The sequence below is a fragment of the Paramormyrops kingsleyae genome, chromosome 16, assembly GCF_048594095.1.
Source record: "Paramormyrops kingsleyae isolate MSU_618 chromosome 16, PKINGS_0.4, whole genome shotgun sequence".
Classification (NCBI taxonomy): domain Eukaryota; kingdom Metazoa; phylum Chordata; class Actinopteri; order Osteoglossiformes; family Mormyridae; genus Paramormyrops; species Paramormyrops kingsleyae.
The window spans coordinates 11483569-11554503 of record NC_132812.1 but is presented as its reverse complement, the minus strand read 5'-3'; the positions used below and the strand labels follow the sequence as shown (position 1 = coordinate 11554503).

Below are 70935 nucleotides of genomic sequence, written 5' to 3'. Positions count from 1 at the left end.
TTGTCGCCTAATCTTGCTCTGTAATTGGTACACACCGTGAGAACAGCATAAATTGTAAAGGTCAGGTGTCCCAACACTTTTGTCCTTATAGTGTACAGTGGTACCTCAGTTCTCAAAGTCATTAAAACTCGAATTTCTTAAAAGTCGAACCAGCCAGAACTACCTAGAACTCGATCTGAATCTCAGAAGTCAAACCGTGAACGCTGACCTAAGATAACTTGTATGCGCGGGGAAATGAGTCACGCAGCACATCTCTCAGCGAAAACAAAGGGTAAAGCTTCAGTCTCAGCTTCTCATTCCCTGTGATAGCATTGTGCATGTTTACACTAGCTGAATACAAATATTTAGACTGTAAAAATATTTAGACAATGATAGACAGTAACAGTAATTATTATTATATAATAAATTACATTTAAAAATAAAGATTTCTTATTAATTATTTTAATATTAATATTAAATAATAAAATTTAATTATAATAATATTGTCATGGGAAGCGGGACTGAATGGAGACAAAGGCGCAGACGTCAGGGTATCGGGGAATACGGGGTTTAATTACAGGTAAGGCAGGCAAAACGCAGGCGGACAATACAATGACTGAACTGGGGAAACAAACTGAAACGCGGACTAAATACAGAGGACTAATGACAACAGCCAACGAGGTTAACGAGGGGGTGTGGCACGCGGAAGGAGCGGACGATCGGGGCAGGACACATTGTTTTTTTTTTTAACTTTTACACATTGTTTGGATACATTTATTTTCTTACTAGGTAAATGTTTTGATAAATGTGCTTAGATGTGTTTAGTACAGTATATGCTCTTCTTGTTTTATCCGGTTAATTTTGTGTTTAAATGCTAAAAAAAAACATATTTAGGTGTAATTTTTTGGGGGGCTGGGAACCAATTTATTGGTTTTCCATGATTTCTTATGGGGAAAATTCGATCACAACTCAAACTTTTTAGGATTCGATCCGGAGTTCTGAACGGATTAAATTCAAGTTCTAAGGTACCACTGTATATGTATGTAACATTCATTGTTTAGCAAAAGTAATGGAGCCATTGTCATTTTCTCACAGGCTTAAAGGCCTTTTATTAGAAGTACTACCCCACAGCCTGTCAAAGGTGTTCATCCCACAGTAAAGAAGGATCCATAAATGCAGTAATGATTAATAAAACAGGCATTTCAATTAAATGTGAGCAGGTGAACATAATAATGCATTCCATGCATTCTATGTGATTGACTTGAGATAATTACATTTCAGTGTAATCACACTATACAATTGTCTTTATGGAACCTGATGTTGCATGAGGTTTTCAGACTTTTGTCTAACCTTCCAATTTGATCTGCAGTGTATGATTATGCTTGTAGTTTAGTCCACTATCTTAAAGGCGATTCTTAATTAACTTTAATTGAGGTCAGTGGCATCATCATCATCATCAGTTAATGGCTTAAAATTTTAAGGACAACACAGAGGGTGAAAGGTGTATTTACAGTCATGAACATTCTCCTTAATTCTTCCACAGTCCTCCACTGTCAAATGTTTGTTTCTCCAGAAACAGGTGTATGATGCGCAAATCTCCATCTCAAAAGTTCCATGCACTAACCAAATGTTTTAAATGTTGGTTTTTGTTGCCATGGCCTTGCCTACTGTGTTCTCTAAGATACTGAAGACCGTAAGGTTGGCGAAGCCATCGGGAACCCGCGTGTTTGGTCGTCCTGCGTGAAACCATTGCAGTTCTGGGACAGGAATGGTCTTGGTTACTGTTCAGCTCTTGTCCTCAGGGGAAATTCCAGGCCAGTCCATTGCATATGGTCAACATGATCACCTGCTGCCTCAGAGAGGAGAGGCGGATCCTCTGCGCTGCTAACATGTCACCGCAGGTTGGGCCCTCATCGTATTATCATTGTTTGCTAATGTTTTTATCCACAGCATCTTATAATGCACATAGCAGGTTGTTTATCTTTGAAAAGGACTCACTCTCAAATTTATAACAGTAAAGACTGCCCAGGAACTTAGGCCTATTGATTACAAACCTGTATCCTTACCCAGCATGCTCCCCTACAGACTAGCTGATCTTTGAAGCTCGTGCTATGGATTAATAATGAGCAATGCAGACGTCACCATTTGGGTGGTGTTGCCCAGCAGGTGCCAGCTGAGGAGCCCGTCGAGAACATGGTCATCTCCGAAAGGCAGAAAGACATAGACTGCAAAGTGGTGGCCATCAGTACTGCAGTACAGGTGAGAGGCCCCGCCCCCAAATTACCTGGCCAATCTTTATTGTCCTTTCTAAACTTAGCTCCTCTTCTCCCTTTTATCTCCAACAGGAGATCGATCAGGTTGTGAAGCAACTGCAGAACATGCAGGAAGACTTTGAATATCGATATAAAATGATAAAGTCTCGAGGTGGGAATACGTACCTGATAAAGTGGTCACTGAATGTGTATTGCTCTGTTTTCATTTTTTTAAATAGACATAAAGTCTAGCACCCATGCTTTGACAGAAGGAATAGATGGATTGATTGCATGCCTTAGCAGTCTAAAACAGATGGGACTTTACTGTGTTACACAATGACGCCCAATGCAGAGATTTATCCCAAACCTTTTCTTTTTCATCTGCAATTCCAGTTGCAGAACAAGGTAAAGCAGGAGTGGAGAAGTGGGAAGTCGATATGCTTCAATATGCGCTCAGTGTACTCGACGAGAAAAGAAAGGTGTGTATCGCTCACAGTCACACCACAGCACGTTCTCATCTTCTCGGTGTGACATATCACATCCTCCCTGCATCGTGCCGACATAAAGGGGAAGTATATTAGCGAGCTGCCAAAAAAACCCTTAAAGAAATAATCATCGGTTTTCCATAACGTCCCATGCAGTACAAGGCCATGGTTCTCAGGAAGTGCATGGGCAGGACAGGAAGTCACCGCCTCGCAAGTCAGATTGTTAATGTCGCTCTCTGCTGCAGGAGATCATGTCCAGGGTGACAAGTGCCGTCATGGAGATCGGGACGCTGATGACCTCCCAGTTGGCCCCTGAGCTTGCGGCCTGGAAGCGCAGACAGCAGCTCGCCTGCCTCGGTGGGCCGCAGCTGACCGGGGAGGAGCGACTGCAGTGCTGGTACTACCTCACCGCTGCTGCGTGTTCATGCAACCGGACCGGGGGGTAACCACAAAGCCCCATAGGGATTCCTCTGTCTCGCCAGGTTCACGTTTACGCTGCAGAGCCTGTTTCTCCTCAAGCGGCAGCTGGACAGACTGGAGCAGCTGATCCAGAAAGTGACCTATGGGAACGACCCCATCCCTCATCAGAAACCCCAGCTGGACGAGCAGGTCAAGCAGCTGATCTGCAGCCTCATCAAAAGGTAAAGGCAGCAAACCCACCGGAGGTCTCTCCTCACCGGGCTGCTGTGGAGATGAAATCATGTGACCTTCAAAAACAATGGGGAACATTAAGTGCTGTGAAGTGCACTGATAGGACAGTTTGTATCAGGCTCCCAAAAAGCAAGGAACAAGCCCTTCATCAATGAGAAGCAGAGGAGAGTTTGCAAAACATGTATATTTTACACAGGTGCATAGCCATAAATTAAACTTACCTGACAGTGACTCGTGAATCAGAGGATGTCCTCAAGTGACCTTCAAAAACAATGGGAAACATTAAGTGCAGGTGTAAAGTGCACTGCTAGGACAGAAGTCCCATAAAGCAAGGAAGAAACCCTTCATCAGTGATGAGCAGGGAAGAGCCAGGCTGGAGTTTGCAAAGAAATATTAGTACATTCTACATAGGTGCATGCATACCCTTGAATTGAGAAATGAGTGAAACCAAAAATTTTACTCTGGTCTCAGTTTATTCCATAGTTGTACATACATGTATGCATATACAGACAGACAGATAAGGAAATGCAGAATTTGGATGATTATCTAAATGGAGTGTTTCCAGGAGCACCCATTGTCGATGGCAGGGTATTCGGGCCAGGTGACCTGTGTAGATGCTGTGTCACTCCTCTGCAGCTCCTTCGTGGTGGAGAATCAGCCCTGCATGCACTCCCAGCCCCAGAAGCCTCTGGTCATAAAGGTTGGGGTTCACTTTGCCGCCAAGGTCAGGTGAGATGGCCGCCGCGGCTCGCCCGCGACATGCAGCAGGGCTCAGAGCCAGCGTCTGTCTGCATAGAGGTCACACTCATGCTAATGCTCATCTTGAGTTTTGACCCATATGGCAGCAATATGACAGTCACTTCTCCCTGGTTAGGTTTCTGCTTAGGCTACCAGAAGTGGACTATCAGCTAAAAGTTAAAACAACGTTTGACAAGTAAGTTAATTAAAATGGACACATTTCACCAGTGATAATTCCTGTCTTATAAATGCCCTAGTTAATTTTAAAAGCCAAAAATGATCTGGCTGGACATTTGCTAATGTATTGTAAATCTCTTATAAGTTTAACAAAAAGAGGTGGCACTTTGCTTCAATATGATTTTATCGTTAGTCTGCACACAACAAGGACACATTTTGCTGTGCTGCCTTCCTCAGTGTGCTATAGAGCAGGTGCAGTTCCCATTTAAATGACACATCCCTGCGCCACAAGCAATGGTAATGGTTGATAATGGTCTCTTATAGCAAACGTACAGGGCATAGAATTCCAGAGTTAATCTTGTTCTTAATTTTAATGCTGTGAAGCCTAATGACCAGTTCTGTTACTAGATTCTCCTGTTAATTAATGCTTTATGTTTAATTTTCTTTTACTTTCTTTAGAGACATCCCTGAAGATATGCTGTGAGTATGAATGTGTGTGTGTGTGTGTGTGTGTGTGTATATATATATATATATATTTGTGGACACTTGGGTCTCCTTGAGTTCTTTTTCACACACAGATCAAACATATTGATTGTACTAGCAAAGAAACAAATTTTGTTGGATTTTGTCATGAGATATTTGTTATGATATTAGTTGGAAACAGAGAAAAGTAATTTTCTCTTGCAAACACGCCACATGCAGCTCTTTGGAGAATGTGTGCTGGTTCCAGGTTCACACGGCACATATCTCTGTTCCCCCAGGAATCGGCGGTTCGTTATAACAAACAAACCCAAGGTGATGGATGTGGAGCCTGTGAATGGCTGCCTTGCCGTGGACTTCAGGCACATGGTAATCAGGGTGACATACTGCTCACTGTCTCCTGCTGCGTGAAGTGACATACTGCTCACTGTCTCCTGCTGTATGAAGTGACATACTGCTCACTGTCTCCTGCTGTATGAAGCGACATACTGCTCACTGTGTGAAGTGACATACTGCTCACTGTCTCCTGCTGTGTGAAGTGACATACTGCTCACTGTCTCCTGCTGTGTGAAGTGACATACTGCTCACTGTGTGAAGTGACATACTGCTCACTGTCTCCTGCTGTATGAAGCGACATACTGCTCACTGTGTGAAGTGACATACTGCTCACTGTCTCCTGCTGTGTGAAGTGACATACTGCTCACTGTCTCCTGCTGTGTGAAGTGACATACTGCTCACTGTGTGAAGTGACATACTGCTCACTGTCTCCTGCTGTATGAAGTGACATACTGCTCACTGTGTGAAGTGAGATACTGCTCACTGTCTCCTGCTGTGTGAAGTGACATACTGCTCACTGTGTGAAGTGACATACTGCTCACTGTCTCCTGCTGTATGAAGTCACATACTGCTCACTGTGTGAAGTGACATACTGCTCACTGTCTCCTGCTGTGTGAAGTGACATACTGCTCACTGTGTGAAGTGACATACTGTTCACTGTCTCCTGCTGTATGAAGTGACATACTGCTCACTGTGTGAAGTGACATACTGTTCACTGTCTCCTGCTGTATGAAGTGACATACTGCTCACTGTGTGAAGTGACATACTGCTCACTGTCTCCTGCTGTGTGAAGTGACATACTGCTCACTGTCTCCTGCTGTGTGAAGTGACATACTGCTCACTGTGTGAAGTGACATACTGCTCACTGTCTCCTGCTGTATGAAGTCACATACTGCTCACTGTGTGAAGTGACATACTGCTCACTGTCTCCTGCTGTGTGAAGTGACATACTGCTCACTGTCTCCTGCTGTGTGAAGTGACATACTGCTCACTGTGTGAAGTGACATACTGCTCACTGTCTCCTGCTGTATGAAGTCACATACTGCTCACTGTGTGAAGTGACATACTGCTCACTGTCTCCTGCTGTGTGAAGTGACATACTGCTCACTGTCTCCTGCTGTATGAAGTGACATACTGCTCACTGTGTGAAGTGACATACTGCTCACTGTCTCCTGCTGTGTGAAGTGACATACTGTTCACTGTCTCCTGCTGTATGAAGTGACATACTGCTCACTGTGTGAAGTGACATACTGTTCACTGTCTCCTGCTGTATGAAGTGACATACTGCTCACTGTGTGAAGTGACATACTGCTCACTGTCTCCTGCTGTGTGAAGTGACATACTGCTCACTGTCTCCTGCTGTGTGAAGTGACATACTGCTCACTGTGTGAAGTGACATACTGCTCACTGTCTCCTGCTGTATGAAGTCACATACTGCTCACTGTGTGAAGTGACGTACTGCTCACTGTCTCCTGCAGCAACTTACAGACCCCAGTACCCACGGAGCCAGGAATGCTGAGGTGAGAAGGTGCACAGCTTTCATGTTGTCTGATTTGATGCTACCTTACAAATACACAACAACAACAGCACTCAGAAAGTCAAACGTGGGGCAATTTTGAACGTTTTGGCAAATGGGGCAGGTGCAGAGGCACCCTTGCCACGCCCCCCCCCACCCCCACAAATTAAATAAATATGAAACCCTTCCACCCACCAATTGATAATAGGCAAGTGTTTCAGTCATGACTGTTTTCATGTGCACGTATTTACCTAGGGCTCCATCCCAGTGACCGAGGAGCTCCATACCCTCAGCTTTGAGGCCCAGCTCTGTCTGCAGGGCCTCAGCATCAACCTGGAGGTCAGTCTCTAAGGAGAAGGTAGCACCTTCCTGCCCATTACCTTGCGCTCATCCGGCACCCGGTTTAACTCGGCATTATCAAACTCCTCCATAGACCTGCTCCTTGCCCTTGGTGGTGATCTCCAACAGCTGCCAGTTACCCAGTGGCTGGGCCTCGGTCATGTGGTACAACCTGCTGACAGACGAGCAGAGGGTAACTTCTCCTTTATTTTCCAGACGATTCTGTTTTCTGTCCGGGTAATAGAATGATGATACTTCCAAGTTTCTTGCATGCACAGTAAACACATTCCCATAGCAGAGCTACCGGCTGCTCAGATTGTAGCATTTGGGGTTCCTGTTTCCGATAAAGTGTGACAGTGACTGGCAAAGAACAGAATTGCTGAAAGATTTAGTTAGTATAGTCATCTGATTAAAACAGGCCAAGATCCCAGTGAAGTCACCCTTGTAATTGTTTAATATTCTGTCATTTTTACTTAACCTTGTATTTCTAGGAGTATTGGTACACCCTCCACCTTTTTAAAAAGGTTTCTTCTAAGTTAGCTGGTGGGAAGTGACATGTGGCTCAGTGGGTTAGGACACTGTACCTGTGATCAGACGGTTATTGGTTTGAATTCCATGGTTAGCAGAGTGATGTCATGGTTTAGCCCTTGAATTCGCCTGTTAACCCTCGGTAGCTCCAGAGGCAGCCTGACCATGCTTTCTCAGAAATGTTTTGATAAAATCATCTGTTCAATGTAATTCTCCCTGAAACTTGGTGTCCAGCTGACCCCTCGACTTAATACATTTCTATCCTACTATCTAACCTTTATTTGGGGGCAGGTTCATCACCTCTGGTTGGTGTCATATCTGCTCCTCTTTTCCTCCCGTTCCATCGACCTCTGTTTTGGCTCCACTGTCTCTCCATCCTTGTCCAGAAGCTGGGGTTCTTCAGTGACCCGCCATGTGCCAGCTGGTGCCAGCTATCTGAAGCCCTGAACTGGCAGCTGAACACCAACACAGGCCGCAGCCTCAGTGTGGAGCAGCTGGATATGCTGCATGACAAGCTTCTGGGTAAAGAGATTTAACATGTTTCCTGTTCTCCTCGTTCCTAAAAAATGATTCATCTCTAAATCTAAGCTGACTTTTTACAGAAGGTAAGGTGTTTAAATGGAGTGCTACACTCCGATTTCATCATGTTGGTGTATACTGTGTCACAAGTTATTTTATTCCATTGTTATCAGAATTACAAAGATTGGCCAGAAGGTGGTGCTAAAAACAAAGCAAACTATTTTGTACATGAACTGCCCGACTTGAAGACAAAATGATATATGTATAGAAATTTGTTCATGATTTGTTTGAATTGTGTTTCCCATGCTTCTCTCAATTTTTTTGGTTACTTTCTTGACCAGTGAACAGGAACCTTCATATATTCAGTAAAGTAGAAGTCCCAGCTGAAACCAGTAAACCTCTCTGATTGGCTACTGCTAATTCAGATTTTACTTACCGGCAAATCATGTATTCCATTTTATATTAACCCTCCAAAACCCACCTGAAAACATCCTTCTGGACTGTAGAGCAGAACTATGTAAAGTATGCCATGAAAGTGCATTCCTAACTTCCTTGAATATTCATCCCAGGCCCTCATGCCCTCCATGGTGATTGCCAAGTGTCCTGGTCCATGTTCCACAAGGTAGGCGTGCAAGAACACTGTGCAAGAACACATTTTGCCTGCTCTCCTTGTATCATCATTGGGTTTCCTCAGGTTCTCCAGTTTCCCCCCACAGTTCAAAAACATACCAAGGTGGAGTTGCCAAATTGTCCGTAGGTGTGAATGTGTCTGTTCCCTATGATGGGTTGGTGTCCCATCCTGGGTTATTCTGTACCTTGCACCCATAGCTTTCAGGATAGGCTTTGGACCCCCACAACCCTGCATAGGACAAGCGGGTACAGAAAATGGATGGATGGAGAGACGGATGGATGGACTGATTCTATTTCTCAATATGATGCCTGTGCACCTTGAAAATATAACACAGCCTATGCTTTCATTATAATTACGTTCAATTTCACAGAACATATCACTTTATTATTTTTACACCTGGCCTTTCTTTGACTTTCTGGGAGCCTCCCAAACTCAGTCCATGGACAGTTTCCTGTTGTTCTCAGGATGGCAGGAACATCCAGCTGCTTGCTATCGCTGGGCTGCAGTGTTGAATCAATGTTACAGTTTGACAGCAGCTGGGACATTATGTAGATGTTTTGCAGACGCTCTGTTCTGGTCCTCCTGCCCTCTCTGTTTCTGCTAGGATAACCTCCCTGGGAAGTCCTTCAGCTTCTGGGAATGGCTGGACTCCATCGTGGAGCTCATTAAGAAATACTTGCATGCCATTTGGATTGATGGGTGAGACTCCTACATGTGTACAGTCAGTAGCTGTTTGTATTGTGGTACCTTCATATGTGAGACTGAAATATGCAATTAGATCTGATGCCTCAGAATAAATGTGCTTTATAATAAGTTGACCAATCTGCAGTACTGTATTTAAAGCCATTTATCTGGGCAGTATATTTGTTCAGAATGTATACAATTAAGTGTTATTGCAATAAAAATAACTTCTGTTCTCCGAATAGTTACCTTTACAATGGATATAAAAAGTATACACACCCCTGTTAAAATGCCAGGTTTTTGTGATGTAAAAACTGAAACCATGATAAATCATTTCAAACATTTATCCACCTTTAATGTTACCTATAACCTGTACAATTCAACTGAAAAACAAACAAATCTGTTAGGGGGGAAAATATAGAATATATAAAATGCATGATGCTATCACAGCGAATGCGAGGCTGAGACTGAAGCGTTACCCTTTGTTTCCGCTGAGAGACGTGCCGCGTGACTCATTCCCTCGCGCGTACAAGTTATCTTAGGTTGGCGTTCACGGTTCGACTTATGAGATTCAGATCACATTCTAGGTAATTTTTTTTCGAACTGGTTGGTTCAACTTTTAAGAAATTTGAGTTCTAATGAGTTCGAGAACTGAGGTACCACTGTATCAGTTTAAGGCTGTGCACATTTATGCAACCAGCTTATTGTACATTTTTTAATATATATTTTTCCCCCCTAACAGGTTTGTTTGTTTCTCAGTTGAATTGTACAGGTTATACTGTAGGTCACATTAAAGGTGGGAAAAGTTTTGAAATGATTTATCGTGGTCTCATTTTTTTTACATCACAAAAACCTGGCATTTTAACCGGGGTTTGTACACTTTTTATATCCACTGTATCTTGTTGGTAGGCTGCAGGTCACTGCTTTTGGCTCCCAAACCTCTCCATGAGGCACCCCAGCCATCCCATGTGTTTGTTAAATTAGGGTTTCCCAACCCGGTCCTTGGGGAACCCCAGACAGTCGACATTTTTGCTCCCTACTGGGAGCTGGTAGGGAGCAAAAATCTTGACTGCCTGGCCAGTGGACCATCTGGGGGTCCGCGAGGAACAGGGCGGGAAACACTGTGTTAAATTAATCATTCCTTAGTTAATTAGCCAAACAAGGTGTGCTGAAAATACCTGGTTGTGCAGAGGTAAAAAACACCAAATACAAAAAAAATCATAGCATTACACAAACCTAAACACAATTTAAATTGTGGATTTAATTTTCTTTTGCTAGGGTACTGTGTTTATTAATAGGGGTTGATAAGAATGACAGATTGTATGTTTAAGGTAACAAATGTGTGGTGCATGAAGCCTAGTAAAGGGGTCCTTGATTGGTTATTGTCATCTTACTCGATATTGATGTTAGCTATTCAGACGTGGCGAGAGCTATGCTGTAGTCAACTGAATCACCAGCCTCAAATCAGGATAATTGATCTCAGCTGGAATTTCATGCTGAAAATGACAGGTGCATTATGGGATTTGTGAGCAAGGACCGTGAGTTGGCCCTGCTGAAGGACAAGGAGCCAGGCACCTTCCTGCTGCGCTTCAGCGAGAGCCACCTGGGTGGGATCACCTTCACATGGGTGGAGCCAGGCCAGAATGGTGAGTGCTGATTGGCTGCCCAAACAGTAACTGCCTGAAGAGCCACTGAACTCAAACTGGAAGGGAAACTGTGGGTCTTTAGCATCAAATGAAACAAAAAAAAATTACTTCTGCACCAAAGTATGTAACTGCCATGTTTACAAGCACATTTCTACCTCACATGACCCGTCTGCACAATTCTATACACTTTCTTGTTATTCTTTTTTGGTAGTTATTTAGTTTTGTTATGTTGCTCAGCAACAGGAATTCCCCGGGGAGGTCAATAAAGAACTCATTGTAAGCCTATGTGTTATATATACAGTAAATAAGGTTTATTTGATTGATCCCAACAGGGAAATTGTTTTTAATTCTTGGCCTACACAGGTGAAGCAAAACTGAATTCAATTGAGCCTTTTACTAAGAGTATCCTAAGCATGCGACCTTTTGCTGACATCATCCATGACTACAAGCTGGTCGCTGATGGGGCTATTCCTGAAAACCCACTGAAGTTCCTCTACCCAGACATCCCCAGAGATGAAGCTTTTGGGAACCATTACATCCATCTACAGAAAAAAGGCAAGACCTGCTCGCCACTTCACAGAGTTCAATGCACTTTCATGGGGATAAGCTACTCCGGTGTGTGGCCTGCTGGTTAGCACTTGCACTTCTGGAGACCAGGGATCAACTCCCTGCCATGGCTCTACATGCATGGAGTTAGTATGTCCTCCCCATGTCATTGTGGTGTTTCCCCCACAGCCTAAAATTATGCCAAAGTGAACTAAAGTTACTAAACCGTGTTGGTACTGTGCTTGAGCCAGTTGCTTCCATGATATCCCTGTGAGCTTCTATAGGACAAAGTGGGATAGAAAATGAATGAAAACTTCTCGCCATAATTATTCCACCCAGCATCTTATTTGATGAAATAACATAACTCTTCTGTGTTTCTTTTTTGTTCTGCAGCATTGCCATATATATCTATTCACTTTGTCCCTATCTCCACATGGCAGTGAGTGTCCGCCACGTCTGCTGTTGCTTTTGCTTTCTGATCATTGTCAGGCCTGGTTTTCGTTTCCTGATCGCTCGTGGGTCTTGTTGTTGCAGGCCTTACGCTGTTCCAGCCCCAGGCAACGCATTCCCCTGGATGTGTAACTCGCCCTGCAGCCCGTTCGCAGAACTTGGAGCCCTTTTGAATGCTGAAACTTGGGAAGATGCTGCAGACTTTACTGGGAATTAATCCTCTCAGCCTTTTTCAAATGGAGAGTTCAGAATTGAAAACACACCTCCTCAGTATATCATGTTTACATTGAAATCTTTTTATCAAATGTCTCTTTGTGCCATTGTTAGTTAATACCATAATCAAGAAGTAATAAACATGTGTAATCAGTCATTTAATAATATTTAACAACTGTCCAGAAATGATTTAAAATTCATGGGGCACTATGGAATATTATGCAGCACTGAATAACACGTAGAGAATGTAATCTTTAGAATATTAAGGGTGTTTTCACACTTGGTCCGTTTCATCCTTTAAAGAGAACTCAGATCAATTAGTCAGCAATTTTTGCGTATATGTGAACATGCCAAATGAACTCAGAGCCCTTCGAAATGAACAGAACTGAGACGACATCAGGAGGTAGTCTCAGTCTGCAATGCTTTTAGTCCGTGTCCCGGTTCGTTTACCTTGTGCATTATGAACACAAAGCGGTCCTGGCTTCGTTATGAACACAAAGCGGTCCTGGCTTCGTTATGAACACAAAGCGGTCCTGGCTTTGTTATGAACACAAAGCGGTCCTGGCTTGCTTCGACAATTTTTACCCTTTAGCTTTGCCGTAGGCAGATCACGTGGTACAGTTCCGGGAAACAAGCAAAAATAATAGTATGAACAGAAAAAGGACTGAGGCCCCATCTGAGCTTAAGTAAACCAGAAAGAGAACTGAGCCCCCTTTCTGTTGGTCCACTTTTGGGACCACTTCTAGAGGTCTGAGTTTGGTTCCCTTAAAGAGGACTATATGTGAAAACACCCTAAGAAGATGGAAGCAGAAGTTGCTAATGTAACCCATAGAAAGTATGACCTTGTAACCCTTAGAGAATGCAGAATAATTACTGCTGCACAATGTAACCAAAACAATTGTGTTTAGTTAACTATGCAACCTATCACTGTATTTAAGGCCAAGAATATAATCAGCTCTGTGGTTAAGCACCACGTTGGCGGCTGAAACTGCCAAAACTTGCTACTGTTTCTTATTGAACAGTTTTGCTTTCCCACTGTAGTGTCCGTGGACGGTTCTGGGTTTCTTGCCATAACTATATGAAGAACATTGTAAGGGGACTGTATTGCCTCAGTTATATTTTCCAGAAAGTTCGACCAACAAATTAGATGACTGGCAGCCCTACCATATAGCGCAAGTAATTGGTCCCCAAAAGACAAGAAATAATGGTGGAGACACACAGGGGAGTGGAATACCTGAACCCTGTAAGGAGAAACACAATGGTAGCATATGGACCTGGAAACAGGATGCTTGGGATGCCCCCTGTGATGGATATCTAGATAAGAGAGATGAAACATGTATAAAAACCAGTATAGGTCAACAATGGACACACGTCCGCAGAGTGTCCAGCCTTTGATGTACCCTATCTGGATATCTGGATGCAACTGCCAGGGAATTGGGAGAGAGCAAAAACGTGGACCGACTAGTGGTCCCCGAGGGCTGGGTTGAGCTCAAAGGGAATAACAACATTAACACATTTTATCTGCTAAGCATCCAGCTCATCAATGAAGCAACACAAAAACCTAAAATTAAACTAAATTGAACTTTTAATAATTTTAGGGCAGGTGTGGCCAATCTTATCCACAAAGGGCCGGTGTGTATGTGGGTTTTTGCTGTAACTCCCTAATTAGATTACTAATTAGAGGACTGATTGGCTGAAGAGTCCTCACACCTTGGTTTGAACAGCTGACCTACAGGTTATCCCAAAAATCTGCATACACACCGGCCCTTTGCGGATAAGATTGGCCACCCTTGTTTTAGGGTGACCAAATATTCCATGTCAGGGATGAACCTTTGAGCTAGGACGGGATCTGTAAACTACCACTTTAATTAAAAGGACCTGGATTTCACTTGCTGTGTGCTGATTGGTCAGTCTCCTATTATCATGCATGTGTCACTAATGTTAATGTGAAACAGCTGAACGAGTCTTTCAATCAAGGAAACAATCCAAAGCGCAAAAAAAGCTGACCTATTTAGCTAAGCCATATTCCCTGACATGGATTGTATCGGTGATTAGGTAGGTATGAACATACAACCCAGTATTGAGAGCTGGATTTTTCTTAAATGATGCCATTTTTACACCGATGCCAGATTGTGCATCTTACAGCTGTTGGCCCTTTGTTGTTCCTGCAGAGATATCCAGTGATATTTTTGTGACTTTCTTTTTGATTCTTTTTCTCATAAGAAAGCACTTGCTAGCCAAGGATTCCCCAGCTGACTAAGAAATGTCACTAATACAGTATGATTCCAGAAGTTGGAGCGTACTTCCTGTAGAACTTACTCAAATGGAATTTATACAAAAGGAAGTGGAACCAGCGATAGAAGATTGATTACTCAAGCAGGGGCCTATACCACAAAACAGGATTTCTGGCTTAGTCGGATAGCTGGTCGGATTAAAGCACCACAATTTAACTTTTTTATTTTTTCCATTTACATTTAACCCAGACTACCTTAAATCCAACAAGTTATCCGGCTAAGCAAGAAAAACCTGCTTTGTGATACAGGCCACAGGTACTCCATGTTGTTTGGTAAAATACATAAAAATGGTTACACGAAAACAAAAAAAAGGTACTTTATAAACTATGAGTCTAAACATGATATGAAAAACTTAAAATTAAAGTGGCATAAGGAGATTTCATGAGGGAGCTCTCATGGCAAGGATATGCATCATACAGGAGCAAGCAAAATGGTAAACACCAAAATATTACTCGTGGCTATATATTCTACATGAATGTAACTGCACTCGTAGTCCTTCTCCACTTTTATCATGTAAAAATAAGTACACTTCATGTTCATGTTCAAGCAAATCTATAAGGTTTTACTAAAATTGTGGATACAATAATTTGCATATACAAACACCACATGTGTTTTTTTTTCTCCATGTTCACAACCGGATATACCCACCATGTGCAGCCCATGAGCAACGGTGGAAGCGTAGAAATAAGTAAAAGTGCAGGTTTCGCTTCTTTCTACTTTCGTTTCTATCAGACATAACTGCCCTGATTTCTGGGAAACCACGTGTTTCTGAGGCGCCCCTTACAGCGCCGACGTCAGCCTCCCTCCTCGCTTCTGAAGTGTCGTATAAGGAGGAAATGCGTGTCTAGCGAAATGCTGCAGCTCACGGCATGGGCACAATATCCAAACGGTTTGACGACAGATAGATGGATTTACAAGTAATGTTAACAACCACACACTCCCACAAATGAAATCACTATTACTATTCAGTTCCGCATTATCGTTTCAGATTTTTTTTTACCAATTTCAGGATGATCCCTTAAGCTTTGTTAAATGCCTCTACACCATTATGTTGATAATAGTGTGATGCAGAATCCATATACTAAATTAAGTACCAAGAGAATGTATAGAGTGCAAATAAATAAACTTGGATATACTAGGTTAAGTTTCTGTTTACACACCTATATCAAAATGGTTTCAATTTCTCAGTTAAGTGGGGAGGAAACCAGCTCCTGAGAACAGCGACGCCTTTAGCTCTCCGTCACGATACTGTAATAACGGGGCGGGGACTGTTTCTGTTCATTGTGCGTGTCCGTTTTCAGCATCTGATTGGACGACGGGCCTGTTAATCAATATTTCTAGAGACGTCCTCTCACTTAAAGCTGTACCGTGCGTGTTGTGTATAGTTTCATAAAGTGGTGATAAGAAGAGGAAGTAATTAAACGGAGCTACGGAAGATTACTTTGTATCTGTAATAAGAGCAGATACATTGCGTTCAGTATAAAAGGTAAGCTTTTCGGTGTCAGACGTTATTCGCGCAGCAGCACGTAATATCTGAGACTCGAGAAAGGAAAGAAACATTATTGCGTATTGTATTGAATGTTGTACTTTCAGCAGAATATTTTTTATTGTGAGTGGGGTTTCACCTGCATGCATTTTTTTGTGCGTGGTTATAGGGACTGTTTATATAATGCTACCGATTTATGTCAAAACCTGTGTAATGGAGCCACAGTCAGCAAACTTCTCCGTCAGCACACTTAGTGGGGTTTTGTCGAAACTTGCAGATAATAGCTACATGAGCGAATTTGATAGGTAAATGCGAACTATTCGTTTGTATGCGAATCGACGGAAGGCTGCAAAAGAGCTTAAAGATGAATACTCTGTCCCCTATGAATTTAATGAATGTAATTATAGATCTATAAGTAGGCTATATTCAAATCACGGACCTGCTTGGATTAAAAAAAATTAAAAATTTCAGTGCTGTCCTCTAGGGCTGGGGGCATAGCTGTCAAGTCTACCGTATTTTACCCCTCATTCCCGCCGTCCTCCCGTATTAGTATTTTCCCGTAAATCTCCTGTATTATAATATCATTAAAAAAAATATTCCTCTGCCTCTCCAAACTGAACTGTCAGTAGCCTCGCGAGAACTGCCACCTGCAGTAGTCTGCAGGTCATTTACAACATTAGCCAGGTCATAAATGCGGAGGTTAAAATGGCAATACTGTGTGCCAAAAACAACGTTACTTTCACCTTCTGTGATGACTTCAACAAGCATACAAATTCTGCAACAAATCTGTATAATAAGTCATTAGTGAATGCCAGACAGTCACATGAGTGAACATGAGAAATTAAAAGAAAATGTGTAATGAAAATAAAATGTAAATGACAGCGGTTATTTTAGTTTTCTTGTACACATGTCTTAAAATGTAAGGGATACTGGAGCTTGGTTGGGGTGTTGGGGTGGCTTGCAGTGGGTGCCGAAAATTTCCCTTATTTTCAAATCCAAAACTTGACAGGTATGGCTGGGGGTTTGAATCCCACCTCTGGTCTTTGTGTATGTAGGTAGTTCTCCTCTTGTCATACAGCTTTTCTCTAACTACTCCACGTACTTAGGCTAATTGACATCTCTATATCGCCTGTAGCGTATGACTGTGTGTAGCTGCCCTGTGATGGACTGGCATCCCTTCTGCTTAGTATCCCAGCCTTGTGTGTTGTGCTGTGTGGGGTAGGTTCCATGCAGTTGGAGAATAGATTCTTAATTCATAACACTTCTAATCGGGTAACAAGTACGTGTTCGATTGCCTGTTTGACCCCCGGCTCCAGGGACACTGAACGGTGGATGACCCTGCGCTGTGACCCCCCCCCCCCCCCCCCAAGCTTGCTCTCACCTGTATAGGCCTATGTATTTGTGAGTTTCTTGGAGCGGAAAATGGGATATGCGAAGAGAAATACAAATACGATGTGCGTAGTATTTGTATTTGTACTTGTGCAAAAGGGATCATTTCTTAAGTTCTCTTATGTATTTCATAAGATCACATCCATCACTGTGGCCGATGCAGTACATATCTCGATGCATTGCATTTAATAAAGTAAAAATACCTACGAAGCAACTACTAATGTGACACAATATGATTCCGATTCACAGAAACGAGGGAGTATCATCTAAAAATATAACTGTCTAAAATTTCTGGTCACATTTCTATATAATAAAAGCATCGACCGTCTACTAATAATTAATGCATTAATAAATCAGATATTTCCTAATGTATGGATGTTAGAAACGATGCATCCTGAGTTCATCCCAAATTGTATCTGGTGCGCACTTTTTTAATTGGGTTAGTCACGTCCTGATCTTTTATGCATTTGCGAATTGGTGAATCTTAACATCACTAATACACGTGCATTCAGTGGCGGAACACTCAGTCCTGGGGCAAAAATGGGCCATACCCCAACCCCCCCCCCCCCCCCCCACCTTACAAATGTACACCTAGTGCTTGCCTCTGCCCGTTTCAGCAGTTGCAGATGATTTTGCAGAAATTTAAGTAGTTTCCCAATCTTACCCATCATACACTGCAGTCCAGACATGCCTTTTTCATGAAATACACGCCTCAATAACATAGTTTGACTGCAAAAAATGACAAACTGTTACATTTCAAAATTGTTTTAGGTATTGTACCAAATATTTTTTCTCATAATGTGATTGTATGCATAAAGATGAGAAATATAAAAGTAGCATGTCAGGAATGTGTATAATTTGCATGACATCAGCACCTTAATCCTCACACATCCTTCGCATACAGTTGGAGGGGGGCCTCGTTGTGGCCAGACTGCCCCGCCTACCAGTCCGCCCCTACATGCATGCTGTACACCAGGGGTGTCAAACTTGTTTTGGGTGTCGCCTCATTTAACACACCTGATTCAGCTTCTTGCACCTCCACGTGCTAAACTACCAAATATCTCTTGAGCTGAATCATTTGTGGTGGAACAGGGAAAGAACTAAGCACAGGGCTCTGGCCCCCCAGCACTGCAGTTTGAGACCCCTGCCGTAGATAGTTGTAGAATTTCTTTTTCTGGCGGTCAGTGACACAGTTTACGGTTTAACCGCCTGTCGTTGCGGGTCCCCGTCCTGATCGAGCTGCTCCAGCCGTGATAACGTCAGAATTCAGCCCCACCTCTGTGCCCCCCCCCCCGCCTTCCAGATGTCCCAGTGGTATCAGCTCCAGCAGCTGGACTCCAAATACCTGGAGCAGGTGGACCAGCTGTATGATGACAACTTCCCCATGGAGGTCCGCCAGTACCTCAGCCAGTGGATCGAAAGCCATGACTGGTAGGTGACTACTGGGATTACTTCATGTGTTAGGGTCTGGGGGTAGGGCCACGTCGGTAGGAAAAGCACTGAGCCTGCCAAGAATCACTGACCAGAATTAGACGCGAATAGCTGCTAGCACTGAAATTAGCTGCTGTTTGCGGGCAGCTCTGACATTGTGAGTTCGGAGATAGTGGTCCGTATACCGTGCGGCATGTTGATATTTAGCTGTGCAATGCAAGGCCTGACCTAAGATCTGAGTGTTGTTACCTTTAAAGAAACATAAAGAAGCAGGGTTGTTGTCATATTGAACGCATTCTTGTAATTTAGTGTGGTGATGTTGTAAGGCTGATATTTCCTGTCAGATCAAGGCCAACATGACAAACTCCCTTATTTGGGGAAGATTAACTCCTTAAAATAGAACATGTTTATGGTTGGGTGTTTGTACACGTCTGCTGTTTTTACTGGCAGTTTAAACTATGTCAAGTCACATTAGGATTAAATGATGTATTTTATTCTAACAACACTCAAGTGTCACAGCTGTATGTGCACAAAAATAAATAATTAAAATGATTAATCACTGGTTAGAAATTGATCGTTGTTCTTTAAATAAAAATTGATGTTGTTGGAGAATTTTCTAACCCTAGAAATTAAAAAAACAATCTCTGCTCCTTTTTATTTAGATTTGTTTCACTTCTTTCTGATTTTTTAAATATCAGAATAATTCTAGTAGAATGTTAACATTGATTTATGTTGCGAATGCTGAAAGTGGAGAGATTAATTTGGGTTCTTTTGAGTTCTCTGGTTTCCTGCATACAGTTAGGTGACTTGGTGTGTCTAACTTGTCAAAATGGTCTGGGTGTGTGTGCCCAGTGATGGACTGGGGGATGAGTTCCAGGCTTAGCCTAAGTGTTGTGTGGAATTCATGCATCCTCGTCTGCTTGTCCTGTTCAGGTTCACGGGGGGACTGGAGCATATCCTGGAAGTCAGAGCTGGTCGATATGACCAAAAATGTCATTGTGATATAAATGTTCATGTCAGTCATTATCAATAATTATCACTATAACTGCCAAACCATTGTTTCTTTCCACTTTAAAGGCAGACTTTTACTCCTGAGTTAAAATTGAGGAAACCAGAAGGTTAATTGTAGTTATATACTATGCTTTATCGTCAGAACGTGACAAACACTTGTCAAACAGTAGTAATGGCCAAAATGACGCTTCTGGAACCCCGTGCTCAATTTTCTGGCCCCACTAGATGGAGCTCTCTGTTCAAAAGGGGGCTGAAAGCATAAAGGAATTCCCAAAGTGGCACGCGGGCTCAAAAGACACTTCAAATGGTTCATGAAGCGCCATTTTGGCCATCACTACCAAACAGCATTTCGCATTTCACAAGTCTGAGATGGAAGATGAAAAGTTTATTTTATGCTGCATTCCATTTACTTAGGAGGTCGGAACTCAGAACTGGGAATGATGTCATACACAAGTTAATAGCATACCAGTACAGCAAGTTGGAAAGCCATTTAACAATACCAGAGACCCGTTTCAAAAAGCAAGATTTTTTGCTTACCCAGCTAACTTGTTGGATTTAATTTACCCCAGTTTAAATGGCCTTCACTCTCATTAACTTCGTTCACTCTCATTAACTTCGTTCACTCTCATTAACTTCGTTCACTCTCATTAACTTCGTTCACTCTCATTAACTTCGTTCACTTACATTTAGCCCAGACTACCTTAAATTCAACAAAAGTCCTGCTTACTGAAACTGTCTCCAGTTCTAGCCTGTTTAATTGCTAGCCATTGTTTGCAATATCAGTGGATAACAACACATTATGCAGTATTTTGCGCATAAAAACACCGTAGCAACACATCCCCTGATAGTGGTTGGACAGTACTGTGTCTACGACCGATTTACTGAGCCACAAATAAGAAATTAGTGCTAATAAACAGTATAAAACTACATTAGCTTTAGCTTTAACTTCTGTTGATAAAGGGTGCAGTCATGTTGAATTCTGAGCTCGAGGTTCTGTCAATTCCAATTCTGACTTGAGATGGTGTTTCAGTTGAAATTTCTGACTAGGGACTCAGAATTTACAAGTTATGCGTTCAAATGGAACCCAGCATTAGTCAGCGCCGAAAAAATGCCGCTGCTGGCATTCTTATTATCCTTTCTTAATTCTCTCTGGTCTGCTCTGCCGGTGAGTTGCCCTGTTGTCTTGATGTCATTTTTCTGTCATTTGCCTGCTATTGCATTCTCTTATTTGTTCAATAAATCACATAATAAATCACTGCATTGTGTTTGCACTTGTGCTCCACTGCTGGTCCTGATAAGTAGTCACAGAGAAAGTGGCGTCATTTTGTGATGCAAAGCATGTCACAATCGGCATGTTTGGTCTTAAGTTATGTCGAACTTTCATGGAGCATTTGGTATATTGTTATCAAGGAAAATTACATTACAAAAATGATCGTTTTATTGCCCATCCCTACCGGAAGCTACAGACACAGGGTAGGGTAATTTATGGGTAATGTAGTAACATTTCAGCTTAGTATGTTTTTTTGACTGTGGGGGGGGGGGACCCCACAATGACACGGGGAGAACATGCCAACTCCATGCACACTGAGCCACGGCAGAGACTCAAATCCTGGTCCCATTGTGCCACCATAGTGCCCCATGTGGAATTCAGTGAAGTGAAGTGTTTTTCAGGTTTGTTTGGCTTGTGTTTTTAAGAATCTTCACAGGCTGTGGTGGATAGATGGCTGAAGATGGGATATAATGAAAGGTGGCATTTATTTTGTTTTCCCGGGGCGACTTTGTCCTGATACACTGCGGCCTGCCGTTTTAATTTGTGTATCCAGGCGTTTATTGTCATACCATCGCTGACCTTCTGCAGGGAGCAGGTGGCTTCCAATGACTCGCTGGCGATAGTTCGCTTCCACGACCTCCTGGCCCAGCTGGATGACCAGTACAGCCGCTTCACACTGGAGAACAACTTCCTGCTGCAGCACAACATCCGCAAGATCAAACGCAACCTGCAGGTACGGCTGCGGTTGCTGTCCTCCATTCGGGTGTTATCACAGGGTCTCACCTGTGTTGATGATAAACCGTCAGCTTCTAAAGCTGTTGTTGACGTAGTTATTACGGCGTAGGGTGTCTTTATGTCGTGAAATCTATATCACAATATAGGGTGTCTTTATTCCTGTTCATGTGGTGTAGTCCACTATTTCTCAACTGCTGAGTCACGACTCAAAAATGGGTCATAGAATGTGTGGTTAAAGAAAAATAATTTTTCCTAATGTTCAGCTTTTTTTTACCTCTAGCAACCCCCTTTACTCTAGTGCATGTTGTGCGATTTATTTCATTATATAGGGTGTTTTTCCCCCTGCTTATGTTGTGTGATTTATATCAGTATTTCTCAAACCGGTCTTCGGGGTCCCCTAGACAGTCCACGTCTTTGCTTTCTGTGGACTGTCTGGCAGGGAGCTGGGAGGGAGCAAGAACGTGGACCGTCTGAAGTTCCCCAAGGACCGGGTTGAGAAACACTGATCTATATCGTGATGTAAGGTCTCTTTATGCTTGTCTATGTTGTGTGATCCTTAGCATGATGTAGGGTGGCTTTATGTGTGTCAGGATGAATGCCAACAGAGCTGGTGTTTGGGTTATATCTACAGGACAACTTCCAGGGCGACCCTCTGCACATGGCCATGATCATCTGCGGCAGTCTGAAAGAAGAGCAGAAGATCCTGGCCATAGCTGCTAAGAAGGAGGTGCTTTATCAGTGTGCATTGTATAGCTGTTTATCCAGTTTCCAACCACATTTCCAGTACAGGGTCGTGAGGAAGAAACTTATGGAGAGGGCAGCTTAGAGATGGAGCCCACTCTCTGCTGTAAAAGCAGTTATGGAGGAAGGATTTGTATAACTAGTTGTAAGGACCCAAGCAGGCCAGGCTCGAGGACACAGGAAGGTTTTTTTTAAAGGAAAGGATGTTTTTATTACAAACATTTACTAAAATAACACAACAAAAGTAAACTTAAGTTCGAACAAACTAACCATCAAAAATAAGCTTAAGAGAGCACAAGAACTCAAACAACTAGCAACTGACTCTTCACAAAATGACACAGGTATATATACACAAAGGCTTGGCGAAACTATTAAAATATAGGGGAAAAGACATTTAACAATAAACCAAATAATTAAATCACAAGACAATCCATAAACCAAATGTCAACAAAATATATCACCAATACTCATCCAAATCACTATCACTGTAAATCAAAAAATAACCGAAACATTAAGGAAAATAGTTAAAACTCCACTACCCCCACAACATAATACTAGTGTGGAGCAGTCCAGCTTCCTGTTACTGGGGAGACTCGGTAGTTTACCCTGCAGCCACATTTTACCTCCTAAACTAGGCCCTTCCCAGACAAAAGGTAAACAAATGGTAACTGAAACAAAATAAACCATATCTTAATGTGTATTAAATAAACAATACTGCAAAAAGAACCTAAATGTGTTTATCCAGAAACTTATGCATTCAAATGTGTTAGTAAATAAATAAAATAAATACTAGCAAACAAATGAAATAATGCATTGATTAATAACTACTGCAAATAAACAATGACTAACCAATACACAGCCTGATCCTTGACAATTACCAATAAAGTTTTGTGACAGACCCTTTCGTTGTTACCAGGACAATGGTGCAAACACACACAGCAACATGGTGGTTGAGAAGCAGAAGGAGCTTGACAACAAAGTCAAGGACATTAAAAACAAAGTCCAGGTATGTTACACAACATAACCTACAGGTATTTCTACAGGTATTTCTCAGACAGGGACCTTGAAAGGGATTCATCAGGAATGTTTGTTTCATTGGGTTGGGTTAATATTACTGTTGAATCTTGGCAACCTGCACTGTATTGAAATGGAGTGTATTTTACTGTTTCAAGGATACAGAGCAAAAGATTAAATCATTGGAGGACCTTCAAGACGAACATGACTTCAAGTACAAAACCCTGCACAACCGAGGTAAGAGCCTGTGAACATGAACTGATAGCCCAGTGTGGTGAGACCTGGCCTGCATTGCAAAAAGAACCATTTTCCTCCAAAAGGCAAAGATGCCGTGGCTCAGTTAGATCTTTCCTCCTCTCAAGCCAAGGGGTCAAGATGCGACCATGTGGACTAGGAATTAGTCTCACAGCTGGCGAGTAACAGGGTTTCCCTGGGAGGATGGTGTGTCCTGGGTGCTATTTGTCCTTGTTTCTTCCTGTAGAGCATGAGGTCAACGGGACCACCCAGAAAGAGATTGAGCATGAGAAGATGGTGATCCAGGGGATGTTCCTGAACCTGAACATGAAAAGAGAGGTGGGTGCTTGGGCTACTGAGGGTCTGTCATGGAGAATTGCAGGTTGTAGCTGTTCTTTTTTTCTTGTTAATGTATAAATGTCCCTTGTTTTAATTATAGGTTTAAATTTAGCAGGCAAATTTACCAAGAGTGATTCATAATACATTTACATACTGTGTACTCATAATCATAAATCTGTAGTTTTCTACAGTTTTTCTCTAGTATATTTATGAAAGGCAGCATAAAACAAGGTCAAACAGTGGTGTAGGTGGGCGCTATCTGTGGCATTAAGTGGTAGTGTCCTTAAGTGACAAGCACTAATGTCCCATGTCACATGACCTGGAAGGAAGTGGTGCGGCAGATGGTGGACGCCCTCAATATGGCGGAACAGATACAGTACATACTGATCACAAAGGAGCTGCAGGAGTGGAAGCGGCGCCAGCAGATCGCCTGCATTGGGGGTCCACCCAACGCCTGCCTAGACCAGCTCCAAACCTGGTAATGCCCAGCAGGGGGCAGCTTTACATATCCTCCATTCTGATACTTGCTACCACATGTCAGTTTGGGTCTGTCCTGGGCCTCAACCTAATGCCCCTGTGGCAGTTGCCCGAGATCCTAGCATCCGCTGACACTCAAACATTGATGAGGAAGGTTCCTGTGTGTCCGGCAGGTTCACAGCGGTGGCCGAATGCCTACAGCAGGTCCGGCAGCAGATCAACAAGCTGCAGGAGCTGGAGCAGAAGTACACGTATGACAACGACCCCATCACCCAGCAGAAGCACTTCCTGCAGGAGAGAGCCCTTTCGCTCTTCCGCACCCTCATCTTGAAGTAAGTGAACGCATGAGCGTTCTGCATGTTTAGCCCTAAAAGCAAGAGAAAATCCAAAAGTGGAAATGACTTTTGAAGGTCTCGCCGGACTGGTGAAGGTGTCAAAGACCTGTGTGCCGAAGCTGAGAAGCCTGCGTGGCGGAAGCTGAGGCCTCTGTGCCCCCCTGTTTTTCAGCTCCTTGGTGGTGGAGAGACAGCCCTGCATGCCCACGCATCCACAGAGGCCCCTCGTCCTGAAAACGGGAGTGCAGTTCACTGTTAAGCTCAGGTAGCCTTTCGCTAATCAATGGCAGCTTCCAGTTCTGTCAACAAATGTCAGGTTGATGATCTGCACTCTGTGCTTAATTTTTCCAAGTTTGTTTAGTGTTGATGATGTCACTTATTAGTGTTAAGTGTAGTTATACACTCGCCTGTATATGTATACAGGACTGTGCAGAAGTCTTAGGCAGTCAAAGAAAATGATGTTTGTGATCTTCATGTTGGTGCAAAACTGTGATATTATGTCTGTTAAAGTGCATCACCCATGTATTTTTTGATACGACCAAAAACATCCCACGTTCGGCTAATAAATACTTCATTGACTTATTTAACTAATTAAATTAATAAATTAACTGTGCTGGTAGTGAAATTCAACAAGCACATGGAATGGCTGAGGTGCCCCTGAGGAGAGGTTTGGGAACTGAAGCCAAGTTCATCTAGCCATACAACTAGATATCAGTGACTTTTTGGCTGAGCCAATCAGTCAGTCAATCAATAACTTTATTTAAAAAGCATGTTTGACACCACGTATCAGCTAAAGTGCCGTACAGAATACCGATATACACAAATATAAAAATAAAAATAAATGTCAATAAACAAATAACATCTTCGACTAGGACTTTTGCATAGTATTTATAGGTATATATGTGTGTTTTTTCTGGAAAGCATCCTTGAGTATTAGAAAGACACTATATAAATAAAACTGTTATTTGATATATGATATCTTTATATAGCTAGATCTCAGCAAAATTTTATAAATTGTAAAAAGTGTAACGCTTGTTTAATTGTAATGTAATTTATTGTTTGCCTTTTCCTTTGCAGACTGCTGGTGAAACTCCAGGAATTTAATTACCAGCTTAAGGTCAAAGCTTCTTTTGACAAGTAAGTTAGAGTCCAGTCGCTTGTAATGGGTGGTACTGCTAACCCTGACCATGGCCATACCCCTCTGGGATCTCTGGAACACTGAAGGGCTTTCCTTCTCTTTTCAGGGACGTCACCGAGAAGAATACTTTGAAAGGGTAAGGACCCATCATAGGATCCCATCAATCTGAGCGGATCTGCGTGCTCTGTAGTAACCATGGTAACTATCCTCAGGTTCCGAAAGTTCAACATCCTGGGAACAAACACAAAGGTCATGAACATGGAGGAGTCCAATGGAAGTTTAGCAGCTGAGTTCCGTCATTTGGTAAGAATGTAATTTTTCTATATTAAATATGAACTGCTCAGTAAGTACTGTGTGTGCAGTTTTCAGGGCTCATGGGACATTGAGTGTGTTTGAATATTTCTAATCTACAGCAGGTTTTATTTTTTTTGCAAATCCTTATATTATTCTGTTCTTATGATAGCAACTCAGAGAACAGAAAGCTGGGGGCAACAGGACCAATGAGGTGAGCAAGTTTTGATTTAAAATGAGCATTGGAATTTTATGGAGACGTTCAGTAAGAACATATACTGCTTTTGATGGTCCTCCATTCATTTTTATGTCTACATTCATTCATAAATCTTATTTCTTATTTACACATTGTAATTTTAATTTCTATGTCTATTTAAATTCTGTTTATCAGTTTTTGTGCTCTCATCTTGTTTGTTTAGACATGTCTAGACTCCATGTTCATGCTTAAGTAAAAGAAAGTCTCTGTCAGTCTCTGGCATAAGCACAGTCTGGAGAATAGAGCTAGACCCACGCATAGTGTAGCACTTTCTCAAAGCAGAGAAACTAGACAAAGAGGAACTTGAAGACACAGGCCCAAGCAGAGCTCTCTGAGCTGTATGCTCTGGATTTGGGGTGGACCAAAATGAGCGAAATGCATCTGAACCGAGGAGAATAGGGAGAAAGCATTCTGACGCTGACTGAGGGCCTGGGGGGACTCATTCTAGGGCCCGCTCATTGTCACCGAGGAGCTGCACTCCATCAGCTTTGAGACGCAGCTCTGTCAGCCTGGATTTGTCATCGACCTGGAGGTGAGTCGCTCGGGCAGATGGTGACGTCCCGCTGAGACGGGCGCCGTGACAGCCAGCGGACCTCTGCTGCCCCCTGCTGACGTGCTCTTCTCCATGTCACAGATCAGCTCCCTGCCCATTGTGGTGATCTCCAACGTGAGCCAGCTGCCAATGGGCTGGGCCTCCATCCTCTGGTACAACATGCTCAGCAGTGAGCCCAGGGTAGGTGCCAGCTGTGTCATTACCCAGTGTGCTAATGGGAGCCATCATGCCATCAGCAGAGGAAGCCAGACAAACGTCAAATGTGAAACGCTCCTTAATGCACTTCCTTTCTTTGTGTCTCTCCTCCCCATCCCGGCCCCCTCTCGTTTATGACAGAACCTGTCATTCTTCCTGAGTCCCCCCCAGGCCTGCTGGAGCCAACTCTCCGAAGTACTCAGCTGGCAGTTCTCCTCGGTCACCAAACGTGGGCTCCACTCCGAGCAGCTGAGCATGCTGGGTGACAAACTCCTGGGTGAGTCTGGGAATTGGAGTCTTTCCTACAGAGTGTCTGGAAAATGGATGGATTCGCACAATGTTGTATTTTTCATGGAAAGTCCGCACTGATGACACCACCGGCCTTCTGCTCACTGATTGGGTCGCCTTGCCTTAAATCTCAGGTCGGGAGGCAGCCGGGAACCCCGAAGGTCTCATTCCCTGGACCAAGTTCTGCAAGGTGAGGTTCTTCCAAAGGCCCAGGTCAAAAACCCAGCTGTACCTTTGGTTCCTTCATGTTATCATTTTTGTCCAGTTGAGCAAGCAAACCACAGCTTTTTAGAAAGTAGGCCAGAAAATATTATGAGAGAAAAGTCGAATCATTAAAAAACCAGAAAGGCTGTTAAGGATCTGTCAGAGCTGTTGTAGATTGATCCACTAGTCCAAAGCAGGAAGAAAGCATTTGGGATTAGGGTTCGGCTTTGTGTTATGGATGGCCCACATGGTACCGGCGGTCAGCTAAGTGAGGTCCGTATGCTCAAGGAGAACACGAACGAGAAGAACTTCCCCTTCTGGCTGTGGATTGAGGGCATCTTGGAGCTCATCAAGAGGCACCTGCTTTCGCTGTGGAATGACGGGTGAGTTGTGTGAGAAACACTTCAGGGGCTTTTTCCCTCACCATGGCCACTGGCCCGTCTGACCGCCCATGTGCTGCTGCCACCTACTGCAGGTGCATCATGGGATTTGTGAGCAAGGAGCGTGAGAGAGCCCTGCTGAAAGACAAAGAGCCGGGCACCTTCCTGCTGCGCTTCAGTGAGAGCAGCCGGGAGGGAGCCATCACCTTCACGTGGGTGGAGCGCTCCTCGAATGGTGAGGGGCCTCACTGTGACCAGCAGGGGTCACTGCAAGAATCCTGACAAAGCATCAAATATGTAGGCTGCAGTTTTAGATAGACTGGTCAATGCAGCCTACTCAATATTTGTGGGTTCCGCATCTGCATATGCAACCAACCACAGTTAACAGGATGTCAGAGATGCACTGTTACATACTCTTTCCATGTTATAAAGGAAACTTGTTTTTATCATATATTCATTTATAGTTGTGCACTTAACTTTCCAATGCTTAACAAGAATAAAAATCTGCTGTTTATTAAATAAATTGAAAAGTGGTAAAAAAACCTTTGATGTGCAAAAACTTTTGACTGGTAGTGTATACATATACAATGTTTGAGTAAGGATTGTACAGCACATATTCACATTTAATTTAATTCTGTATTTTTCCAATTCTGAAACATCATTATGGTGGGAAAAATTTTAATGTTATCTTTGTTTAATACTTTAATATTTAGAAAATGATAATTAAACCAGCATTTGGACTCCATACTTCGATGAGCAGAGACTTCTCAGCTGCAATCTGCATTGTGCTCTTGTTTTTGTGTGTGTGTAGATGAAGTCCAGTTCCACGCGGTGGAGCCCTACACCAAAAAGGAGTTGACTGCGGTCTCCTTCCCCGACATCATCCGCAACTACAAGGTCATGGCAGCTGAGAATATTCCAGAGAATCCCCTTCGATTCCTCTACCCCAACATCATGAAGGACAACGCCTTCGGGAAATATTACAGCAGGCCCACTGAACGTAAGCTGACGCCAGAAAACGCCTGTTTCAGCTGATAATATTCACCCAATATTCAATTTATAATGCTCACCTATTACCCTTATTTTATTACACTTCTAATGAGGAAAATGTAGGTATGGGGCTTGTTTTGTTAGTTTTGATGTTTATGTGCCAGCAATCTCACTGACCTTTCCAGATTCAATATATTTTTTTTACGGTCATATTATGAGGCATGTAACCTTTTTTCCCCGTAACAAAACGATCCTTTTGTTTTTCATTTCCCGGTTTGTGGTTTATGGTATATTCCCAGCAAATGTATGTTTGGTGGGATTTCCCAGTAATCTTGGGGAATCTGATTTAAGCATCTGGTAACTGCTGGAGGCTTAATCTCACCACAAACCTCCATTCTGTAGCGTCAGAACCCATGGATGTGGAGAGCCCCAGTGACGGGGGTTACATAAAGACGGAGCTGATCTCCGTGTCAGAAGTGTGAGTACTTCTCTCTTGTTGCATTTCTTTGCTGGCTGTCATTCCCAAGTGCTGTTCAGAGCTTTGTGTTTCCACTGTGGTCACTCATCTCTTCACGCACAGAGATAATCTTCAAATAAATAAAGATCAGTCATGCTCAGACCTCAATCTTTGCCCGTTCCAGGTCCTTGCGGGTCTTTTATGGGTTAAGTGGAACTTTACTTACTGGGGCTGATGGTTTTTGGGCAACTCGTAAGACAAATAAGCTTAGAGATGATAAGTGAATGTCCATACCACGTGACCAATCGCTGTGGTTTATTTGCGGCTGCTACAAGGGTCACATGACTTCTCTATTCCCACTGTTCTCTCACCGACAGCGTCCCCTGTTGCTTTATATATTACTTTTATCTTATTTATCTTTGTTTTTTTCCAGTCATCCCTCAAGACTTGAGAACATACTGCCCTTATCTGATGAGCAATATCACGCCCTCTCGCAGATGATCCCTGCCGAGATCGACACTGTGGTACATCCCCTCGATTTGTCTCTCTCCATGCAGCAGCTTCTCCTGTCTCTTGGTCTGCAGATCTTGAGATGCTCTTTTCTGCACCCTCAGTCACAGGCACTGATCTACCCATTTGGTCATATTTTAGGGTTGCTGCCTGAACACTTAACCTGCAAATGCTACATATGTGAACCATTGCTTTAGATGGTTTTTCGCAGATTGTACCTCAGCACCATTTATCTGTAACATAAAGCAGGAACTGGTTGATGACCTACAGGTCTAATGAGTCTTTTTATGCTGTGCTTGCAGATGTGTTCCCGTTTCCAGACCTAAGAGAACCCAGGAAGATCATCTACTGTGAAGAATTCAAAATAGCTCTCTTACATTTGTTATCTATTCTTATTATTATTTTAGTAATGTGTTGTGTTATGGTATGTATCTGGAATTTTCTTGTACAAAGAAATGTAAAGGAGCAGTTCAACATGGTAAAAACAATGTACAGTACACTAATATATGTCAATGTGGTGCAATAATCAGTATGAAGTTGAATACGTTTGGTTTTCCCATATACAATATCTCAAACTATTAAAATCATCAGAACATGCCTTCATTTAGTTTAATGCTGTTTTTTTATTTGAGACACACTGAAATAAACATATCGCCATACTTGTCCATTACAACACACTGTGGCACAGATATGCCAGTGTGAACTGGAAAATGCAGGCTAGATAAAAACAATCTGAGAACATCAATATAACATTGAGAAAGTTGTAGATTTTGACTGATCTGAACAAAATGCTAAAGAAGGTTAACATGAGGACCACGGGTGCTACAAAGAAATACAAAGCCTATATGCGATACAGGCCTGGCTAAAGTGTAGCATACACTGCAGTACTGGGAAGCGGCAATGATTCCACGGGAAAAACCATGTCAGTTTGCGTGCCGTATGGATGATGCAACCGCAGTGCAGAACGATCCCCGAAAGCTTGTCCACGAGTGGACAATCTCCACAAAATGCCTACTGCCTGGAGGTAGAGAGGCGACGTTCCTTGTTTGCTCATGGGCATTTAAACTTAACAAAATTCCCTCTCACTCACTCAGAGACAACAACTGTACAAATATACATGCATCAATTAGTACTAAACAGTGAGATAGTCTAACTGAGGGCATTTCTCCCGGTGCAGTATGACTAACCACCTTTGGAGGGCGCTCTTGTAATTTTATAATCATCTAAGTTTGAGATCATTGGGAATATCTTCTGGTGGTGGTCAGCTCCCAGCTGCTTGGTTATGTGCTGGAGTCGATTTGCCTGCTGTTTTCTCAGGTCTGCGTGTGTGCTGATCGCGGCCGTTTGGGCTGCTGTGCCACACTGTTGACTCCTCCCTCAGAACGGCAGAGGAAATACCTCACCAGGTGTTTGAAAACGGAGTGAATCTTGCAATGACTAAAGACTGCAACTGAGCAATTTCGAAGGCGAGATGACCAGGGAGAAGAGGGACAAATACGAAAAGTTACTAAATAAAATTAGCTAAGGGATTAATGTCTTGTGCACTCAACAGAAATCTACAAAAACAATTAAAAAAACCAATGAGGATAAACTTAATGTGCGGTTGTCAGACCTGGACCAGCTTATTTAAAACTGATCAACAGGAGAAAAAAGTGCTGAGCATGATGGGATATCACAACAGTGCTACAGGACTGGTTATTGTTAGGAACAATAAAGTGGTCTACAAATACATGGTATGCTTCTATACGCATATACATCGGTAAATATTTTTGTACATCGATACATACAAAGGAAAACAGGGCCCACTCACCCGTACAGTTAGTCCAAGAAGGAGGAATAGCACGTTGAAAATCCCAGTGTAAAGAAAAGAGTGCAATGGGAGAACAGAACACCATGGAAGAGCAGGGGGTAGGGGAATAAGGAGGTATAAAGCACCTTTTTGGGGTATAAACAAGTGCACTACCACAATCAAACAATACCCGCAACGAAGACACATCCCCAAGAAAAAAACAAAGACAGCCACACTGTCTTAATATTGTAGGAAAGGGGGCGCTGTGGCAGCCCGCCCAACCCCGTGGTTCTACAGCATACCATCCAGGTTTTTCTGGGCGCTCTCCTTGTCAGTAGTGCCTTCCTGGGGGCTGTATTTGTTCTGGTAGTCTTGGAGGATAGTGACAACGTCGTGGTGTCCGAAATGCACCGCCTCATCCATAGGAGTATTGCCCCATCTAGATGTGAAGACAGCGGGAATTGGAACGACACTCTCAGCTGTACACATGAAGACCCTCAAACCCGTGCTGTGGCTTTCCACAGGCTGGCACGGGTGTAAACCTAAGTCTCCTACTCTTTCGGTTTGAAGGCTAATTATTGAGAAATGGACAGTCGCTTCGGTCTACCTGTCCTTGGGCTCTGGGTTCACCTTGCAGGCCTCCAGCAGGAAACGCACCACCTCCGAGTGTCCTGGGAAGAGAGTAACGTTCAGGCTACAGACCAGTAGTGCTACACCAGCACTTAGCCGTCCCCAGCGAAGGCAGACGAGCAGAAGAGCAAACGGGACCGAGGGCACAGAGAGTGCTCTCCTAAGTCATGACTACGCAGGCACGTGCCCTCCAACAATGCAGCAGGCAAAAATGGCTGACCGAAAGGAAGCAAGATGAGCTCCATAACAGCCCCAATCTTGTCCCCTTACAGGAAAGTAACTGTGCTATGGTAAAATGAAAAGATTCCTTAGAGTAGCCAGCCAGCCAGCCAACCAACCAATCAACCAACCAGTCACATATTCAACCAATTAGTCAACTAACCAACCGTCGAACTATTCAATAAACAAGCCAACTCCAACCAACCAATCAATAGATCAACCATCCATCAAACCAATCAACCATTCAACCAATCATTTGTGGTGGATATACAAAATGGCGGCAGTCATTTCTCTACCTTCAGCAGCAGCTACATGCAGGGCTGTCCTGGAGTCATAGTCCCTCTGCTCCATGTCCATGGAGGACAGCGCAAACCTGCCAAGAGGAGCACGACAAGCACCACTCTCACAAAGATGACAGCTGAATGACGACCTCTTTAGAGCGTGGGTCTCATTTGCCATACACAAGATCCATCGACATTTCTAAACTCTGTGACCAGGACTCAGACGAAAAGTGCCACCACCCACACTAGACGTGGTGTGACATTCAGGCAGAATTGGCGGCAGTCATACCTCCTCAGTGCGGACACGTCCCCAGTGTAGGCTGCAAACAGGAGGTTGATGACTGACTTCACCTGCAGGGGAGACAGAAGAGCAGCTTGTCATAGTGCGACATCATGGGGTGGGGGCCTGGCGACGCCTAAGATCCGGCACACTCCCAGTCTGGGGGAGACTCCTGTTCGCCCAGCGCTCGTGAACCGAGGGGTGTGGCATCATCTCACGGCTTCTCATGAGCTCATGGGTAAAAGGTTCAGTGGCTTCCCAGGAAAAAAACCTAGAAAGAACATTGCCAAGATGGAGGAACAGTTATTAGGTGTTAAAAGCTGTGAATAGAGTTAAATGGGAAAAAGCAACCTCATCCTCAAATCACCTGTGGAGGCAATGAAATGTCTTTAAAAGACACAATTAAGGCAGCGGCAATTTTGGGGAAAAAATAATGGATGGTACCCACAACTACCGCTTAAAGCCTTCATGAATCTTGAATCAAACCCAACAGTAAGCTGCTCTGAGGCCTAACCCAGATCAGCTGTGATGCTTTGTGGTGACCCTGCTCATAAAAATGGGCTAAATAAAATATGATTACTAAATCTGACCGACAGACACAGACAGGGTGGGGCTGGTGCTGCATCGCTACACAGACGCAATGTCAAGTTATCACCAGCCACACATCTCTTAGTCTCATCTCAACTGCTTTTACACGACTCAGATTTATGTTCTCCGAGGTAAATTAAGGCTATAGACAATTCTATGGGATCAACAACACCCTGAGAAAGCAGGTTCATTGTGTTAGCTAGATTCTGTCCTCAGTGCCTTTTCCTTAGAGAATCTATGCCTTAGCAGATATTTATTTCCCATGCACTTAAAAAAAGGCATCAATTGACAGAAATCTCCAATCACGTTTTCCTAGTGTCTTTGGCCTGGCGAAGTGATGAGACACCGATGGCCACTAGGTGGCACTTGGAATCAAAATTTGAGTGACAATGCAAAGTGCCACATACATCCAGTTATATATATATACACACACACACACACACACACAGACACACACATTACAGTCTGTCTGTAATTAAAAATGCGACGCCCCTGCCACGCACACATGCTCAGAAGCACACACACTAGTGCAGTGACGAAGCAGGAATTTGGGGCAGCACAGAGGTGCGACACGAGGCACGCACATGGAGACACCTCAGCTAACAGGAAGGAAGCCACTGGGGTCTGAGTGTGCCGGGTAGCCTGCGACTAGCAGGAAAGGCACGTTAGAAACCACCAGATCCCCTTCCCCGTGGCGTCACGGTAACGTCACACATGACACTGGTGCTCAGTCACAATGCCATCAGCAAAGCATAAAAAGCATGTGACGACTACCTCGTATATTTTTGTGTTTTACCATGACACACTGACAGATCGCTGCAGAATAAGCAAGGCTATTGGGGGCAGGCAAGCGAGTAGTTAGTCTCAGCCTCTCAGGGCTGGGTCTCACAGGAGTTAGAGGACAGAGGCGCGAGGAAGCATGCAGAGGATGTGCGGCAAACACCGTAAAAGTAAGCGAGCGGGGCGCTACCTCAGGCACAGCGGGACAGCACAGACACACTCAATTTCACCACCGTTGCAAGTGCCTTCAAGTGTGTGACACTAAATGGGGAATGCAGCAAAACCTCAGGAGTTGCACCCAAAACTATCCAGAGTAACGTGGAAAAGCAGAGCCAAAAACGTTACTCGGAGCAGCGCTGTAACTTTGAAGAAAAGCAGCAGCGGTCTTATGACCGGAAAGAGCAGCCATGCCTCTGTGTGTGTGTGTGTGTGTGTGTGTGTGTGTGTGTGTGTGTGTGTGTGTGTGTGTGTGTGTGTGTGTGTGTGTGTGTGTGTGTGTGTGTGTGTAGCCACACACGCGTTTCTGGCCTTGGCAGGAGGCCGCATGGCAGAGTCGGCTCATACCTACACCTGACAGCGATCAGGCCATCACCAATCTGCAGTATCTTTAGCAAAACATTCACACTGACTAGCTGAACATTCAATTTCAATCTACAAACAATGACACCCTTGTGTTTCCCTTTTACATTTTCAGAAAAAGGATTAATCCCTTCCACAAGAGGAAAAAACAGGAGCCCTTTATATCCATTGAGGACATTTTTAATTTTGAAAATTAACGCATTTATATAAACAGAACAGCTTATCCGATGGCCGAATAGCTGCCATTAAAGTGATTTCTTAAAGGACACCTGTTTTATTCCAGCCACGGATGCTCTGTATAACAAAACAAAAATAAACAAGGGGATGGGATTTAAAACTAATTTATTAGGTGGTACAAAAGAAATGGATGCAAGAAGGATAAATAAACCCAGAGCAAAGACAAGCAGTGTTGTCATACAGGAGCAGTATGTGTTAAAGGTTTTCTTGTACACATTTTACACACAAAGTGTCCAGGTGTTCCAAACAAACACCGGTACTGCATTCAAAAACCATTTCTCACATTGTGGAACACTGAAAGGCTACCGACCCCCTTCAAGTTCAAGTATGGAGTAGCTTTCTGCTCAGAAAGGAATGAACACAAACAGGACTTCGATTAGCAGGACTGCGCTGCTACGCTGCATTATGAAGCTACAGGCCTAAGTTACCATTACAGGTGATACTTAGATTTACAGGGGCTCAGGAGTGAGAGTGAAGGTTTGAGACAATCTATTGCTAAGCCCCCAGATCAAGGGAGGTGCTAAACAAGTGAACACTGAGCTGTTCTGTTTCTGGTATCGGCTTAAAGCTATGGTGTCCATTAGGGCAGACCTAACGCAAGGCTTTTGAATGCATTGCACCTCAAAATAAAACCATTCAGTAAAGAAACCATTGTCAAAGACAAACTTAAATCTTTTTTCAAATACAAGTTCAGGCTTCTTCAAGCTTACAGAATCTCAAATAGAGACAAAAAAGAAAGAATTACCACATAAACATAAAGTACATGCTATTAAACAGTCATTAAAGCTGACATTTATTAGTGGAAGATTCCAGCTAAGTCCACTGATACGGTACAGTTTATGCATGGTACCTGGACACATTAAGGCCTCTAAGAAAACACTGTTTTTTGCAGCAGAAATTCTATGACAGCAGCCTATACAAAGAAGGTCTTACAAGGTTCACTTATCCCCATATAGGCTCTGCTTTGCTGTTGAGTCTTCTCAGGTTCCTCTCTCCCGCTTGCTCACTAGAAAACACGCATGGTATCCAAGTGTGGCCTGAAACGGCTCGCCCAAAGCACTCTTCCCGTTTTCATGAGTTTAAGGCCGACACCTTGTCCAGTCTACGATAACTGCATTAGCACCGGCAGCTATCATGTTCTTCATCATTATCGTGGTCATCATTAAATTTCAGTTATAAATACATGAATATGTGAATGCAAAGGGTGGCAATGACACACCTAAAAATAATTTCAGGTGATTAACAGTATAAATCAAAGAGGCCATTCACAGGGGCGAGGTCCCACTTGAGGTGACCAATTAGCTAAAAGGTCACAGAGGGAACTGAGAGCTCAACAACATACCAGGACCGGGCACATGACACACCGCTCACCCCGGCCCAGAAATCTAGACAAGGGCAAGCTCAATGTCATTTCAATAGGAGTCTGCAAGACCCCCTCCAATTCACCCACCCCCCCCCCCCCCTTCCCCACCTGGCTTTGGTTCCTTCAGATCCCCCTACCCCACTGAGCTTTGCCAGTCTGAAGATGACAACACCATTTTCGATGAGACAACATATACATGGAATAACAGAAATTAAAAATAAAATTAAATAATACAGCAATAGAGGAGTGTAGGGGGATTACAGAACAGGGCATATGTACAGTCATGAACACTGTGGTAGTTAACAGCTTCGTCAGTTACGAGCGTTAGCGAGCGTTAGCGCACGGGGGGATACCTCTTCTCAGCCCCTGCCCGGCCCCTCCCCTGCTTAGCTGCGGTCCACCGCACTCTCCATCCTATAGACTACGGTAGTGGAGCTGTCCTCATCACACTCCTGGGGAGACACCTTTTTCCACAGAGTATCTTTGAGCGCTAGCTCCTGCTGAAGGCTTTCGTAATCCATCGGTCCGAAGGTGTGCTGCTGTTTCGGGTAACACGGATGACACGTTAGTGCTTACTCTTGTGTCTCGCTGATTGGGGGCAGGGGGGGCGGTGGGATCAGTGCCAGGGGCACTTGCCCACCCCAACACAAGGAACGTCATGCCCTCCGGCGACCTTTCTGAGATCATCGGACCAGCGCCGACATCGTGTCACGTGGTAGGGCCATCACATGCATGTCAGAAAGAACAAGGCCTTGAAGAGATTGCCTCTGTGGGCTATGAATCTCAGGGGTGGCGTTAAGCTACCCAACCCTATGTGTCCTAAACAAGCTATACACAGCGGTGTAAAATTAGTATCGTTTCATTGAACCTATGAATGTTTCAATCGAATCCAGCAGATAAGGACACTGGTAATGACATGATGAGGCTCCTGTGACTTATTAAACATCCTCAAGACAGAGCTAAAGGGCCCCTCTTACATGCTGTCCTGGTTAGTCCAGCTTCTGTTTTACTATAGGCAGGACAGAGTTACACTGCATGTAAGGCTGGGGAACCTACCACCTACAACCTGTCTCACAGAACCACCACACCCACATTACTGCAGACAGACAGATGGCTCGAGGACAACATGACCTTGGGCTCAGCTCTGAGGGGGTCTAGGCATATCTGGTGGGTTTATGGAGAGGGGCCACTTACCCGCTGGTCGCCACCCTCCCGGCGAGGATCCAGCTTCTTGGCGAAGTGCCGCAGGTTGTCATAGTTGTGGAAGTTGAAGAGAGATACCAGGTCCTGTGGGACAACACAGGTTGGAATGAGATACCCCACCGGACACAGCTGGCTTGGTCAGGAGACATAAAAATGCTAGAATTCACAGGGCCACATAAGCTTCCATTTTACATAACAGTTTTTGAGCAGATGCTTTCATCCAAGTCAATATACATATTTGAGAAAGCAGGGGCTGACAGACCCAGGCAAATGGGCATCAAGGATCGAAAGGTGAAATCACTCTGTCATCCCTGGGGTTTGAACCAGCAATCTTCCGATCAGTGTCCTAACCTGCTGATCCACACACTACTCAGACAGTTGGCCCCACAGGGCTCTGTGACCCTGGACTCCCCATAACCCCCCCTGCTCTCTGCCCCTCTCTCCCTGTCCTTCTGCTCAGTGACCACTTAAGACTAGACATAGGTTATGCTGGTTAGAATTGGTGTATGTCATGTACAGTAATTCACATTATAATTAGTTCTTGGCTGTCTGCAGTTGCTAATTCTAGTGACTTCCAGGGGAGTGGTGTTACCACAATCACTCAGCTATACTGAGACCATGTACTGAGTTGACAAACCAAGCTGACACTGTACGAGTATGTAGCCACCCTGCAGTCCCAGAACAAGACTAAACTTTGTACATATTGTGTCCCTGGACATTGATTTAGCTACCAAAATCAAATCCTTTATGACACTGTGATCCGGAACGAGTTTAGCCAAATACACGTAGTAAGCAGAACAGCCTCACTTATCTGGTGATTGTATCTAAAATGTTTTCAAACAATTGCAGTCAGAGTTTATTCGGTTTTATTAAAAGCGTAAATATCGATGGACAAAATGACAATTCTTGAACCATTTGCTGTATTTTTTGACCCCACTAGATGGTGCTCTCTGTTTAAAAAAAGAGCACAAAGCATGCCCCAAAGCAAACCAAGAGCACCATCGAGTGGGGTCAAAAAATACAGCAAATGGATCATGAATGGTTTCAGAGGATTCAGCTGCCCAGTTGGATTATGTTGCTGGGCCAGTGGGCGGTTCCTTACACTTCCCCCATTAAAAATGTTCCGTGTGTGACCAAATGCTGTAGCTATGCAATACTTATCAGCACTGACACATTTTAGGTGGTTTCTACTCCTGGCCTTGTTTCTGCGAGCAGATGTCCTGTAATGGAAACATTTCTTTTTTTTTATTAGATTATGGTAACCTTGACAACTGCAGTTATGAAAAAGGGAAAAAAATCGTCCCGGAGATCTATGTATCATAGCAACTGCTGTCTCAGCCCATTGCACTTGCCACAGAATGAGGGACACTGGAATCTGAGTGGGAGTGTGTGTGTCTGAAGCGCTCGTATCAAATATACGTCAGCTTATCACGCTTTTTTTGTAATTTTTTTATTGCTATCAGACAAGCTCCCAGCAACCCTGATTAACTCACCGGCGACCCGCCAGAATCAGACCCCGGAGACCCCTGCAGACACCAGCACGAAAGGCCGAGGCCCCGATCTAATATTGTCCTACAGGGACCCGTGATATTAGGGGTGGGAGAAACAGACAGACGGGCGACGGCATCTCGTCTTTATGGAGAATTCGCTGCCCTGCTGGGAAATATCCAGCCGGAGACACAGAGCCCTCAGGGCCTCCGAGCCTTGGGGCAGCCTTTACCTGAGAATGAGGAATGTTTACTGCGCAGTGGCTGATAGCTGGTGTGTTAATGATGGGCAGGGGGGCACTGCGGGTGAAGGGGCCCTGAAAAGAGTGCATGTTCACCAGGTCCCGGGCTTTTTAACCCCTCCCCCCCGAACATGAAGTGGATGTAGTGGAGTCATAGCACACAGAGATGGTACGTCCCTCCAAGTGTGAAAGGGGGAGGTATAGAGGGCAGCCCCTCCCCAGCACCTACCGTGCAGAACTGGATGCCCCGCACACTGTTGCCCAGCTTGTCCAGGGGCGGCGACCAACACATGACACCCATGACGTTGGGCACCACCAGCAGTATCCCCCCGGATACACCGGACTTGGCAGGCAGACCCACCTGTGACATAGGAACAGATGTCAGTGGGGAGGTCATCCATCCAGGAGAATGGGGGCAAGACAGAGGAGGGGTGGGGGGGGGGGGGGGGCAAGACAGAGGAGGGGTGGGGGGGGGGCAAGACAGAGGCAGGGAGACTGGCAGAAGGACAGGTGAGAGGGACAGATAGAGGCAGAGGGACAGAGGTGAGAGGGACAGATAGAAGCAGAGGGACAGAGGTGAGAGGGACAGACAGGCAAGAGGAACAGAGGCAGAGGGGGACAGATAGAGGCATAGAGGCAGATCAGAGGGACAAAGGTAACAGGGATATAAATAGAGGAACAGAAGTAAGAGGGACATACAAAGGGACAGAGGAGAGAGGGACAGACAGAGAGGAAGAGACAGAGGGGGCAGCAGAAGCAGAGGGACAGACAGATTCCAGGGGACAGAGGGAGGCGAGAAAAATATATACAGCCAAAAGTGACAGTGTCTGGTAGAAAAAAACACACCTGCTCCTGAATTTGTTTCCATGGGGGTGGGGGTAGGATGAGGATGAGAGCGAGGGAGTGAGAGACAGACGAAAGAGCAGAAAGAGGGTGGAGTGTATTTACAGTGTCATAAAACAAATGTTGGAGATGTCAGGCCACGTCTGTCCACAGGCAGAAGACGCCTGAGATTATTCCAAGAGGCCTCTCTGCCTCAGGCTCTGATATGGCTGGAGAATGTGGCATGGGGGCGTGCGACTGTGTAATGAGGGGGGAATGTGGCATGGGGGCGTGCGACTGTGTAATGAGGGGGGAATGTGGCATGGGGGCGTGCGACTGTGTAATGAGGGGGGAATGTGGCATGGGGGCGTGCGACTGTGTAATGAGGGGGGAATGTGGCATGGGGGCGTGCGACTGTGTAATGAGGGGGGAATGTGGCATGGGGGCGTGCGACTGTGTAATGAGGGGGGAATGTGGCATGGGGGCGTGCGACTGTGTAATGAGGGGGGAATGTGGCATGGGGGCGTGCGACTGTGTAATGAGGGGGGAATGTGGCATGGGGGCGTGCGACTGTGTAATGAGGGGGGAATGTGGCATGGGGGGCGTGCGGCTGTGTAATGAGGGGGGAATGTGGCATGGGGGCGTGCGACTGTGTAATGAGGGGGGAATGTGGCATGGGGGCGTGCGACTGTGTAATGAGGGGGGAATGTGGCATGGGGGCGTGCGACTGTACTGGGGGCAGGGCAGAGGTGGGGAAACACCCAATTTTCCTAGCTCACTTAACGAGCTGAAGATGCAGGGGCGTGGCAAAGTAGGGGCGGGACTTACATGGAAGGCGAACTGGCCCGAGAAGTCGTACATGCCACAGGAGTGCATGAGGCTGAGCGTGTCGCGCACGGCCTCGGGGCTGAGCACGCGCTCGCCTGTGATGGGGCAGAAGCCACCATTGGCCAGAGTGGCGGCCAAGACGCTGGCGCTCTCGCAGGTCACCTCGATGGAGCACAGCTGTGGGCATGGTTAGAGAACATAGGCACAATCACACATAGCTTAAAAATAACAGTAAAGACGAGCGCAACAGAAAGCAGACTTACATACCCACTTTACACTACTGCAGACCATTACTACTACTAAGTAAAGTAACTAATAAGAATAACAATAATTAATAACAATATTACTGAATCATGGCTGCTCAGGGTTTAAAATCAGCACAATGACAGTAACCATGGAGATGCCACTATTGCAAAACCTACAGTGTTTTTTCCAGAACCCCCCCACCCAGTGTATGCCATTGGAGGAGGGGGGGGGGACTGTCTGGCAGGGGCTGTCACTCACTTGGAAGTAGAAGTCCAGAATAGAGGTCATGTCCGTCCCCTCAGGGAAACACTGTGCAGAAAAACAGGGGAAAACAAGGTCACTCAAACTGCTGCATCATGTCCTTTTCAGGTTCTGCCAGACTGGAGGAACATCTCAGCCCTGAAGAATCAAAATCCCCCCCCCCCCGCCAGAAGACTGAAGCCCCCACCACGTCAGACACTCTGGAGTTTTATTGCAAGACATTCTACAGAAGCATGCCAGACAGCAGCCTTTAAGGATCGCAAAGTGATGGCACCGTAATTCAGTGACGACTATCCCAACACACACACACACACACACACACACACACACACACACACACACACACACACACACACACACACACACACACACACACACACACACACACACACACACACACACACACACACACACACCACAATACAGCAGCACTGACCTTCTTTTCCTTCAGGTAGTAGCCAATAGCAAAATTCCTGTCTCCTGATTCACGCTCGGACTGGAATCTGGGTCACAGAGGACACCATGTCAGCAGCACCCACACATTTCCTGTGGTGCCCTTCTTATTCCCCACATTGTTAAATCATTAATACCATTACCATGAAGGCTAGAATTCTAAACCATGAGTCAATATTGCCAATTCTCTCATCCGGCAAAAACAAACACAGAAATCACATGGCAGAGGGGACACCCAGTGACAACAGCCCGCAATGGGCTGCGAGTTGCTCCGATACTCACGTGGCGTTGCTGAATCCCACATACTCATTCCCTGCCATTTTTTGTAGGAAGTTCATGACCTGCAAGACAACGTCGTGTGAGGACTTAAGGTACAATCGGCCGAGTCCGGGGTCCGTTAGGAAGGTGCAGAAACGAGGCACATACTCACATAGTCAAACTTCTCAGCATTACTTGCTCCTTGCTAAAAGACAAAAAAGATTAATAAGTATGACAGACAGCTGTGAGGGGCAGAGAAGCACTGAAGAGTATATTATGATGTGATGTCTCTCAAAACTGTACACAATTACGGTACCAGTATCACTACTGAAGGAATTCATACATTATAAAGAATACATTTAATTAAAAAATAAAACAAGAAACACAAAAATGAGTATATTGAAGAATAAAAGAATTAACATGTTCTCAGCTATCAAAAATACTTTACAATACTGTGATTTTTAATGCGGTCTCTGGGTATGGAACACAGGCTCAGGTAAGTGGGGTTAAATGTACAAGTAGAATAATGGAGATAACTCTGAATTTAATTTCCAGAGTTTTTTAGTAAAATGCAGAAAATCCAGTCTTATGAAAACATCAGTAAAGAGATAAGTAAATGGCATTTTCTTAAAATGTTTATATTATTATACTATGTTTTTAGCACAATGACAGATGATAAAAGCTCTCTTAAGCCTCTCATGTTAATATTTTTTTGAATAATGTACTGAAGATCAAACTGAAGAAGTGAAGTCAGTCACCTATATGTGTACTATAGGGTCTTTTTTCTAGTTTGTGATGCAGTGTGTGATGCAGTGTGCAACGCAGTGTGTGACGCAGTGTGCGATGCAGTGTGCCTCCAGCATGCATGTGTACTACAGCTTGTGCCTTGATGTTTATTCTGATGCACCGTGTTCTAGAGCTTGTGTGTTTGCTGTAAGTATGTGTTCTACAATGAATTTAGCATTTTTTAGAGGGAGTCTAAAAGGGGAGTGTTCTAGAACTCTGCGTGTTCTAGAGTTATTTTTGCATTTTAGGACTTGCTTGCAGCTTCTTGAACTTGGTATGCGTGTGTCCTAGAGTGTGCAGACTTAAATGATATTCTGGTCCAGGTGGTCAGCAGGTCAGCTGCTGCCAGGCATGAAGATGAACACTGAAAGCTGGCGTGTGAAGATGAGACCCCAGCAGGAGGCCAAGGAACCCATACATGTGTTGCGGTGTCCATCACCCAGGAACCCCTTCCTGGGGAAATGCTTGTTCCACGTGACATGCAATAAATTGATGCATGTATGTCTTACACTGTGTACATAGCTGCACAAACTGCATATATCAATGTTTTAAACAAAAATTTAAGTATGAAAAATTCAAAATTAAACAATACGTGTATTACGGCTTCATTTTGTGTAAAACCAGGTTTAGTATCCAAACAGGTTACTACTCTACAGTTTACTGTATCCTAATGGCAAACAGAAAACATCTGACAAATAGGAATATTAACAGTATATCAAAATGAGGCTATAGATTAGTTTGAACCCAAGTCTGTTCGATGGGAAAAAAATAATTGAAAGAAAAAATTACCAACGTCATTGAACTGTTGCGGTAGTCAAAATATCCCATAGATCCTAATGCTGTAAAATATGTAACAACATATAAACCACAAAAAGGCCTTCAGAAACATCACACAGTTCCATATTGCTCTCCCAGTCCCAGTAACAGCGAAATGGGAAAGACATCATGCTTTGCTTCCCCATGGTATCACCCAAAGTGACCCCCCCATTACAGACAGCTCTACACTACTCTACATGATACATTTCATTGGGGGGAGGGAGGGGCATTCGAGAGAGGGAATCAAACAGACAGGCTATATGTCATTATATAGTGAATGCTGGTTAAGACATGACAGTGTTTCAATTGTCAGTGTTATATGAAAAGGTAACGCAGGTTTGGGGACAGAAAGACACTGCAAAATCACCCTGTCAAGAAAAATGACCAAAAAGCTTGTTATGTGACAAAGGGTCATTCACAGCCATGTGGTTTTGATTTGTCAAAAAGCTTGTCATGTGACAAAGGATCATTCACAGCCGCGTGGTTTCGACTGGTCAAAAAGCTTGTCATGTGACAAAGGGTCATTCACAGCCACGTGCTTTTGATTGGTTGATACCTCTGGAATGAATACATACCGTATTAAGGCATGCTAATGCGAATAGCTAGGTCTTACAAACAGATATAAATCAGAATGGTGTTGTCACCCAATAATCAAATTTGACCAATGGGAGAGTATTGATCACTGATTCCGATCCCTGACAGGATAATAACACAGCACCTTTCTGTGACAACGGAACGGCTACGATCGGTAAGAGAGAGATCAGTCCACAAGAAGTGCCTGATGTACAGGGAGCGGTTTATTGGGGGGGGGGGGGGTAGGAGGGGTGGTATCTCCCAGGATGCAAGCCATCGGGACGGGCGGGAGACTTCAAATTGCATTCAGAAGTGAGGGCAGCAGGGGGCAACTGTACAGCATCACCCGCTCCCTGTACTAGGCAATTCGGGGGCTCTAGATGCATCGATATACACTCTGCATACACATACAGAACAATCAGGTTGCCAAGTTCGTTCTACCCTTTAATTGCATCAGGCAAACCCATTGTAATAAAAGAAAGTTTAAGACTTTGAAATCTGATGCATCAACACCAAAGTACCTGAACTACTTGAAGTCTTACATCATGGAACCTGAATCTTAAGCTTTTATAACGAGGTATTACTTGAGGACAGGTTAAGTAAAATGCATGGTTTGTGTATTGCCTGACCACTGAATAAGGACCATATGAAATTATTTACCAGTCTTGTGTGTGTGAATGTAATACCCTCTTTCCTGTTACCTGTGAATTCTGCGAGAATGCCTTCAGTGTGGCTTACACCCTCCTAACAGAATCCTGACATGCTCCTCGGTGATCAGCACAAAACTAGCAGCAATAACCAGGCCCGTATGCTGTGGTCACGCAACCACGAACCGTGACTTACACGCCAGCTCGGTTTCTATGGTGACACAGAAGGTTCCGTGGGCCTCTTCAAAGTCATCAAGATTTATGAAAGGGGGTAAACACAGGACATGTGTAACTGTAAAGCTATTTGCTTTAACATGCCCCAGCCTATCATGGGTACACTCTCAATGGGGAAAGTTACGTTCACTTACAGGTGGATGGTGATGAACCACCTCTACTGGAGTTTTACCGTGTGAAGCCCAGGTCACGAGACATACATGAGCGTGCAGTGTTTAGTCCTCAGTGAGGCCCCCACAACGCGCATCGGAGGCGAGTCTCAAACGGCCTTTCTCAAAGAATAAAGCACAAACAGTGAAAGCAGGGGACACATTTGGCTTGAAATGCACGCGGCCCCCCATAATGAGACAGGCACGGGTCTCTCAGTGGGCCGGTCAATGAGAAAACGGGCGCCCTGAACCATGAACGGAAAAACTCGCGTCACAGTACACGGGAGGCTATGTGGAAAAGCAGGGCCCATTATCTACAGCCAATGACGGGTCCCAGTTAATCTCCATTTAAACACCAGGAATCTCTCCCTTTCAGAGGGTAAATCAGGCCTGGGCGACACGGCTGGGGGGTTTAATGGCCCTAATAGACGGAGTCGCGCCAGGCACCTCTCTGGCTGTCAGCCGGCCGCATGTCTGTGGGCATGGCGTGCAAATAGTGAATTCCCTTCAGATCGTCTAACACCTCTGTTATTACTAACCGCCAACTGCACGAGCTGCAGGTGACAGAAGGGGCCGAGGGGACTAGAAGCCTTGAACGTACAGAACAACCTGGACAAGTGTGACCTTCAGCGACATCCCAGGTCACTGTCCCCGCATCCTACGTCACATTGACCACCGAGGCACAGAGGTATCATCTGAAAAGGCACTAAAATCAAAACGGTATTTACCTTTATAAGAGAGGTGCACACAATGGCACCAGCATTGACCATGGGATTGTGGGGTTTATCTGAGGAAACAAAAGCAGGCATTAAAACACGCTGAAACATATTCAGTACTCTGCATCAGCTCTGCCTCACCTCCATTTCACACTTGTTTTTGTAAACAGAGCAAAAGAAACAACACTATAAACGATTATAGCTACTATGCTGCTAACCCATCAAAGCGTTAAGCTGCGTTCGTCGGTTTAAAAACGGTAAAATTAAGCTGTTGCCTCCATTTTCATGTTCAGAATGTCCCTACTGGGGAACACGCTGTGTTTGGGGTGTTACGCAAAGACCCAAAAACCCATGAAATCGACAGCAGAAGCCAACCTCATCTGATGAGCCGACAGAAATGTGAACGAGCTGCAGGTGAAGCCGTGTGTTGCCACCGGCAACAAAGGCCACTCCACTGAATCTAAACAATATAATTATAATTACAAGCAAAGACTCATTTCCCCACTGTTTGAAGATGAGGGCCAGAGAAACAGGAAAGGGAGCAGCCACATGTTCCCACCCCATCAGCTCCAATTCGATGCTTATCTGACATTTTTTTCCATGCAGGCATTTACCCAGAATGCACCAGCACATTCCTCCAGCTTAAATGGCCACATATTGCTACAGCGGCGTTAGATGGGCTGCTGGTCCAGCTGGTGCAGCGACTCCACTGGTGCCACCTGGCCACGAGGTCCCCTGTTCGGGTATCACCCGCGGGCTCACGTTTCAAAGCGCCTGTCAGGCATGGCTGACAGCCGAACGTGACTTTTACACAAAAACGTGAGAGTGACGTCAACTGGTACCTCCGTCATGTCACACGATACGAGCTCCAACATACGCGCCAGAGCCCTGAAAGGTGGCTGGACCAAGGCGCCGGGCCGTTTGGGTCCATCTCGGTCAAGGGCTGAGCGTTCAGGACGCTGTCCTGACACAGTGTCGCGCTAACAGAAGCACAGCTGCTGATCTCATCCAGGAGACCAAACCCTATTATCACAGTGGAAACTCAACGCAGTGAATTCTGCGGACTAAAGTCACTCGGGTTTCAGGCGCTTTCAGAAGCGTCAATAATCTTTACAATATGCTAAACGCTGATATACCTTTATATACACTACTATGCAGAAGTCTAACACAAAGTGTTACGTCCATGTGTGTATATGCATGTATTCATCTTCCATTTCAGATCCCGTTCCGCAAGTCTGCTGATCCGGTTCCACGTTTTCCATTTCTCTCAAAGATCGCAGTGCCAAAACTGGATGAACTGGTTTTCCTTGCCTCGTTTCCGTTTCCCGCCTCTCCACTCATGGGCTATAAATAACGCCTCACCACCCCCCTCCCCCTCTGATAGCTCTTTGCTCGTGCTCATTGTCTATGCTTCGCTTATGTATTGTATATGTATAAGGGTTGTAGGGAGTGACTGCCGTTTGTTTTCAGCGTGTATGACGTTTTGTCTGTTTTGTGGTTAGAAAGGGTTAGGTTAGTGATTGTCTCTTGTTTCGTTTTCTTTTGGGTTAGGGACGTTTTCGTTGGTATGCATGTCGGTAGTTCACTGGGTTTTGTTTATTGTTTTGGCCTGTGTCACTCCCGAAGTTCACCCTGGTGTCATGTCCTCTGTCCCCATATTTTCTAAATACATCCATTCTGTTGTGTCAATCCATTTTTTTGTCCTCTGCACCCTAATCCTCCCTCCCCCTGCCCCCGTCCCCTGTTCTCATCGCTGCTGTCAAGTCCTCTTGGTTACAATAACATAAAAATGGAGTCCAAATATTGTAAAAGTCTTTAAGTTTCCCTTTAACTGCATAAGTCAGCTTTTCCATGGCGAGGTTGTTAGTCATTTCTTTAAACCCATAGCCCGGGACGAAACAAAAGAAAAACTTAAATGATCTTCCGGTTGGTGTAAAACTATGATTTCATGTCTGTCAAAGTGTGTCAGCCCTTCTCGACTGACACTGTCCCCCAGGTCATAAGACTATTCAACTCTTCCCAGTGATTAAATTCAATTAACTTCTCGGTATTCAATGTTATATCAGCTCCAGACATCTTTATTTAGTACTTCCAAATGTATATTTAGCTGCAATTTGTAGTGCTATAGTATTTCTTGTATTTATAGTATTTTTAGAATTATTGTATTATAACACTTATATGCACAGTATGCTGTAATTTACAGTATCTTCCTTACACATTACCAAGCACTTGCACTACCACTGTATTCACTGGGAAATAATGTACCACTAGATAGTTACTCTGTAGTGATTAGTATTCTTAGTACCTTACCTTTCATTATAATTATTATCCCTAAGTATTGTTACTATTGCCAGTTTGTCAGTCTTGTTGTTCTTTATTCTTCTTCCTATTAATATTTTGCATTGTGTTCTTCAATAGGTGTAAGCTACTAGATGCCTAAATGTTCTTCGGGATCAAGAAAATCTGTCTGTCTGTCTGTCTGTCTTTCTTGCTTTCTTTCACCTCCCCTAATGTCACCGTGGTATTTGCATCAATACATCCATGTATTTCTTGACTTGACCACTGCCCCTCCTTGTTTGGCTAATCAATACCCCATTGAGTTATTTCACTTATTACGATCATTATTTAAGTGAGCTAGTGAAGAAATTTAACAAATACATGGAATGGCTGGGGTGCCCCTGAGGAGAGGTTTGGGAACTGAAGCGCTGTTCATCTAGCCATCCAAATAGATATCAGTGACTTTTTGGACAACTGAACAAATTCTTGTTAGTTTTTAACTGGTTACTGTGAAGCCCCATACCGTACATTCTAATGTTAAAATGTGTTTTCTTCTGAGCTAATATACACTTTTGCCCCAAATAAATAGCTGTAAACAAGACTCTGCATGCAGTAGGACACAATATCTGGTAAAAACACAAACAGCTAATGAGCCCCAAGGAGATAAGAGCAGCCCCTTGGTGCCGGCAGGGACCTGACACGGACTAAGGTGTGGCCAGCTTTGGGCCCGGAGCCGCCACCCTCACCGTCCTCGTTCAGGAAGAGCTTGTTGAAGCGCAGGCCACTGGGCTCCTTGCCGATGAAGCGGTGCACGTATTCGGTGCCGTGGTCGTGCACGGCGATGGCATACTTCAGCGGCTTCACGCATGACTGCAGGCAGAAGGGGACCTTGGTGTCGCCCACCGTGTGCCTGGTAAAGGGGTGACAGGGGTCAGGGGTCACCGGGTGGAATGACAAGCACTGGCCAGCAGAGGGTGATACTTATAACTATCTTCTAACAGTGATAAAAAGATTACTAATTTAACAATTCAGAAACATTTACACAATGTTCTACTACAAAGACCCTGGACACATATTCACCTCATAGCAGGATTACAGGGTAAGTTAATGATTATTTTGAAGAAGACAATGCCATTTCTGAAAGGGATTACTGCTTCACAGCACTCTGGGTGACCAGTGCAGGGCAGCGAAGGACTGAAGGTCCAGAAACTTCCAAGCAATACAGCATCACATCAAAACAGTGAAACTTGACTTTAGTCTGCTTCAGGCCAAACGGGCTATTGCTTTAAAATGGAAGGAGATACAGTACAAGGGCCGTCCTCTATGCTCTGGTTTAAAGAAATGACTAACAACCTCGCCATGGAAAAGCTGACTTATGCAGTTAAAGGGAAACTTAAAGACTTTTACAATATTTGGACTCCATTTTTATGTTATTGTAACCAAGAGGACTTGACAGCAGGAGACGACTGATATTCAACATTCTTCTCTTTGTACTTGGTATCTCCATTACATAATGTAATTTCCTTTATAATAACTAAATACTCCGAAAAGGTTAAAGTCCAATTGTTAAATGGATGGCTGTGAACGCTGGTATACCAAAAGTAGTTGAGATGTGTGTTTTTTTTTTATTAAAAATTATTATTTTATTTTTTATTTATTTATTTTGACTGTGTTGTTCTGTATTTAAAACAAATGCAAATAAATATATTTGGGGGAGGAAAAAAAAAACAGTGAAACTACAAAGCATTTCTTTACAAGGTTCATTCCATACTAGGTGAGTATGACTACAGCCACTTTTAAAGGCAAACTGACATTATATTATTTTACATTAATGGAGTAAATAGCCTGACAGGATGTTTTCCCGGTTTTTTACTCATCTAATCCCTTGCAGAAATATGACCAAATATTAGACATTTACATTACATTTACTGCATTTGGCAGATGCCCTTAGCCAGAGAGGTTTACATACTGTAAGTGCTTAGTCAATTTTAGGTTCTTACAGATTGTCAGGTTCCTACAACACACTGTGATGGCCAAGTTAGCTAAGTGTTGTTAGCTAAGGCCATGTCTGTTTCACCCCGTAGACCTTCACTCATGTATTTGGTAAGGACAGTAAATAGGTATTCTTAAGAGCCCCTTAAAGAACCAACCAGCAGAGACTCCTCGCTTACCTTTGCCCGTCCACTGTGCACAGAGACACAGCCCACAGGTCAGGGCTGAACTTGGCCAGCTGGGGGATGTAATCAGCCACCTGTGAGACACACGGCAAGGGCAAATCATTTGTTGTATTTATTTACTGCATTTTTATTTATTGCTTTTATTTTATTTTACTGCTGTGAACTTTTCATGTTTTCATTGTACTTAGTGCACATGACAATAAAGCTTTCAATCCTCTGACCAGAGTCAGGACCAGAGGAAGCTGACTTATAGGAGATGGCCTGGGAACCCCACCCCTGCACCCACCTGACCTCCCCGAGCCCCACCCCTGCACCCACCTGACCTCCCCGAGCCCCAACCCTACACCCACCTGACCTCCCCGAGCCCCACCCCTGCACCCACCTGACCTCCCCGAGCCCCACCCCTGCACCCACCTGACCGCCCCGAGCCCCACCCCTGCACCCACCTGACCGCCCCGAGCCCCACCCCTGCACCCACCTGACCTCCCCGAGCCCCACCCCTGCACCCACCTGACCTCCCCGAGCCCCACCCCTACACCCACCTGACCTCCCCGAGCCCCACCCCTGCACCCACCTGACCGCCCGAGAGCTGCTTGGCACTTTCGTAGAGCTTGTCGACATGAGAGGAGAAGGGCTGGAAGTCGGGGATGACAAACTTCTTGCGGAAGGCCTGGGTCAGGAGGACGATGTTGCTCTGCACGCACCTGTGGGACGAAGCGCAGACCTGTGAGCCGCCCAGACACTGAGAAGCAGCTGATAATGAGCCCCTCTGGTTCCCAAAGACCCTGTGTCTGTCTGACTGGGATAAAACACAGAAGATAAGTGAGAACAGAAAATCAGAAGCCAGCGAGCACCCGGCAAATTAACTCATACTGGCTGTATGGCCAATCATAAAGCGTGACGCTGCCCCCCCCCCCGCATGCCCCTGGCCTGGGCTCCTTCCCCCCGGTGTCGGGGCACTGACGAATGCCTTTCCCATGCCCTCGAACCTTCAGCAAACATGTTTGTTCTGCTTTTATAGTTCATAGCTCAGCATCTAATTGGACTTGCTGAACTGTAAGCATGTTTTCATTGTGTGAAAGAGGAATTAAGTATCTCTTTATCTGGTATATCATATTTAATGTACTTGATTAAAATAATGCTAATCTGCATAAATAAATTATAAAACAATAAAAATGTATAACCAAAAAAACAGTATGTCGGATCGGAATTTCAGAAATATCCTCTTCAAAAATCTGTTTAGATAATCTCCATGTGAACAAGTCCGGAAAATCTGGAAATGCCAGGGAAAATATGTGGACAATGTCCCACAGGGGATTAATCCAAAAATGTGGAAAAAAATGTGTAGTGATGAAACTGGCACGCACGCACGCACGCACGCACACACACACACACACACACACACACACACATGCACGCACGCACGCAGACCAGAACCCTGCCCGAGGTGGCAGGTCCAGATGCTTGCTTCCCATGGGCTGGGGCCCGCTGCCCTCTTACCAGGACCATCCGTTCGGACATTCCTCTCCGGTAAAATCGGCAATCTCTGTAAATACCTATAAATATAAATAACTTAATTCTCTGTTGATGTTTTTTTTTGATCGACAGTATGTAGAAAGCTTTTTAAAATAACGACACATTATGATGGCGCCATGGTGCCCCCCAGAGGGGGAGGGGGGCCGGAATCCTGCCCCCACCAAGACTTCCTATAAATAAACAGCAAGGCAGCCTTTGGTTATGGCAGCCTGCAAGGGAGTCCCATGACTGCGGGACTCCTGAGAGAGTCTTCTGTAGGTCACACCCGCAGGCTGCGGGCTCCAGAGAGAGCAGTCAGGCCTCTGCGCGGGACTGCAGGGAGCACAGGACCCAGCAGCCACGTTTCCACAAAGCTGACATCACTGGCAAGCAGCCGGGCCAGTAGCTGGTGCCGGAAACATGCGGCGTCAAGGAAACATGCAATAAAAGTTCTCGTGCCAATTTTGTAGGGTAAAAGTTACCCTATGGAGTAGAATAAAAGGAATAACCCTTTCAAAACCAATTTTACTAAAACCAAATGAGTCGTTTTCCTGGGACACAAACATCTCAAATGCCAAAACAGCCTAAAGTACAGTAAATAAGGCTGAGTGACATCATATCGCGATGTAAACATGATTATATGGCGTATGCGCGATAATCACCAGGGCTGAAACATCTGTCTGGACGCTGGCTTTTCCGTACTATACAGAGATCTAGTTATGCCCACAATTCGGTAAGTCAATTAGTTGCACACCAAAAAATATTACGGAGATAAATATTGTAATGCCCAAAAGTTAGTAATTTGTAAATTCAGTGTATCCTTATATTTATTAAATTCAGTTAAGCAGAGCACGCCATGTGCTGCTGTTTTGGTGTATCATGGAGGTGAAGAAAGGAACAGCTCAGCAGCCACAATATCTCTTAAAAGAGGAGATCTTGTGGATAAACGAGGTAAAAAGACATTGGCAGTGTGGTGGTTTAAAGTCCGACATGTTTATCGAACATGAAATTGTGAGTACATCATGATGTGATTTCGTGATTTAGCTGAAATCCCTGGGGATTCTGGATGCTTCTACGACTAGAGCTGCAAGGAGGAAAGCTGACTCCTTCATTAGGGGGCCTCTGCTTACTTCTTGAAGAGGTGTCGGTCCAGGCTGACTCCGTCTGAGGTGGACTTGAGGGTCACCTTCAGCATGTCCATGCATTCTTTCAGCCTGGGGTCCCCCGTCCGCAGGCCTGTGGCCTTCAGCGCCTGGGAACAAATGAAGACGCACAAGGAGTCACGGGGCAGAAACTGGGCTCCCCATCTCGCTCCTAAGAAACTAAGCCCGTTAAGTTTTTCCTCAGCAGTCTCTGGACACTATGATTTGACTCCTGTGTGAGCAAACACACTTCTGGACTCAGGGCTCTATGCTCCTGTCCAGTAAAGCATGAGTGCCTGGAAGTGATTCATAAAAGGTAATAAAAACCTCTGTGATTCACAGGCATGATTATGCAATGCTGTCAGTTTATGGTGTTCCGGAGATTGTAGGTCAACAAGATTAGGAAACAGGAGTAAACACAGACTGTCCACATGTAAGATAAAATGCACTTAGATTCGGTGCGTGTCCACAGAGCCATCTGACGGACACTCAGCAATCACCCCACCCTTCTTACACCTGAGCTGCAGCCAGCAAAGCCATCCCCCCCCCGGCGACACATCCACGGTCAGCACCCATGCATCCCACTCGGCAGCTGAAGGGAAATCGTTCATTCTCGGCTGCACTGAAAAGGCTGGCCTTGCCAACGGCAGTGGCGATAACAGCAGCGACAGCCCTGCCCTCCACTCACCGAGACGAATTTGTGTGCCGGAATTTTCTCCTGGCCTTCAGCAATGGTGTAAAAAAGCAGGTCCTCGAGACTGGGCAGGATGCCCGCTTTCCTTCTCCTGAAAGGGGGGGGAAATGAATCCACGGTTAGGGAGAAATGGGAAGTTCAATAGCTCCTCATAGCAGTTAGGATGAGAGGGAGGGAGGGAGTACGGCTACCAGCAGCGGGGGTGGCAGGGACACGCTACACAGTGACGTCAAATGCACCTCAACTCCACTCCGAAACTGCAGCTCATGAGGAATTCTGAAGAATTTCCATGAGCAAATGTAAAGCTAAAAGTTTTCTGCCTGCTAAATCTCTAGGCACAACTAATCTACTCTAATCTGGAAGTAAGGTTTAGGAAGCTGGAAAAGACATATGTATTCCTTAATAGGTCGAGATGGCCGTGGGCTTGATAAAATCAGCATCTCTCTACTAAGAGTTCAGCTATAAATCATTTGCGATGGGTCAGGATTCTCCTGCACTTGAAGGTGAATTCATAGAGCAGAGGTCGGTCTCAGACCTCCAAATGTGTATCCAAGCTAAGCTCTTCACTAATTCGCCTCAGTCACGACATTCATTGAACAAATTGCACAGTTTGAATCAGCGAAATGGGAGGTGGACAGAAGACCCTAAACGCTCCTTAAAATTCTCTTCAGAGTTCTTAGAGGGATTTGCTGTTATCAGCTCAAACCAAGGGAGTTTCCCTTAGCAGGTGAGCTCATCCTATAGTGACCCAGAGACTTCTTTCCCCTTTGCATTGTGCTTTCTGTTTCATATGAAAACACTGCGAGTAAAGCAAGGCATAACCTATAGGTAAGAAACACTAGAGCTTGGAAATCTGATTGTAAGAAAAATTTAAACTTGTATATCTAGCTGAACACTTGTACACACTGCATATTTTCGGAGATACCAATTTACTGACTGAAATCTGTACTGACCTGGGGTGCACTTCCCGAAACCTTCTTAATGCTACGCCGTTTGTAAGTTCTACCTTAATTTGTCTCTTAATGCTGCAAAGTGTTTCCCAAAATATTCTTAGTGAAGTATATCTTCCATAAGATATTCTTTCGTAAGGTTAGTCTGAGCCTCTCTTAGCTGTCTCTCATCACTGGTGTTGTGTCATACTGCTCATTTAAAAGAAGATTAACATTGTCAAGGGTACAGTTTCACATCCACACATCACGTATTTTTTAGTTAACTGATCCATATGGTAAAATGATTTTGTCTGATACATGACTACAATCTTTGTTAGGTTCTGTCCTTGCGCTCTGAACGCGCAGCAAACTGGCCTCCCTAATGAGTGGATTCATAATGAAAGATAAGGAACGTGGTGTTGATTATATATTTATTTATTAATTGGGAAGGGGGGGGGTTCTGCCGATATTGCAGTGGAGGAGTTCCCCTTATTTCCGACGCCCTTCCATTAACACACCTCTCTAAATGTGCCAATGTCACAGTACAATACTTTAATTCATGAGGTTGATAAGAGTAAACGCTGCAGGTTCATTTACATTTTTGTCTGATATACTTTCCCCCAAAAAGCACCCTGGAATAGTCCTCAGTAATAAAAAATGAAGCATATTGGACATTCTCTTATGTTGAGACAGTAATGCAACTTTTCTTTCAGCCATTAGGCCTTTGCTCGTCCCTATAACAATGACATGCACACATATTAGTGCATGCAGGTGTTTTATAGAACAAATTAAAATAAAATGGTGTGGTACTACAATCTGGGTTAGTGTACCCAGTCGGCAAATATCATATTCATGATTAGATGATTCAATTTGTTAATTTTATGTGTTATGTTTATGTTTAGCTTCTGCCCAGTTCTGATTAATGCAATATTCTGAAGGATTCCTGCAGTGTCACATCTATAAAGAACACCACTGTGTCTCATACACCGTCAAGTAGTTGTTGCATGGAGGGAAAAATCGATTCTCGAGCCATCGATGTCAACCAGTCACGTATTCCGGCGCCTATTAAGGTCCCACTTAAGAAGTTCTCCCTTAAGCAAGCTCTTAAGAGACTGTTCAGGAAACAGACGTAGGAAAATAAATACCTTTCATAAAATATATCTTTAGACTAAGTCATCGTTGTCGGGAAACGCACCCCTGTAGTATTGCTTATATCTTAAAACTTCTTTTTTTATTCTTTTAAAAAAATTTTTATGTTCTGTGCCATGTTTGAATGAGCACACCAACACCAGCGAGGCACATTCCTATACAGGTGTACCTTGGCATGACAGTTTCTCGATTGCTTTGGAACAACTTCTCAAATGACAATTAACATTTGCAAAACAAGTGTAATCCCCACACCATAGCGTCACTTCCGCACAGCACAACATCAGTTCTCATTGCGTCACACAAATTCCCAAATGTTTCAGTACCTATAAGCAAATGGTTTTGTGTAATTGTCATCATTTGGCACAATTTTCAGTTGCTTTAGTCTTGTTGCTAAAAATAGATTATGTAGTTTCTCATTGTAATCATTTTACACTCAAAAACTAATCTGCAAGTGATCGTCATGTTAGCCACCACATGCAAATCAGTTAACCAAGCTTTCAAAATGATTTAAAAATATATACCATAAATTGCAGTGACGCCACATTGTAGTGTTTTTTCTCCTCACAGTACATGATGCCGTACTTGTATCACCAGTTTGCTGTTTTTATGTTATAAAGTGCTGTGTGACTTTTTATTTGCGGTTGTACTGTCTTGAGATCTGAACAAATTACATCTGCCTGCAAGTGTTTTCTCTTTCCAGTGAACTTTCCATGCTGTGATGTACAGCCTTGCAGTGTTGAAACTGGTGTCTTTGACATAAATAAGTATTAGTTTGCTAAAAAGAAAAATGATCAGTCAGTGACAATGAGAAAGTGGGAACCAATGATCATTCTGAATTATGGAGCTCAGGTACATACTTACACTGACATACATCTAAGTATTTTGATTCTAATGGTTAAAACGATGCTGATTGTACTTTTCATTTTGGTGGCACTGACTTATTCATTGGTGAAATTATTTGCTTTCGAGACATGAGTGAATTATTTTGGGGAAATTTCGGTCTTTCGCAGCTAAATCAGTGTTGTGCTACATGCATAAAGTGTTTTGAGAAATGCTCTTATAGTCGTGAGAATGCTAAGTATGTTTTACAAAATGCGCCAAAGCAATCGAGAAAAACTGTAACTAAGCTTTCGACGTGATTTAAATATATATTCCATAAACTGTAGTGAAAGAGCATTGTTGTGTTTTTGGTTCCCACAGTACAGGATTTTGTTGTACTTGCATTGCTATTTTGCTGTGTTGTGTTATGCAGTGCAATGTGCCTTTTTGGTATCATACTGTGTTTGGAGATTGGAAGACGTTACATATGTTGAAGCCGGTGTCTTGGACATGAATAAGTATCAATTGGCTAATGAAATATGATCAGTCAGTGACAATGAGAAAGTGGGAACCGACAATCATTCAGAATTATGGAGCTCAGTTACATACTTACACTGACATACTGACAATATATCCAAGCATTTTGACTCTCATGCTGATTGTATTTTTCATTTTGGTGGCAGATTAACTCTTTGGTGGAATTATTTACCTTTGAGGTATGAATTAATTGCTCCTGGTAAGTTACTGGCTTTTGCAGCTAAACCACAGTGTTGTGCTACATGCATAAACTGTTTTGAGAAATGCTCTTACAGTCTTTAGAATGTTAAGTATGTTTCATGGAATGTGCCAAAGCAATCGAGAAAAACTTTAACATGAATTCTGATGCTGACTCTGTTTTATGATTCTTCACAGTTCAGGCAGGGAATCCAGAAAGACTGTCTGTCACATGTTCCTTCCCCTGCTAAAGTACAATATTACAATACGGCCCCCTCAGCTTGGCTAGTTATCTTGTGGTGCTAATAATGCAAGGGGTGTGAGTTCGATCCCCAAAAGGCCCAACTGCTTTGGAGCTGGTGTGTGGCTCAGCAGGTGAGGACTCTGTACCTGTGATTGGAAGGTTGCTGGTTCAAATCCCAGGGTCAGCAGAGTGATGTCACCGCTGGGCCCCTGAGCGAGGCCCTTAACTCCATTGTACTCCAGAGATATCACTTTGTATAAATGAGCAAACTGATATTTAGCACACTGTCTTAAATCAGTGCACGCCCTTTACATTCGAGTATGATACACTAATACTACATACTCCCTGACAAAGAAGGGGATCATACCAACATACCAGTCAGAAGGAGCCTTCAGAGATCCTGCCCCCTCACCCTATGTGTCTATGCTTGTGATGTTTCATTGATATGTCATATAACCAGAAATGCACGTGACTGGTGCACAAGTATGCATGTGTTATATATAGCGATATGGCTAATACATACTGCAATTGCATGAAGGTTAAAATGCACATAACAATGCAAATACACATAAAACATTTGCACTGTTACGGCAAAAAATTGCCACGCATATCGCTTTATACGACAGTTGCGTACTTGCGTACCAGCTACGTGCGTCCCTGCTTATAACCTTAGTTTATGAGAATTCCTATTTGGCTAAATCTCTGGGGTCACTGTTGGATGGCTGTGGAGCAGACAGGGAGGCAACACAGCGAAGCAGGCAAGCTTTTCAGGGCGAGGAAACTCACAGTGTCAATTAATGTGAAGGTAAATGTGTATACTTACACCCACAAAGGAAAAGCAAGCAGATCAACAAAAAAGAGAGAAGAATCATGCAATGTGTTGAGTAAAATGGACACGAAATACAAAACAAAAATCTCAATGACATTTGACTTCTTCACTAAATTTTACTATCCATTTCCTTTTTCTTAATCTGATATTTTAATTGTGTAAAAAACGCATTTGTGTAATAATTGTGCGATTGCAATAACTCAAAACATACTCAAAACATAGTCTATACTCTAACAAAATGTAATCAATTAAATTCACAATGCCATTGTAATCATTCTGTATCTGATGTGCTGGTAAATAGTTTCTACTGTAACTAGCTACAGGCAGTGTTACAGTTTACTTTCTATAAATTATTATATAGGTACAGACTTCCAGTACAGTGTACAGTGTATGAAGAGGTTCCGCTGTAGCTAGCAGTGAACAGCACAGCACTGCAAGTTATAAAATACTGCACAGGCAGGACTTACTGATGCCCTTAATAATCATTCTGGGGGGAAACGGCGGACAAACTGAGCTGCTGACAGTGCTGATGTTGACTTTTGGGACAGCCACACTTGCAGTACTCAGCCATGACCTGTGCCCTGCGCTCACACGTCCCGCATTCTGCCACTGCATTTCTTTGCCACAGTTTGAGAGCACAAAACGAATGCAACAGGCTAAATTAACATTTCGAAGTCAACTTTGCCTTCCTGAGCTTGGTAGGGCATATTTTAGTAAGTAAGTAAAGATGACCGAAAAAGGGATCCCTAAGGTCGCCGTTTCCACGTAACTAGCCTGGCTGTGAGGCGTGCTAGCCTGACCCTAACATCCATCTCTCCTGTACAAATAGCTCGGGATGCAGACGGCCCTTCGACTGCTTCTGCGTGGATTTTACGCACTGAAACAAACAGGATTATGGCCGGGCCGGCAGACTACGCAGACGCATTATAAATCCGGCTTTAGATTTAAAGACGCAGTCTGACTCCTCCGCTGATCAGCCTGGGTGTCTGCTGGAGAGCCCTGCGCAGCCGGCCCGCCTTTTTTGCAGCTGCTGCTGAGCCTCTCTGGGGTGAAGCGGTGAGCCCTTTCGCTGCTGCCTGCACCTCTGTCTACACGGCTTGCTCTTCTGCAGCACCACTGGGGCGTCGGCCAGCCCAGTTGCCAGCTACCACACATTCCTGGTACGCAGCGCCCTCCCAAATCGTACAAACCTGCACCGACCAATGGAGCTGTCCAGAAAGAGTCTGGAAGCTTCGACAAAGTGCACAAGTCTCATGCTGCCAATGGGTTTTTTTTTTTTTTAGGACTATTACTGAACTGGCATAAGCACCATAAGAAACTCGACAAGTCCGTCTGCAGCCAGCACCGACTCTCAGGTTCCCCATATCTTCAGAGTTAAGTCACTCCACAGATATCGGCAAAAATGTGGAGCAGAACTGAAAGACAAAAATGTCATACCTCTGGCAAGCTGCTTCACACCATCTCATCAACAGATGGTCATCAACGCTCTGGTCATCAAGCAGAAGGTCCAGAAATAGAGCCGCGAAAATGCCGGGCTAAAGGTCAAGTGAGCACCTGCAGCAGGGCGGAGGGAACTGGGCCGTCGCTGCAGCGACTGAGGATCGGGCTGGTAGGGCGAAGTCCAGGGGTCACCTGACACATGGCTGCTCACACCACTCCACATGCTGGAGTGTCACAATGTCAAACAAAGTGCTACAAGCACAAAGAGACTCTACAGGACACCAAAGGCAGACTAGGCTGGACTGAGTTATACATTGTGCCAGGAGTCCCCACCTAGTACAGGAGACACTCTAAGAACAAATTAGGAACTCAAACTCATTTAACTGAGCCAGAAAGGCAGAGCCAGGAATTGAACCGATATCATTGGAGTTTTTTGGCCACAGTAAATGTAAATGTGGCACAGGATCAAAATGATACCTATCAGGAGGATGGTTTTAGTTTCAGGTTCAGTTAAACAATGAATTCTCAACCCTCACACCCAAACAGTCAAACACCTGTTACCAGAAGCATCCAGAATAACCGGCACCAACAGCATGCGCTGCCAGAATGGGGAAACCCCTCTGCAGAGATAAAACAGCAATGATCTTCGTCAAGAATGCATTCCATTAAAGCGAAAGTCTGGGACTGCAAACAAGCTTCAGGCGGAATTGCAGTGATCCGAATCATCCAGAAACACAGCTGTTACACTGATGTTTGAAGCCCTGCTCTCTCTATCCTCGCTTGCCGAGGAAGGTGCCGATCAGGTCTGCTGCCCTTTCATCACACAACTAACTTTATTCAAATAAGAGAGCGACAGAATGTGGTTCAGATGTGGCAACAGTGGTTGGTTCAACAGACAGGCCCCGCGCCCGTGATCGGATGGTTGCTGGTTTCAATCGCATAGTTGGAAGAGTGGTTTTAACATCTGACCCTTCAGCAAGGTCCTTAACCGCCAGTGCTGGCCGTACCTTCTGAATGCATGTCGCTCGGGATAAAAGCATCTACTAAAGAAATAAATCCTTAGGAGTGCTTAAGACAGCCATATGAAAGGGAATTAAGTTATTATTCTCTGTGGAAAGTCTAGAAGTCTATATTCTTCTAAACATGTTTGCCAGTATTCTGGCAATTGCAGCCTTACAAGTTCTCCAATGACCTTTGTTACTTAACATTTGTCTATTTTCTAAATAGATACAAGAATCCTAAAAAGAAAATAAATGGTGTAAAAAAAACATAAACACCATGCTTGCTCTGCACGTCCCTGTCTGGTTGGTTGACAAACTCCTGTGGCCCAGATGCAAGTCAATAATATTCAAATCACTTATGGGTGATGGGTAGCGTTTCCAAGGAGATGAACAGAGCCAAATGCAAGGTGTTTGTTCTTGGTGGGGGGGGGGGGGGGATTCGTTCAGAACTGCTGTCACAGCACTCAGCGCCGAGGGACCATCGGCGAAAACAGTGCCGGCGCAAGCGACCCCCCCCCAGAAAGAGCGGTGTCCTCATTAGCCCCTGATCTGCTGGAGGGGAAATAAGGCAGAGAGGCGTTTTTAAGCAGACAGGGCCACTGACCTCGCGAGTGTGTGTATGAGGCAGACAAACGACATAAAGGTGGACCACTGGGCTGTGCTGTCCAGTCCCCGGCCTTCAGCAGACAGCCATCAGTCTGTGTGCTACAGCTCTGAGAGCTAAGGGCCCGAAATCGGGCTCAGTCCGTGTAAACATTTTGTCTTCTCGTGTCCCAGCTTGCAGCGTGTGGTTCTGAAACTGGTCCTGCATGACACCGGAAGGTAAACAAATTCAAGTCTCGTTATACCTCAGCGGGAGCCCTCTTTTGTCTCCTGAGCCTCCCCAGCCCCGCCCTCCTGCCCAGACACTCCTCTCGGCCTCCACATTCCCGCCGACACTCCTAAATATGCCTGCCCTTGTCTTTGGGGTGACCCCTCCATTTGTCTCTCACCCTTCCGGGCTGGATCCTCACGCCACGCCCCCTTCCCACCCTGCGCCGCACAGAACATCTCCAGCATCATACACACGCAGCACGTTCCAGCACCCGGGGCCTGCCGACAGAAATGAGGCTCCGCCCACTCCTCTAACTGCCCTCGTCAACGAAAAAGGTTTCATACCTTGATCATCAAATGAGTCAAATAGAGCTGATCAATCACTGAGGTCGAAAAACAGCCAAAAATGCCAATTCATTTAGGCCCTTAAGTTGTGAGTCACAGTGAAAAGACGAGACGGTGCTTGTGCATAAATGCAGCTTCAACTGGTACAACCAGCCTGACGCGGGTGAAGATGCTGTGGTGAAACACCTAACTAAACCTAGGGCGGCTGGTTTGGGGGGGGCAGCAGCTGTCACCTGTAGGTGAAGGCAGGGGATGGACTGTGCCACACGCCAAGCGAGTGAAGCAGCGAGATAGAGGGCGAGGGATCCCGTAATAAGACACCCTGACCGCAGAGAACATGCGGACAGAGCCTTGGTAAGGCCCCCTGGGTCATATTCATTCATATTCATCTTTTTTATGGGGGGGGAGGGGTCCTGGCAGCTAAGAGTCAGAGTGCTTACGCTGTCCTCTTGAATGAAATGACGATTAGTCACCATTAGTACAGGTATATCAGAATGCACCTTTTCACATCTGCTGGACCATATACACATATACAGCTGAGAGCAAAGTTTAGGGTCTGAACACAGGGTCAGCCATTTATCCATCCTTGACGTGACTATTCAGCAAAATATGGGATTTGAACCAGCAAACTTCCGATCACAGCAACAGAAGCCTAAGCTGCTGAGCCACAGACCAAGGCTTGACTTAACCTCCTAAGGTCATCGGTTATCTAAAAGGGCAAGATCACATGGGACTGAGCGCACGGGCTATGCAGAGTAATAATAATCACGGTTATAATGCCTTTCGGATGGCTCTCTGTTGATCCTTCCCTGTAGCTACGCAGCAGGTGGAATGAAGCCAGTCTCCATGGCAATCTCAGGATTCCTGCTGCACAACAGACCCTGGGGAGGGGGGGGGGGGTTCATGGCTGTTGCATGTTCCTCTGAGCGCACACAGGCGTGCAAGACAGCCTCCTTCGCCCGGCCGCAGACCTGGCACGGGGTATTGGTATGCTGAGAGGGTACTGGACGACACCAAACCCGTGCCACGAGGAGCCCCAGGCCTGCGGAAGCTCCATCAGTCACCATCTGCCAGCAGGAGAATTTTCCGGAAACAGGAGTCCGCGATGAGGCGATCGCCTGCAGGACGCAGGATGCAGGCAGCCAAGGAGCCCAGCTTCGCCATTAATAAAACGTAAAGTTTAGTGACCTGAAATCGAGGGCCTCTGCTTTGCTGATCACCATGGAAACCAAGCGGATTTGCCTCTCGTGGTCGTGACGCTAGGCCAGGTGTGCCAGACGAGATTTGTCCTGGGAGTGGGGCGGCTCTGACGTGCCTTGTGACGGCAGAGGGTCAATGCACAGATGGGGAGTTATGGGGGAAGGGAGATCCCATGGGGATGTGAGGGCTGGCTGCAGCTCGATAGATACTGCCGTGTCGACCTTCAGGAAAGAGAGGAGGCAGCTCTCATGTCACCATCCAATCACATCACGCCCTTGGGCATCCTTCATCTTCTGATTTTCACACTGACGTACCGTTCCCAAAATCTATCATTAATCCTGGCTTGGCTCAGCCACGATCCGAACACGGTACACAGAGCCACATTAATCACAAAACCAGTACAGTCACAATAATCCTCTCAACGTCAGACAAACACTCACTGCATCCTCACCATCTTCGCATTACAGAACTGACACGTTCAAGGTCACAACCTTTCCCGTCATCACAGGGCCTCCAGGTAACTGGGGATGACTACACAACAGATTCAATACTGATGTCCAAGACTCCCAGATGTATTATTTAGCAGATCCTTTATCCAAAGTGACATACAGTTGAGAAAGCAGGGTCAGACAGTGTCTGTATAATGAGGATTTAAGGCCCTTGCTCAAGGGCACAACTGTGAAATCACTATGCTGACCACGGGATCTGAACCAATGACCTTCCGACCCTGGGTTCACTGAGCACCACGCCGTCCCATTCACAAATGAACACAAACCGAGATCTTAGGCCATAGGTGGTGGGGTTGTAAAGGGGCTCTACGTCGCAGAGCACTGGCCAGCTTTCTATGTTTTCCCAGCATTCAGTGAGGCTCCGCAGCCCTACACCCTTGGGGGGATGTAGGTCACACATAATCTGCTCGTCTAAACAAGCAAGGTACCCGTAGATGCTGCAGACAATAAAAAACGTGCAAACATGCAGCCTCTGCCGGTTGTTATGGCAATTGTGGACAAGAAGAACATCCAACTGCATCTTCTGGCAATTGCCCAGGACACCCAAGGAAGGATCCGAGGAATCAATAGCAGCATGCTCCTCTGCATTTTTGGCTGGCACCTGCTGATACCCGTCCTAGTATTACACAAAAAGACTGGCTAAATGCGTCCCTCTCGCCGGACGCCCAGTCTGGGTGGAATATGACCCAGAGACTGACCCCGCCTTCAGCGTCAGCCAGGGGAGGGGCAACAACCACATATTAACAGTTTTCTGGAATGGCTTTCTATGATGCAGCACACTGTTTATTCAGGGGGCTTGCCAGTTTAAAGGCGGGCAGCCCAATGTGGGGCTGGACGGTGGATTAAATGCATGCAAAACCAGAACCCCAAGCCCAGGCCCCTCCCAGCTAATGCTAACACTGACAGCCCTGTCTCACCCAAACAGTGACACTTGTTCAACGAGCTCTCAGTAAATTATCCCATTTCCTCCCTGTCAAAATCTCTGCCTGACAAACTCTATAAACTGGGCAATAAAGCACATTATTTTTACTAGCACCAATTTGGCCATGTTTGAAAAAAGCTTTTTATTCGTTTTTGTGTACAAGTTTGGTGTATCACAGTGAGTCTTAGTTGGTTTGTGATTTGTAAATTCAGAGGTACACTGTTGCATCACACGGCACTACAGAGTAATTCGGAACGTATCTATGTACATACAATAACTGCACCGGCATAGTCAATGACTGATGTTGAAACGTTCAGCGTGCAGCGCGGCCAGTGACTCGATCCTCTGCCAGCATGCGGTGCTTACAGTTAATTTCGAAACGCTTTTTCATTCTCCGTAGGACTGAAAATATTTGTAACCTACTACTTTTTTCTTACTCTTCATCCTATCGATGCACTCGCCATCGCTCACGCAAAAATCCCAAATAGATCAATATAAAAACAAAATAATAAAGGCTTTACAGACATTAAAACCATCTCCACTTGTCTATGTTAATGAGGCTTGTGAAAATAATCAGTTTGTCTTGGACATGCGCCACTTGATAAGAGACCCTCCAGAAGCACGACCAGTCGAAAAGCCAGGGTGCCGTTATACTGGCCGTTTGCATGTAACTATAGCCTGCTCCCTATAAGTCAGTCGTTTGAATATTGTTAATAAATTGATTATATTGTATTATCATCACTAAACGGAGCTTTCGAGTATGGAAAATACGATTTAAAATAAAAAAAATACTCTACCTACAATCTGTATGCAACATTGTATCCATAAACTGTTTCCGTGTCCTACATATAAGCATTTATATAAAATGTATCCATGAACCGAATTTCCGTGTGTTACATATACTCATATATATTTATTTTAATTATTCAGTTTCGCTTGAAATTGACGTCATACACTAAAGCTTTAGGATTCTTATTATAATTTAATATCAGAACGAATTCTATTTAATCGAAAACACTTATACTTAATAACTGTTAATTATTTCGTCCGCCGTTATCGTGGTCTATACCCAACACCTTAAATATATAGATGGAGTGACTCACTTCTCGCCCGACGGCTCACCGCTGCCTCCATCACCGGCAACTACCGCGCCTTCGGTCTTCGTGCACAGCGCTCGGACTCCGGCTGGGGGGCGCAGCCATGGCCGGTGTCTTCCTGCATGGAAGGACTTCACTTTTGATACCACATTGACATCGGGACAAGCGGTACTGAAGCTGTAGAAGACGGGTGATGACGCCTTATTTCTGCTAATACTTGTCAATGGACGCTTGAGGCTGGAACGAAACAACTCCTTCAACACTACCGAGGACCTAAACTGTAACATTTCAATCCGTTCAAGCTGATTTGATGGAAACGTCCTCGTCAAAAAATAATTCCGAGATATAAAAATTTTAATACCGTTTCTCAACAATCCCCGTAACGTACAAACTCCTCACACGCAACGTGCGCAATGACTTGTTCAATGATGCATCGCCGCAGTTCAGCAGACAAAATGCTCACACACATCCCTTCGCTGAATTCAATTGGTGGAAATGCCGTTACCGGTATAATATATTGGCACCGTGATTGGCTTATTTCCCCGTCCGTCATCTTTTGTCCTTGCGTCATATCTCTCAGCCAATGTCTTCCCTTGATAGCGGTAGCGAAATTGCTCCCCTTCGAGACGAAAGGCATTCAGGATAGTGAAGGACATCAGACGGGGCCGATAAACACGTGGAGCTGCCCAATTCCTATAATGAAAGCTGTGGTATATAATAGGCTTTTAAGCTATTACACTAGTCTTATATCCAAAATTCTGAGCCATGCTATTCCTTAGCTAAATGCTAAATGGAAACATAAGATAGTGAAACATGTAAAATTTCAGTTTCAATATAACTTTATATTGATCTGTTTCATGTGTTTAAAAAGAGTCATGCATATATATATATATATATATATATATATATATATATATGTACACATCGGACAATCGGATACAACCATTTATGAGTTTTATCTAATTTCAAAATAAAACACGCACACGCACGCACGCACACTAGTGCAGTCTCTCTGCAAACTCAGTAAGCAATTACGTCTGTGTCACACCCAGGAACCGCTGCTATGTAATATTCGTGAACTTGCATAAATTTGAGCTGCATAAATTTACATGTAAGTTAAGAAAAGACATTAGATTCCCATCCCTCCTCTATCATACATGTCTCTTATCCAGCAAAGAGCCACTGAGCATAGAGCCTGTATAAGGTAGTGGGGAATTTGCAGATTTGAAATGTCCCTCGTGGCAGGTAAAATGAATGAGAAAGAGTAACGATGTGATCTCACGTACACCTTTGGATCAGCCTGTGCTGTTTCAGATCCTTGTTCCGTAAAAACCTACAGGAAAACACGTTGGTTGCAAAGCTTCAGGGACTGTCCAATTGATACATGGGAAAACTAACTAGATTTTTTTTCTCCTTCTTTTTTGGAATATTTTTTTTTCATCCTTTGTTCAGGCTATGAGTCACAGAGGCACTTCTGGGCAAGGAAGTTAGTGAAATGCCGCAGAGTTACACTCCACTAACAGTAGAATGACTGCAGGTCACTCACTTACGGTGTTATTGTAGCCATTTTCTGTGCTGAACATGGATTGCTCTTAGCAGATCTCCACGTGGCAAACCTACCACTTCTCAGTACGACGATTACAGCTGTCATAGTTTAGATAAAAATAATCAGTTATGCATTAGATAAAACCTTCGCAGTTCCCCAGTAAAAGACTTATACAAGGCTGGGATTTACAGAGGAATAGAATTTTCCTGGAAGACAATCAATACTAGCCGTGCATTTTCTGCCCATGGTAATGAGGCACTTTAGTGGTGAGTCATGCTCTGGGAAGTTCTACTTCCCCAAATATCTAATTTTTGGTTCCATCTGACTTCCAGTGCCGGCCAAAACAAGAGGTCTTTTCAACTTGGAATTAACTCTTTACTTCCCCCTTATTTTTCAAGACAATTAAGCAAGACTCAATATACATCTGATAGTGTTATCTGGAAAGTACCTGGAAAAGTGGGAATGGCAACGAGGACTCAACAAACGCAATTTCAGTAGCAGGCCTCTCACTTGCTGTTCTTATTCATGTCAGCTTGGGCAACTCCAAAGAGGAAAGTTTATGTAACTCAAGCCAGTTCTGATTCTGTAAGTACAACCCACATATCTCAGCCAGTTATTCTCGGGGCGAAAGATATGTTTTGCCAGCATGAAATTTGACGCAATGATAGAAAAAAATAGGGGTATTTATAGAGAAACTGGTCACCCACGTAAGCTTTGTTTGTAGCCAGATAATTATCGACACATCCCAATGAAATTCTCTAAAATGGATTTTAAATAGAAAATCGAGGAACAGCACAGGAAATTATCTAATTTAGGTGAGCTTCCACCCGGATTCCAATTTGGTTGCTGCTAAAAAATGAAGTTTATTTTGTAATAAATGCAGGAGCTGTGTGGACAGATAATGATGCCAATTAAAAGCATCATTACTTTAAGGACCTGGGTTAGCTGACTCCAGTTATTTCTGGTCCGCCCATCACATCCTGCCATCAGGCGGTACAGTGGCCACCAACACAGGTGCTGAATATCTTCACTCTAGAGGTCACGTATGTCACGCACAGCATGACACATAAACTGCAGGCTCGGTACTGAATCTTAAGCGTAAAGGCTTTCCTGTAATCCTCTTGATATCCTAGTCACCATAGCTCCGGTAATCCATAGAGAAAGCCCCGCCCTTTCAGAGTTACTTCGATGGTAGAGCCACTTCAAAACTATCCAAAAGAGATGCATCTTATAATATATAAATAGCTGCACCTTACATCAATCAGTCTGAAGATTACTGTGATACATGAAATAATTTGTATTGTTTTAATTAGGTTATGGTGGTTCAATGCATCTACTGAAGGGTTCAAGGGATTAGACGGTCGGAAAATGCACTGAATCTATAAAGTGAATTTATATGCCCCAAGTAAGAATGGGGTGTATAAATTCACTTTATAGAATCAGTGCATTTTCCGATCACCTTTCATATATAAAACATATGGTGTCACAACATGGACCGGGGAAGCAGGAGCAGGGAGACGGAGAATCGGAGAACGAGGGATTTATTAGGAATCAACTCTACAAAGAACACTCAAACATGCAACTTTAATGACAGGACTGGGGAAACGTGCTTTGACGCGGACTTAAATACATTGGACTAATCAACTACAACGGAAAACAGCTGATAACACGGGGATTCCACACGAGGTAGCTAGGGAGCATGGCACACGGGAAGATCTGATGAGCAGGGCATGACAATGTGGATTTGTGAATGTCACACATAACCTTCAGCACCCAGGTTGCTCTGAGTCATTTACTTATTGTCATCAGTGTAGCTGAGGATAGGTCACGAGGCGTGTTTTTTGTAGGTTTTGGGGACAGCAAACATTCATTTCCACATTCTTACATTCATACTATGATTTATACTGCGTAATCACAAGCTCTTTATACACCTTTCTGCTCAAATACCTCTTCTGTTCAGTTTCACAACCCTGAATATTAGACATCTTTCATAATCTTGAATACTACAACGTTAAAAAGTACCTTAAATATTAAAGAATAATTGTGCCTTCTTCATAAATATTAGGCCACACTTAATATACCTTTCTTCTGTTATTGATCATGTGATATGCGCCTCGTGACGTATGTCAGCTGGTGCTTTGAAACCCGTGTTTACATGTACACAGCAACTATTCTGCACACCATTCCATATTCAACAACAACAACAACAACAACAACAGCAACAAATAAAATGACTGCGTTGGTAGTTGTTTTCCTTGTATGCTAAAATAGATTTTGTTTTCGTTGATTGACCAAAGATTTGCTAGTAAAGATCTTTTTTTTCATGAGGTAAACTACTTAAACATGTATTTTCCTTTACAGGGCGTCATTTCCTGTACAGAAGTGTATATGTAGTAAAATACTGCCACTTAGTGGTACATTTTAGGTATGCATTACGTTTTTCTGAGAAATGTACCAGACAGAAAAATGTTGAGCATTACATACTATACTTCTACAAATATTTTAAGTTATTTTCCAATTAAGTAAAATTAATTTGATTGTTTATAATTATCACCGATTTTGAAATTCACTGTACTGTTTTCAATAACACATTCCTTACTCCATAACGATAATTATCCTACTAATATAGTTATTAATCGTACCGCTATTGTTATTGACTGTTGTTCAGTTCATAACTGAAGTAGTTTGCCCTGTCAGCCATTACAAAACAGGCAGCCATCCCCGCCGCACAGCAATTTAATCATAAAACAAATGGATCTAGGGCCTATATCAACGGAATTAGTATTTTCAGTATTATGTATTACTATTCCTATTACTATTACTGCTGTATTACTATTGCACTGTACGTCCTGACTATCTGCGCGCAGTGTCATGTCTTATTTGCGCTACGAGCACATTGTGCACCCTGAGCTTCGCTTTTT

General features: G+C 44.3%; 3 protein-coding genes across 15 annotated transcripts in view; 2 read left to right on the top strand and 1 right to left on the bottom strand.

Moving 5' to 3' along the window:
- Positions 1–12334, top strand: part of LOC111845442 (signal transducer and activator of transcription 4-like) — a 15825-nt gene extending 3491 nt beyond the window's left edge. The window contains exons 1-21 of one of the 6 annotated variants that reach the window (XM_023814864.2): positions 1–60; positions 1782–1880; positions 2146–2238; positions 2325–2403; positions 2625–2710; positions 2962–3113; positions 3199–3357; positions 4004–4096; positions 4242–4301; positions 4742–4762; positions 5044–5131; positions 6577–6618; positions 6870–6953; positions 7048–7146; positions 7868–8003; positions 8570–8622; positions 9236–9330; positions 10822–10958; positions 11322–11513; positions 11898–11943; positions 12039–12334. The exon at positions 1–60 is cut by the window's left edge and continues 1741 nt beyond it. In XM_023814864.2, the coding sequence (XP_023670632.2) occupies positions 1809–1880; positions 2146–2238; positions 2325–2403; positions 2625–2710; positions 2962–3113; positions 3199–3357; positions 4004–4096; positions 4242–4301; positions 4742–4762; positions 5044–5131; positions 6577–6618; positions 6870–6953; positions 7048–7146; positions 7868–8003; positions 8570–8622; positions 9236–9330; positions 10822–10958; positions 11322–11513; positions 11898–11943; positions 12039–12171 (1920 nt within the window). In that variant the 5' untranslated portion in view covers positions 1–60; positions 1782–1808 and the 3' untranslated portion in view covers positions 12172–12334. Of the gene's footprint in view, positions 61–442; positions 769–1781; positions 1881–2142; positions 2239–2324; positions 2404–2624; positions 2711–2961; positions 3114–3198; positions 3358–4003; positions 4097–4241; positions 4302–4741; positions 4763–5043; positions 5132–6576; positions 6619–6869; positions 6954–7047; positions 7147–7867; positions 8004–8569; positions 8623–9235; positions 9331–10821; positions 10959–11321; positions 11514–11897; positions 11944–12038 lie in introns of those variants that run through there. The other 5 variants (XM_023814863.2, XM_072700466.1, XM_072700467.1 and 2 more) reach the window with 5 other exon arrangements.
- Positions 12335–15790: 3456 nt separating this feature from the next.
- Positions 15791–30788, top strand: stat1b (signal transducer and activator of transcription 1b). 2 transcript variants are annotated; one of them, XM_023814821.2, is made up of 24 exons: positions 15791–15947; positions 18640–18767; positions 21637–21781; positions 22415–22510; positions 23441–23530; positions 23697–23775; positions 24020–24111; positions 24438–24589; positions 24762–24920; positions 25096–25188; positions 26001–26060; positions 26168–26197; positions 26274–26364; positions 26525–26566; positions 27057–27140; positions 27243–27341; positions 27498–27633; positions 27779–27834; positions 28140–28231; positions 28324–28463; positions 29040–29228; positions 29621–29696; positions 30109–30199; positions 30488–30788. In XM_023814821.2, the coding sequence occupies exons 2-24, from the start codon at positions 18640–18642 to the stop codon at positions 30509–30511; spliced, it is 2244 nt and encodes a 747-aa protein (XP_023670589.1). In that variant the 5' UTR covers positions 15791–15947; the 3' UTR covers positions 30512–30788. The 2 variants fall into 2 exon arrangements, with proteins under 2 accessions (XP_023670589.1, XP_023670588.1); XM_023814820.2 differs by having other exon boundaries at positions 28137–28231.
- LOC111845416 (glutaminase kidney isoform, mitochondrial-like) lies at positions 30789–66932 on the bottom strand. Of its 7 annotated transcripts, XM_023814823.2 has the most exons (18): positions 66475–66931; positions 54452–54548; positions 53752–53873; positions 51681–51810; positions 51101–51180; positions 49676–49839; positions 46665–46723; positions 42904–42936; positions 42756–42814; positions 42457–42523; positions 42018–42068; positions 41514–41690; positions 40093–40224; positions 38126–38218; positions 33394–33455; positions 33120–33196; positions 32582–32645; positions 30789–32413 (listed from the first exon to the last, which is right to left on the bottom strand). In XM_023814823.2, the coding sequence occupies exons 1-18, from the start codon at positions 66753–66755 to the stop codon at positions 32266–32268; spliced, it is 1896 nt and encodes a 631-aa protein (XP_023670591.1). In that variant the 5' UTR covers positions 66756–66931; the 3' UTR covers positions 30789–32265. The 7 variants fall into 7 exon arrangements, with proteins under 7 accessions (XP_023670591.1, XP_072557067.1, XP_023670596.1 ...); XM_023814825.2 differs by lacking the exons at positions 30789–32413; positions 32582–32645; positions 33120–33196; positions 33394–33455 and adding an exon at positions 35657–37467 and having other exon boundaries at positions 66475–66932; XM_023814824.2 differs by lacking the exons at positions 30789–32413; positions 32582–32645; positions 33120–33196; positions 33394–33455 and adding an exon at positions 35657–37470.
- Between the last annotated feature and the right edge of the window lie 4003 nt (positions 66933–70935).

Bases quoted from the DNA above. Each gene is read 5' to 3' on its own strand.
- stat1b (XM_023814820.2), top strand. From the start codon at position 18,640: ATGTCCCAGTGGTATCAGCTCCAGCAGCTGGACTCCAAATACCTGGAG. The intron at 23,776-24,019 runs GTAAGAGCCTGT...TTCTTCCTGTAG, and splicing joins CAAAACCCTGCACAACCGAG to AGCATGAGGTCAACGGGACC. The intron at 28,464-29,039 runs GTGAGGGGCCTC...GTGTGTGTGTAG, and splicing joins GGTGGAGCGCTCCTCGAATG to ATGAAGTCCAGTTCCACGCG.
- LOC111845416 (XM_023814823.2), bottom strand. From the start codon at position 66,755: ATGTTACAGTTTAGGTCCTCGGTAGTGTTGAAGGAGTTGTTTCGTTCC. The intron at 42,524-42,755 runs GTGAGTATCGGA...TCTGTGACCCAG, and splicing joins GTGGGATTCAGCAACGCCAC to ATTCCAGTCCGAGCGTGAAT. The intron at 33,197-33,393 runs GTATGACTGCCG...TCCTCTTGGCAG, and splicing joins GACGTGTCCGCACTGAGGAG to GTTTGCGCTGTCCTCCATGG.